This window comes from Euleptes europaea, chromosome 3 (genome assembly GCF_029931775.1).
Source record: "Euleptes europaea isolate rEulEur1 chromosome 3, rEulEur1.hap1, whole genome shotgun sequence".
Lineage (NCBI taxonomy): Eukaryota > Metazoa > Chordata > Lepidosauria > Squamata > Sphaerodactylidae > Euleptes > Euleptes europaea.
The window spans coordinates 94,387,715-94,459,803 of NC_079314.1; the positions used below are offsets into that span (position 1 = coordinate 94,387,715).

General features: G+C 43.1%; 1 protein-coding gene across 1 annotated transcript; it reads right to left on the minus strand.

Moving 5' to 3' along the window:
* Window positions 1-4,292: 4,292 nt before the first annotated feature.
* Window positions 4,293-34,362, minus strand: ISX (intestine specific homeobox). The gene is made up of 4 exons (XM_056846566.1): window positions 34,185-34,362; window positions 8,776-8,927; window positions 6,148-6,264; window positions 4,293-4,523 (listed from the first exon to the last, which is right to left on the minus strand). Exons 1-4 carry the CDS (start codon window positions 34,360-34,362, stop codon window positions 4,293-4,295), a joined length of 678 nt encoding a protein of 225 aa, XP_056702544.1.
* Window positions 34,363-72,089: the final 37,727 nt, after the last annotated feature.

Sequence of the window (72,089 nt, forward strand, 5' to 3'; positions counted from 1 at the left end):
TCCAAAAACAGGAATGCCAAAATTACCCTAATTCATAATTTGTTGAATATAAATGCTATATGGCTTCAAATGCTATGAAACTTAACATTCACTTCAATCCTTTGTTTTGACATTCAGTCAGAACTTCTAAGACATTGTGCTGATTTTGAGCCCAATTGCTCTTGTAATATCTCATTGAAACTCATTGGCCACAAACTAACATAGACATTAATGAGCTTAAGCCAACCCCCCCCCCCACAAAAAAAACTTTTGCGGCATTAAACATGGCAGTTTTACAGTACAATTTTAAGAAAAGTTCTAAACCCATTGACTTCAATGGATTTAGAAAGGTATAACTGTACTTAAGATTGTGCCATAGAGTGCTCAGATATTCTGGTTTATCATCAAATTGCATAGGAACAGCAAGAGACCACAGCCATGTGCAAATTTTGCTCAACTCATGCTGTGTTTATATACATGTGTGTAAAGTGCCTTCAAGTTGCAGTCGATTTATGGTGACCCCTTTTGGGGGTTTTCATGGCAAGAGACGAACAGAGGTGGTTTGCCAGTGCCTTCCTCTGCACAGCAACCCTGGTATTCCTTGGTGGTATCCCATCCAAATACTAACCAGGGCTGACCCTGCTTAGCTTCTGAGATCTGACGAGATCAGGCTAGCCTGGGCCATCCAGGTCAGGGCGTTTATATACATACAAGCATGTAATTAATTAATTTATGTTTATATGTAGATGCATGGGAGGACTCAAGTAAAGCTGAAGTGTTCACTTGGACACACATGGGGCTGTACCAATGATAACTACATATCCATGTACAAGAGTTTCCTCCAAGTGGCAGCAATAGCAACACAGAGTGTTGTATATGCAGCATCCACTGCTGATCATTAGCATTGTGTAGTCATTCTCGCATGCCCGTTTCCTACTCTGTTCCTGCTATGATGCTAACGGGAATACCATCTGGGAGACTGGTTGCATTAACATGCCAATTAAATGGTCAGAACTGATAAAGAAAGAAGGTGAATGCGCATTCACAGAACAGTGAGAAACACCCAGTGTTTCTGCCAATAAATACATGTACGCTGCACTGATTGTATGAGTGCTCAATGTCATTTCTGTACAAGCTCAGGTCTTCTGTACCAAGCTGCAGATCCAGAATGTATTCAGCCTCTCCTATCCTTTCATCTTTAATCCTCGGGTGAATGTCACCTAGATAAACACAATCTATTATTGTTTCAGGAGAGGTGTCCCTGCCAATTATGCAGTAAGTGAGGCAAACACAGTTGCATCATGTTGAGTCATCTCCAGTGCCTTCTCGGCATCAGTCTGCTTTATACAGCTCATTATTCTGAAGCAGCTTCCCAAGAGGCAACCTCAAGATTAATATGTTGTGTGGTCAATTCAGCACAAGGCAAAACTCTTCAGCACAGCATGAGGCTTGGCTAGTTCCTGTTTCACAAAACATGTTCATCATTTGCTATATTTGTACTCTACGCTGTTGAAGAAACTGAGACTGGTATATACAGGGTCCCTGGATGGTTCATCTGGTTCCTGGTCAGGCCCAGATTAGTTTACCTTTAGTGATTTATTTAAAATATGTATACACCTGCTTTTCTCCTGAGCATCTCAGATGGATCTACATCAAGCAATTTACATTGCCATCCTAAACAGGACTACTCAGAATCCTACTCAGGTCTGTTTAATAGGGTTGCCAGGTCCCTCTTCACCACCAGCGGGAGGTTTTTTGGGTGGAGCCTGAAGAGGGTGGGGTTTGGGGAGGGGAGGGACTTCAATGCCATAGAGTCCAATTGCCAAAGTGGCCATTTTCTCCAGGTGAACTGATCTCTATAGGCTGGAGATCAGTTGTAATAGTAGGAGATCTCCAGCTAGTACCTGAAGGTTGGCAACCCTACGGTTTAATGAGGCTTACTCCCAGGAACGTGTTATTAGTAACGCATTTCTAGAGTATGTCAAGGTCAAAATAATAAACTGAGCCCTCCAATGAAGCCCATACTTCTAGCAAAAAGATCTTTATTTAGGGGAAAAAACCTCATCGCCTCTGTGTTATCTCCTCTACAGAAGAATTAACACAGCATATGGAGAAAAAGTATCATCACCCCTATGATTTTTCTATCCCCAACTTTTCCCCTGATACCTTTTCCCAATGTGAAGCAGTCCAGAGAAAACAGTATTTGAGGAAACCTCATCTGTTCCCTGGAGTACTCATGGATTTCCCCAAACAGTCCAAACAGCACATCCTCAGGAACACTGCAGCTTAGGAAAAAAATGATCAGGTGGGGGGAGGCTGAAACTCCTTCTCCACACATGATCCGAATGGGGAGGAAAAGAAAGAGAATCCTTCTTTTCTGCCCTGACAAGAAACCTTCCAGACTGAGGAAGACCAGGAAACTGAGGGGGTCATGAAAGCCATGGCCATGGTCATATTGGCAAGCACACAATGCATCCTGGAGAACATGGAAACGCTGGAGGCAAGCATCACCACAGAATTAATTTTGGCAAATATCATCCTGGTTATTTGGGGAAACTTGATCCGAACGGGGTGCCGCAAGTATGGGAAATGAAGAAAACCTGTTGCTACTCATATCTAATTGTTACATCTGACCCAGGATTGGGACCCCAGACTTCTTAGTATGTAATCCGGGCTGTGTAACCGTGGTCTTGGAATTTTATTTCCTGACGTTTCGCCAGCAACTGTGGCAGGTATCTTCAGAGGAGTAACACTGAAGGACAGTGACTGTCCTTCAGTGTTACTCCTCTGAAGATGTCTGCCACAGTTGCTGGCGAAACGTCAGGAAATAAAATTCCAAGACCACGGTTACACAGCTCGGATAACCTACAAGAGCCAATGAACTCTGACCGTGAAAGCCTTCGACAATATTTCTTAGTATGTACTTCATAATATGTTACTTAGCCCGGGGAGAAATTTGGAGGAGAATTTTTGAAGACTCCTGTTTCTGAAATAATCATATCTAAGCCACATTTCCTTAGTTTAATGTGCTGCAACCTAGGAATGTATTTGAAGTGCACAAATTGAGCAATGGGTGAATTCAGATAGCTTTTCCTGTGCTTTCCTTCTTGAGTGACTCGTTTTTTGTGATTTACTTCTTCTGTTCTTCAGTGTTAAAAAAACAACTAACTAACAAAAAGTGTTTTTCCGCCTCATAAATATTTTAATTGTTTAAAGAAATTTCACAACATTCCAGTCCTGAACAGGAAATCTTTCATCCAGTACCATTTTCTCCCCCTCTCTCTATTACAATAATCCAGAAGCTATTACTTTGAATTATGTGATAACTAAAACAAAAACTCTTGCTACACAGAAATAAGGTTACTCAAAGGTTATATTCAATTATATTTTTCTTCCCTTAAATGTGTTTTTTTTTTGCACCCTACAAAACAAAACGACTGTGAGAATAACTCAAGGAGAAAAATCCAACCTAGTTCAGTTAAACCATTTGGATCTGTGGAATAGCAGCACATTTCCTATAGACTCTAGCAGTAGCACGTGTGGTCCCCACAACACCAGCATTCTGACCGATAAAATCTCATCACCTTAAGCCATCTTTGCAACAATGGCATCCATCAGTTTTAGGGCTGTGTAAAGCCTCAGTTCTTCAACTGACAGTGCAATGCAATATCCATTAGGTATATTATCCCCTAGAAGGTTATATTGTTTCAAGTGGAGCACACCATTCTATTACAGAACTGGTAGTGTCCTTCAGGGAAAGCAAGGTTTTGAAATTTGTGAATGATTATTTCTCATTATGTCAAGCTGCAGTCATCCTTCAGGGACAGTGAGTGGCTTGGTAGTCCTGATTTTAAGAGAATATCCCCCCCCCAATTATTATTACTTTTACCATCCCTTTCCCTCAAGGAGCTCAAAGTCATATAGATGCTCTCCCCTCATTTATTAACAGCAATCCAGTAATGTAAGTTGTGTGCGTAAGTAACTTCCAACATATGGTGACCCTATGAATTAATGACCTCCAAAATGTCCTGTCATTGACTGCCTTGCTCGGATCTTGCAAACTGGAGGCTGCAGCTTTTTTATCGAGTCAATCCATCTCATGTTGAGTCTTCCTCTTTTCCTACTGCCTACTTCCCCTAGCCTTATAGTTAGGTGCATAAATAATAACTGCCCCAAGGTCAACCACAGAACGTCATGGCCAGTTGGGGGACCACTGTCATCTACATCCAGAATTTTAGCCACTGTGCCACATTTTCTCAGTGATGTGTCTGTTTAGAAAATCACAGCGTTGCCTCCAAGCACTTCATCCTTTTCTATGTGTAATTGGCACAGATGTGGCTCCAGGCTTCCTTCAGGGGCAGAGAAGGGAGGATGTATGGCGGGAGGTAGTCAAAGAACTGATAAGGCTTTGAGGACGCTACCGGGTCCATGTGCAAAGGTACCATGTTTGGCAGCCAGGTAGATGTAGAATGCCCTTGGCTTGATGTATAATACCCCACAGTGAAACTTGTATCAAACAGGTTGCTGGGCATCAGGCAGGGATTCTGTAACAAGGGGGGAAATGAGAGAGAGAGAAAAAAAAACAATCTGAGAAACTCCACTGTAGGCAGCAATTTATGAGCCACACAGGATGTGCCTTATCAATTTCCTCCAGTGTTTAGCAATAAAAACCAACAAAGATTCAGATACTATTTCTAAATGGAGTCCCTAAAACACAGTGACAGGCAATCAGTAAGGGAGAAAAGAAATCCTTTTCTCCTGGTGACTGCAAGGCAGACAGAATTCTCATTTCCCAATCAAACCACTCTTCTAGTTCTAGTTTTGCAACATCAGAATTAAAATATGGTTGAGATTAGAGTGGAGCAGAGAAAACAATTATGTACAGATGAAGTTTCATGAATATGAAAACAACAACAGGTTTCTGCATAACCATGGACATTTCAAACCATGGCTTCAATATCTAGTTTGCATCAACCATGTAAGTCCACTCATTGACCGACTGCACAGGAAGAGCAGGCATGAGCATGTTGGCCACAAATTCCACCTCTGTATGATTGTCGACCTGCCTGCATGGAATGAATGCATGGAGAAAGTGTCTGTGCATATGCTTCCCTTCCTAGGATTGCCAACTTCCAGCTGGGCCTGGAAATCTCCCAGAATTACATCTGATCTCCAGATGACAAGAGGGTTGCCAGCTCCAGGTTAGGAAATACCTGGAGATTTTGGGGGTGGAGCCTGAGGAAGGGTGGGGCTTGGGGAGGGGAGGGACTTCCATGGGGTATAATGCCATACAGTCTAACTTCCAAAGCAGCTATCTGCTCCAGGTGAACAGATCTCTGTCACTTGGAGATCAGTTGTAATAGGGGGAGATCTCCAGCCACCACCTTGAGGCTGGCAACCCTAGATGACAGAGATGAATTCCCATGGGGGGAATGGCTGCTTTGGAGGCATTATACCATGCTGAAGTCCCTCCCCTCCCCAAATCCTGCCCTCCCCAGACTCCACCCCAAATCTTCAGGAATTTCCCAACCCGGAGTGGGCAAATCTATCCCTCCATGAGTTCAACAACGTTTTCCAAACAATGCTAATTACAGGGAGGGAGCTTATATGTGGACTTTTCTTCTGTGCATTCTCTCAGTACAGATGACTTGGTGATTGTACAGAGGGGGAGGTTGTTAAATTTAGCATGCTGTATTTTCTGGCTCGAACTTGTGATGGATTCCTGAATAAGTCTCTGAGCAAGGCCTATACTAGGCACCTGATCTTGGCGTCCATCTGTAAGCCCTACATGTTTTTACAAAACACCATGAGAAGCCCAAAGACAAACAGGGTTGCCAACCTCCAGGTACTAGTTGCAGATCTCCTGCTATTACAACTGACCTCCAGCCGATAGTGCAGCTGGAGAAAATGGCGGCCTTGGCAATTGGACACTATGGCATTGAAGTCCCTCCCCTCCCCAAACCCTGCCCTCCTCAGGCTTCATCCCAAAAACCTCCTGCCTGGCAACCTTACAGATAAACGGTGGCACATTGCTCAAACACATTTTGAGGTGAAGTGTTGGCTCTAGAGGCAACTGCTTTTTTAAAAAAGTTTTTATTTGTATTTTTGCCAGCATGTTTGTTTTTAAAAAGGCTATTTCTGTTTGTGTAGGTGGTCATTGATACTCACTCTTATGTCTGATTTCGGGGCTGGAATAAAATCAACCTCAGCAACATGCTGAAGGCCACCAAAATTGCCAAATTTTTCATGTTTCCTCCACTTTGCCCGCTGGTTCTGGAACCAGATCTATGCGCAAGAGAGGAAGGGAAATGTAATATTAAATTGAACAAAAGTTATTTGGAGAGATGTTTACATCCACAAGAGGCTATGTGAGAGCAAACTGGATTAGAATTTGCAATGAGAGAACTCCCCTGAGCTTAACTAGGAATGGGACTCAGGAAAATCGAGTTTGCCAGAAAGTAGTAAATTACTTTTGGCCAAGATGAATTTTGAGTTCAGAATGCTTGGGATGCCTCCCCTATGTTGCCCCTGCCCTGTTTCTATCTTTCTCTCCATCTATTCCCTTTCCCCGGTTGGTGGCCACAGTGTTGCCTGGCCTGCCAGCCAGCCATATAGCCAGCAGATGGGCTAGTGCAGTGGTTCCCAACCTTTTTTTGACCAGGGACCACTTTTTTGTTCGGTGCAGGGACCCCAAGGTTCAAAATAAAAATTCCGAGAATTTGAAAATAAACTTTAATCATAACTGTTAGTTAAACATTAAACTTAGAATAATATGTGAATATATTTTATAATAGAGAACTTTTAATTGAAAATATTAATTTATTATGGGTTTATAACTTTGTTTCGCGGACCTTAATTTAGTTCTTGTGGACCCCTAGGGGTCCATGGATTCCTGGTTGGGAACCAGTGGGCTAGTGGGAAGAGAGAATCTCAATTCCACAGATACTGCTGTGGCACCAGAGAAGGCCGGGAACGATAGAGACAGTGATTCTTTCTTGCCTCCCACCCCACCCAGCAGCTTCAGCAGAAATATAGTAAATATAGTTGTGAGGGAAGGAGGGAGAAATCCTGACAGAGAAGGACTTGGGGGGTGTAATGTTCACCCTGTTTGAAGACAGATATTACAGAATGCTGAGCACGGGATATACATGTTCAGAATCTCATCTGATCACTTATTTGAGCAAAAAGAATGGATATTGCTGAAAAGACAGGAACCGAATCCTATCAAAATGATTTTTCTTTCATGCTGTCCCCATTAACTGATGGTTGGGTACCCAAGGTTGGGTGAAAAGAAAATATATATAAGTCTATGTATAAATACTGAAAGTATAATTTATTAGAAGCGCTATGTAAAATTTAAAATTATTTAAAAGCATTAAAATAGCACAATGGCATATCTTGAGGTTGATAACTGTAACCACATACCAAACACATTTCGGCCTATGGGGCCTTCATCAGTGGTTAATTAAAACCCTTTCTTAAGCCTGCACACATTTACAGAAATACATTAATTAATACAAATACAAACAGTTCAGACCCAACCAGGCATGTGTATATGTTGTAAATTCTATTCCCAATTACTCAAACATCTGGTACAATAGGTTCTTGTTGTAATACTGGTTAGTATAAGTATCTCATATACTATGTGTGCAGGTATCAACCTAGTAAAGCAGCTTTTGTTTTTAGGTTGGGTTTTATTCCCCTCTTTTTTTTCTCCCATTAACTGATGGATCATGCAATGAGTCTGGGCTAATGTGCTCCTAGATGTAAAATCCCCAAAAGCCAGTGAGGCAGTACAACAAAGTACAGAATTATATTCACTGAAAGCAAATGATAAGCGAAGAACAATTAACTGAACGCCTGGGTGGGGTGAAGCAAGTTGTCATCTGTTGCCTCAAGCTAGACAAGGTTGGTTAATGGTGATTAGTTATGTGGAGAGAGTTCTAAAGTTGAGGCACCATCACTAAAAAGGCCCTATCCTGAGTGGGCACCCGTCTCCAAAGGTAGGGACATAATGAAGCAGGGCCTCTGTAGATAATCTGACCTGATGGGTGGGGTCATGTGGTAGTCAGTGGTCCTTCAGACACCCTGGCCCTTGAACATTTCATATGAGCATGTTTCTATTCCCACACAATGGACATTAACTCTTAGGGAGTGTTTCTGGTACAATATACACATGCATGAGCTTCACACTTGATAGCATATACTAGTGTACATTTTTTCCTGTACAAATAATATATGTGTGTAGGGAAAACCTCACCTGTGAATTAGTTCTCGTGTGGTTTGACTTCTTAAGTAAGATAGAGAGATACATCTTTTCATCTTATTTAAGTATATAGTATACAATAGCAATATGGGCTCCTGGGAGAAGAAAGGTTGAGGTAACCTCTTCCAGACACTACAACCTATCTTTTTATATAAAGAGTTTGGCAATTAAACACAATCCTCTCATTCCAAGAAAATAAATTGAATTCAAATATACGACTAGCAATTGGGGAAATCAATGTTTGGCATAATGAAGTTATTTTTCAATTCAGCTGAGGAACCAAGAAAAATAGGGTTTTTTCTGTGATATATTATGATAGGGTTGTACCTAGTTTGTCAACACAATGTACAGCTGCCATTATAATCTTTTCAGAATGCTCTAGGGGTAATAAATAAAGGAAATATATTGTTCCTATAAAGTACATTGTGATCAAGGGATCCTCAGGTTTCTAATTTTTGCCACCTTGTAAGTAACACTAGCTTAGCAACTAGCATAGCCATTCATTAGCAGGAGAGAATTAAAGAATTTACCTGGATCCTGGCTTCTGGGAGGTTGATCTTTGCTGCTAGTTGGTTGCGGATGTGGACATCTGGGTAGTGAGTAACTTGAAAGATCCTTTCTAGTTCTTGGAGTTGCTCTGCAGTGAATGTCGTCCTGATCCTGCGCTTCCCTTTCTTCTCATCTGAACAAAACAGGAGGGGGGTGTATAGTAGGAAAACATCCTAACAGTCGAGGGGCAAAAGTTCTAAATGATCATCAGCACATATAAAGGATCAAGAATGTCTCAGCAATGTCTGACCTATTGCGCCTGGCTTGCATCCAAGGCGCTCAGAGTGATTAAATAATTAAACTGAGAAACAGCAATCTGCAGCCGACCACCCAGTTCACAGCTGATCAGGATTTGAACGCAAGTTGTCAGGGCAGGGAAGCTGGAGGAGAGCAGGTACCATTCTGGCAGGAAATTTAGTTGCTAAACAGTTGAGCCATCAAGCTGGTCATAAAAACCTATGCTGGGATAACTTTCATTAGTCTTGAAGGTGCCACTGGACTCCTGTTTTATCAAGCTTGTCAGCAGATTAACAGGAAGTATCAGATCCTTGGTAGCTGCAATAATGACCTCCGGCCACAGGCAGTGGTGATGCTGTTGTGCAGCAGACAGCAGCTCCCTCCTCTGAATCACAGAAGTTCAGAGAGTAAAGTGCTTGATCCCTAGCCTCCTGGTACCTTTAATCACTTGCATACTCCAAGTCTGAATCTTTAGCCACTATGGGTACAAACAACTGGCAACTTCTTCTGCATAGGCCTCATCGAAGAAATTGGGTGTTGTCCCAGAACACTAGATAGCTACTGGTCTTCTAAAGCTTGAGAGCCACCGAGCTCATCTCTTCTGCTGTACTTCTGGGATACTGTACTTCCAGAATACTGGATACTTCCGGGATATCTTTGTATAATATAGACAGGACCATCCAAAATGGGGTCTGCAGGCAGGGGCTTCCCATGTCAGACTACACAGTTATGTTCATCCTTTGGCAGCTGCTGCAGCGAACAGATGACCGATATGAAATGGTCATCTCAGATAGAGCACCCTATAAACAACTTTCATATTACCCGTGGGATGGTATTTTTCCAATGGAAAAATACTCCATACTTACAACTGGAAGGTGGTAAGCTCTCCTTCCATGGAGGTTTTTAAGAAGAGGTTATGTGGCCATCTGTCAACAATGCTGATTCTGTGACCTTAGGCAGAGGATGAGAGGGAGGGCATCTTGGCCATCTTCTGGTCACTGGGGGTGTGTTTGGGAAAGGTAGCTGTGAATTTCCTGCATTGTGCAGGGAATTGTACAAGATGACCCTGGTGGTCCCTTCCAATTCTATGATTCTATGATTCTAATTGTGAGTCCTTGACTGACATACTAGAATGTGTGAATCTGCTCCACTGGAAGTAGAACTTCAAAGGTATCAGGCTACACATGGTGTGGAGGCAAATGGGGAACACTGTACAAACAATCTGCCTGGCACTGTTCAGAAAGGACTTTCAAAGTGGATCTGGTAAGGCAGGAATATGAGCATTAGTTATGATGAATGCTGTCATCAGAAGTTCATCTCAGAACCAAGGGTCAGATTGAATGAATAAATGAAACTTATGTACCAGGAAGTTCCATCTTGAACCCTTAAACCTTCAACTAACAAATCAAAGTAAACCTCATTAGATGTATTTCTGGCAGTAGCCTCAAGGAGCAAGTGTCAGTCATACTGAGTCATGCTGACACTATTAGGCCAGCAGTCAGAAACGAGCACAATTTCTTCACGTGTATGTTAATGACAAGTCTTGGAAACTGTGATACTATAGAAACAAATTCTTTCAAAATGGCCTTAAAAATCTGAAGTGCTTAAGAGTTTCCACCATGCACAAGGATCCCAGAGTACTAGGCTACTAACATATGTCAGGAAGATTGTCCTCCTTGTCTGTATCCTATTTATAATTGAAATGTATAAAAGATGTACTGAGGTAAAATAATTTTCATTTCTATATAAGAGCCCAGTTGAACAAAAAATATACACAGCCTTGTACCCAAAAGCAATGGGCGTATTTTCCCTATTTGGTTTCTTTGTATATCTTTATATATAATAGTCAGTGGCTGGCTACCATGCAGACCAAAAAATCTGCATAATGGGGCCAGACACAGTGACAATATAGGATTATGCAAACCCACAGAAGTTTGGGACACCCCCCCTTCAAACATTAGTGAGGATGTATCCGTGCATTCCTGAAGGGAATGCCTGCGCCGGGCTTAGGAGGCAACGCAGTAGCCCTGCCTCCTAAGAAGGTTTCGGCCATTTGTATTACCTTGCCAAGCGGTAGGAAGGTTAACCCCACGTGTGGCACACAGATGTGGTGATATAGGTAGAATGTGGGTAAAATGGCCTTCAAAGTGAACATGGATGTTGGTTCCAAATTTATGAGCCTCATTATTCACTTTCAGATCCGATGCTCATCTTCAAAATGGAAGCAATGTAGAATATATGTCGACCAGACCTTCTGCTTTTGTAACAATTAAGGAGATAAATAAATATCGTTACTTGCCTGGAGTCTTAAGGGTGTAATTAAATGAAGTGGAATGTTTCGGCATTCTGAATAATAACAAGCAGTGAGTAGAAGAAAGTTCTTAATATATTCACGGCCAGATTAATATCGGTGAAGGCCACTGGCTACAATAATTTTAGGCGCCCTGCAGGGTATAATGAGCCCCTCCTGGCTGAACAAATAAACATAAGAAACCAACTTCTGTTTCATCCTGACGCTATGCTACTGCACTGCTCTGCTTCTGTAGCAGCATGTAAGACTTTGAAGAAGCATTCGTTGCTGCTTCAGAACCATTAACGTGCCTAGGGTCGCCCACCTCCAGGTTCTAGCTGGCGATCTCCTGCTATTACAGCTAATCTCCAGCCAATAGAGATCAGTTCACCTGGAGACAAATGTCAGGATCAGGTGTCTGTCCCTAGCATCCCATAAGCAAACTCATCCAGACAGGTAGATCTGAAGCAGTAAGCCTTTATTAGGAGCCAAAAGACAGATTAAAGAACTGACTACCCTCAGGTAGGTAAGGCTGGTAATGTCTGAACACAGGCAGGTTACATGCTTAAGAGACTACGGACGGAAAAGGTAAACATTGCTAGGCAACCCCGAGATAAGAGGTTCCCAGGAAGACAGACTAAACATTACAGCAGCTGCAGAAAACAGGATGAGCGAAACTGTACACAGAGGTTCACAGGCATGGGAACCAAGGACTTGACGTGTAGCCAGAACCTGGCCTATCTCATGTCAAGAGCCTTTACTCCAGCTAAAAGGCAAAGGCCTGACAAAAATGGCCATTTTGGCAATTGGAGTCTATGGTATTAAAGTCCACCCCTCCCTAAACCCCGCCCTCCTCAGGCTTCACCCCAAAAACCTTCCACTGGTGGCAAAGATGGACCTGGCAACCCTAAATGTGCCCCAACAGCCTTCTTGAAAATACATTACAGATCACTGAACAAGACTGAGGTACACTGGGTATTGCTATAACTGGGTTTTGAGCAATATTCTGGTTAATGGGTTACAGGGAGGCCTTGCGAAACTAACCAGTCAGTTCCTCATCCCTTTGTAAATATGCCATGCTTTTCTTATCAGTGTATCTGGAGCTTGGGAGTCTATGGCAGGGATGGCAAATTGGCAGCCTGCGACTCTTGACTCCTGAAACGGCTTTATCCGCCCTTCACTGACAGAAGGTGTTTAAAAAAAAACAAAAACGAGCTGATCATAATTTCACTTGTCAGGAAGAGAAGCAATGGTTTTCGACGCATATTTCATATAAACGATATTGTGTTGCTATTTGTTGTGCACTGTGGAAAAGCCACCAGCTGGCCTCTCAAGGGCCTCTTGCAGGAAGACCTTCCTTCTTGTTCCCTTCCTTAATTGATGATTTTATTCCATCCACAATGGCGAATTCATACCAGCCGTGCTGGCACAGAGAACTTCAAGTGCCAGAACAGAGGGAGAGGCCAAGAATCAGGTCCACATGCATTGCTGTTGAGAACATCCTACATGGAGGCCAGCCCTCCCTTTTCCATTTTGTACTGTTGTGATGTCATTACTATATGCCACTTCTGATTTTGCGGGTTGCCTTGGGTGGGCTAACGGAAAGGTAAGATATGAGTTTAACAAACAAATCTGTTCTGAATTTGTGGAAGTCCTTAGAGTTGGGTGGGGACAGTGTTTTGATTTCGCCATAAAGGCGTTGGATTGTTCTGCCCCTCTTGTCTGAAGAACTGAGTGGCCTCTGAGAATACAGAAGCTAAGAGTGTACAACAGATGTGTGTGCATGCACCATCAAGTTACAGCCGACTTACGGCGACCCCATAGGGTTTTCAAGGCAAGAGATGTTTGGAGGTGGTTTGCCATTGCCTGCCTCCATGTGGGCTGAGAGAGTTCTGAGAGAACTGTGACTGGCCCAAGGTCACCCAGCAGGCTTCATGTGGAGGAGTGGGGAACTGAACCTTTTTTTTTCCAGATTAGAGTCCGCCGCTCTTCACCACCACACCGCGCTGGCTCTCAAAACAGAGGAAGACTACCTTTTCGGCCCAAGTCCTGAATAAAATGCAACATCTCCCTGTGAAGCTGGTGTGCCTGAAAACAAAAGGAGGAGGCACAGACGAGGGTTGTGGTTAGAGTGAGCCAAGCCCCAGTGGCACTGCCAGCATCGCAGGGATTCATCTTGGACCCAGCCGGTGGCTGCGCTGATCTGGGAAGTGATGAGAGCATAAGCCGCTCCTGTTGCCTTCTCCCATACTACTGGCTCCAGCCTCAATTGCTTGGGAGGATATCTGGCCTTGAGTGCCAAGCCGAATGGCCTATTGTTCCCAAGTCAGCTTCAGGTTGGTAACAGGAGTTTTTTTGGGGGGCGGGGGTGGGAGAGCCTGAGTCCAATTGCCAAAGCAGCCATTTTCTCCAGGTGAACTGATCTCTATCGGCTGGAGCTAGTAACTGGAGGCTGGCAACTCTAGCTGGGGATTGCCTACCCCTGATCTAATATAAAGCTGTTGGTGGTATGATGGTGCTGCTGCACTCGTCTTGTTAGTGGCTTCCTAGAGGCACCTGGTTGGCCTCTGTGTGAACAGACTGCTGGACTTGATGGGCCTTGGTCTGATCCAGCAGGGCCTTTCTTATGTTCTTATGATCTTGCTCCCCCTTTATTCAGTTCTGTTTTTCATCCTGTCTGTTGCATGGGGACCGCAATGGCATGCAAAGCTTTTGCATGCTTGCCCTGCTGAGTGCTCTTTCCCAAAACTGGGATGCCTCAAATTAAAAGAGAAAAATAACCCAAAGTCGGTTGCAGGGCCAATAAAGACTGAGTGGACCAGCTCTGATTTCAACTTCAAATGAAATTGCAACAGAGAGCTAATCAAGAACTTGCCAGTAGGAAAACAGGATAGTACATTTTTGATTAAACTTAATCAGTTATTCTGTTTATGTTCCAAATAAGAGAGACTTTTTTTTTTTTTTAAAGAAAGATGACAAGTCTGTGTTAGCATTCACCCCCGCAAGGTGAATGTTTCTTTGACTGCGGCTTCGAATATTTGTAAATGCCTTTGGGAGTTCAACTTAAGAGATCCCACAGCAAGCAATAGCATTCAAAATTACAATCTAATAAAGAACGTGGGAGGAAGATATGAGGCTGGAAAATGTTAAGCATAATGCCAGATTTACAAATTTGGCTCCAGGGTCTCTGGGGAAATATAACGACGTTGCTTTCTTGAGATGTTCCGATATGCAAAAGTTTGGGATGTTCAAATGCATTTTTTTAACACCTGTGAGGAAAATGTTCAGAATAAAAGCTGGGCAGCCCATTCCTGAAGGTGGAGGCTTCCCGAGGCTTCCCGGCTCCCCCCTTTTAAAAACTTTTTAAAATTTAAAAAAGGGTAAAATGTCCCATAGAGAGCAGTGAGGATGCACCACCGAAAAAGGTGGCACAGCCCTGCTGCCGCTCAACGGAGTGTTCCCAGGGCAAAAGAAGAAGAAGAGTTGGTTTTTGTATGCCGACTTTCTTTACCACTTAAGGAAGAATCAAACCAGCTTACAATCACCCTCCCCTCCCCTCCCCTCCCCACAACAGATACCCTGTGAAGTTTGTGGGGATGAGAGAGATCTAAGAGAGCTGTGACTAGCCCAAGGTCGCCCCGAAGAACAGCCTCTCCCCATTCCAGTGCAGGTTTTCCCTTCTGGGAAAGCTCTGCCAGCATGGATGCGCTGGTGGCAGGGGCCTAGGTTTATCAGGTGTGGGTTGGGAAATACCTGGAGATTTTGGAGGCAGAGCCAGGGGAGGGCAGGGTCTGCAGAGAGGAGGGACTTCAATGCCATAGAGTCCATTTGCCAAAGCGGCCATTTTCTCCAGGTGAGCTGATCTCTATTGGTTGGAGATCAGTTGTAATAGCGAGAGATCTTCAGCCACCACTTGGAGGTTGGCAACCCTACAGGGGCCAGCAGCATCTGGCATAGGTGCCACCTTATTCCATGTGGGTCATGCCAACTCCTAAGGAGCTTTGCTCCCCCTTCAGGAATGGGCTCAAAGTGATTTAGGAATGCAGGGTGTTTTTTATAAGTGGTCCTCCAAAATCTGGTGAAAACCACCACATTCTCTTCATTTAAGAAGGGAGCTTTCTGCCGTAGGAAAGGGCAATTTTCAGACCAAGCCCACACTTGGAAATGGTGAAGCTGAGATTACAAAAAAAGGAAAAAAAAGAGAGTGCATTTTCAGAGCAGTTGTTGTGGCACTTTTAACACATCTTAATCCTTATAGCAAATAGGAACCAAGGACAAGTTATTTATGCCTTCACTTAAAAAAAAAAAGGTATTTATGCCTTCAACATGAATGAGCCCATTTAATTATTTATAACCATATTTACTCAAAATGCTATTAGATGAAAACAATGGATTGGGGTCATCACATGCATTTTTCTTAGCTAATTTTACCCCCCCCCCACACACACACACGCTGCTGTTAGCTGCACTGGGAAAACATGGGTATTTGAGAGCCAGTGTGGTATAGTGGTTAAAGAGTGGTGGACTCTAATCTGGAGAACAGGGTTCAATTTCCCACTCCTCCACATGAAGCCTGCTGGGTGACCTTGGGCCAGTCACAGTTCTCTCAGAACTCTCTCAGCACATGCAGAGGCAGGCAATGGCAAACCACCTCTGAACATCTCTTACCTTGAAAACCCTATGTGGTCATCATGAATCAGCTGTGACTTGACGGCATTTTCTACCACCACTTGTATTAGGGTTGCCAATCTCCAGGTAGTAGCTGGCGATCAGGAGAAAATGGCTGCTTTGGCATTTGGCCCCCAAACCTCCTACTGGTGGCAAAGAGGAACCTGGCAACTTTAACTTGTTTATATTTCTCAGCTAGCCAAATATCAACTGGTGGGGGATTTAGATCCGGGCTAAAGGGCTAAAGCTACGGTTGCCATCTTCCAGGTACTAGCTGGAGATCTCCTGCTATTCCAACTGATCTCCAGCCGATAGAGATCAGTTCACCTGGAGAAAATGGCCGCTTTGGCAATTGGACTCTATGGCATTGAAGTCCCTCCCCTCCCCAAACCCTGCCCTCCTCAGGCTCTGCCCCAAAAAACTCCCACAGGTGGCAAAGAGGGACCTGGCAACCCTAGAACCAGGGCTTCAGAAATATTGGAGTTCCTGGAGAGGAATAATCATACACAGTCAGAAATGCAAGCAGCGAAGCTCCCCTCACTCTCTAAATGGTGGCAATCCCCCCCCCCATAACTTTTACTGCTCTTCTCGGTAGTTGCCTGAAAAGAAGAGGCAGAAAATCAAACTGGCTGCATCCTGCGTAAAATAGCTGCCTCAGAATGTCTTCATTCCCTGAAGCTTTTAACCCCACAGGCACAGGGGTTGATGCTATTCACATCTCTTTACACATCATGACATGCACAGCCTACCTGTATGCAAGACTGTAGCTATGCAGCCCAGTCAGTACACGTTTATTTAGAAGTAAATTTCACATTATTCAATACAACTTTCTTTCAATTAAGAATATATAATAACACAGCTTTAGATCTGGTGTGTAAATGCTGCAGATGGTCGAATGGCCTGTATGACTTCAGACAACAAACGTCTGTCTGTGACATTTTTAATGCCCCTTGGCATTAAAAAAATCCTTCTTGCAAGTGGATAAAGCACAGAGATGGTCCTGGTTCAGGGGTCAAAGGGAAGCCTAGACTTGGGAGACTCCCAGGGAAGACAAGAAGGGAGAGCCTAGAGTGTACAGTTAGTTAAACCCGACTGTTTAATGAAGTTCTGTTTTGCTTTCTGTTGCAAGAGTTGGAGTCTTTTTAAATGAAGGATGTCTACAACGTGGTGTAGTGGTAAAGAGCAGTGGTTTGGAGCTGTGGACTCTGATCTGGAGAACCGGGTTTGATTCCCCACTCCTCCACATGAGCGGCGGAGGCTAATCTGGTGAACTGGATTTGTTTCCCCACTCTTGCACACGAAGCCAGCTGGGTGACCTTGGGCTAGTCACAGTTCTCTTAGAGCTCTCTCAGCCTCACCTACCTCACAAGGTGTCTGTTGCGTGGAGGGGAAGGGAAGGTGATTGTAAGCCGGTTTGATTCTTCCTTAAGTGGAAGAAAAAGTCGGCATATCAGAACCAACTCTTCTTCTTCATAATAATACTAATGCCGCACTGAACAGTCACTTATTTTCTCAGGATTTCTAGAAACAATTGTTATTAGGCTGGGTCATTTAAGTCATGGTCTGAATGGTGTCTGAATGGAGCAGTGAGGCTTCTTAACGTGCCGGCCCCAGCATCAAGGCATAGGTCAGCTTGTTTATTGAAACAAACACCCCCAAACTGCATGTTGGCAAGTTCTGCCCCAATGGGCTTCTCCCCGAAGCTAAAGAACCCACTTGCCAATTTGAAAGGGCAGGAGGAGAGACTTTGAGTTGGGAGTCTGGCACTGTGGTTAATTTTTTATTAAAGGTTCTCCTCGCCCCTTATTAAAAGGGACTAGCCTAGTCAGGGAGAATGGTTCTAATTGGATGCATACAATTTGCTCAGGGTAGAGCCTTCCGCTAGCGAACCTTCGCATTTAGCATCCTGCTGCTATCTGTTGAGGCCCTGCAGAAGCAGAACAGCAGGATGCTGGGCTGTTGAAAGGCTCCATTTCCTTCCTCGCAGACCAAACCTTTCAGACAAAAGTCGCCTTCCCCCAGATACCAATCACAATTACTTAATTATTGGAGGGGTTGGAGGGAAAGAAGTGGAAGTCCCCAGGCATTCGCAAGGGTGTTTCCCCCCCCCCTTTCAAATGGCAGACGGATGGTATCTCTCAATATGCATAATCACAAGGACTCGGATTTTGCCTCCCCCAACCACCACCCAAGGAGAGATTGTTCCATCCATGCTGACTGGGTTTGGGGAAGTTCTCTGCAATGCCGCCAATGTAGTCAAGCCCGTTGCTATGCAAAAGAAACCACCTTAGAAAGCCAAAAGAACTGTGGGCTCAGGACTCACCTCAAGCCTTGTTTGCTGGCCCATGCTTGAGGATACCAGGTCCCTCTTTGACACTGGTGGGAGGTTTTTGGGGTGGAACCTGAGAAGGGTGGGGTTTGGGGAGGGGAGGGACTTCAATGCCATAGAGTCCAATTGCCAAATCAACCATTTTCCCTGGTGAACTGATCTCTGTTAGCTAGACATCAGTTGTAATAGCAGGAGATCTCCAGCTAGTACCTGGAGGTTGGCAGTCCTGCCTTTGCTGGGGGTGGGTGGGCTGGAAGGAGCCAGGGAGGCGAGGCAACTTCGGCCATCCCAGACGGCGCAGGGGTGATGCAGGCTCAGCCAGATCTGGGCGGCAGCAGCATTCCAATGGTGCCCGGGAGATAGAGGTGCCAGCTCCAAGTTGGGAAATACATTGAGATTTTTGGGGTGGAGCCTGAGGAGGGCAGGGTTTGGGGAGGGGAGGGACTTCAATGCCATCGAGTCCAATTGCCAAAGTGGCCCTTTTCTCAAGGGGAACTGATCTCTATTGCCTGGGATCAGCTTTAATAGCAAGAGATCTCTAGCTAGTATGTACCTGGAGGTTTAGCAATCAAACAAGTTATCGAGTGCTAAATATATAGTTAAACAAACACAATAGCACTACTGGCAAAAAACACACAAAGCATATGCCAAGTGAATATATTCCAATACTGGTAACAGCAAGAGCATTCCACTAGTTGTCACACATGTGCAAAATACAGATATATCACAACCATAAGTTGTCAATCAAATGCTAATTCCTATGTATCAATTGATAGCAATAAAGTGCAAAGTTCATAGTTGCCAATATTATGGGCTTCCGGTAAGTTGTCCCATTTCGCAGCAGCTTCTTCAATATAGGCAATTCTATGACAATATTTCATGGAACATTTGTTCCACACATAGGTGTATAACCTCCTATATCAATGGATGGCTTGCTGAGTCACCTCATACATAGGAATTAGCATTTGATTGACAACTTATGGTTGTGGTCTATCTGTATTTTGCACATGTGTGACAACTAGTGGAATCCTCAGTATTGGAATATATTCACTTGGCAAATGCTTTGTGTGTTTTTTGCCAGTAGTTCTATTGTGTTTGTTTAAGTACCTGGAGGTTGGCAACCCTGCCAGGGGAGCCTGCTGTGGCTGTGCAGGTCTCCTCAGCGGGAACTTTTTCTGCCCAGCCATTTCCCTCCCTGGCCTAGACCCTCCATGAACAGGCCAATTCAGGCGCAGCCCCAGAATTCAGGCGCAGCCTCAGAAGGGCGGGGGTGGGTGGGGCCTGGTCGGCTGACCACAATCCTCTCAGTTTCACTTGGGTCCACCGGCCACGCATTCATTGGGCCCTCGCTCGCCTCCCGGCTCGTTCTGAATTCTCATCTTTCTATCCTAAGACTGGCCAGAGGGGCCCATATGGCAGTTGTGATCTAGGCTTTAATTTGAGATAGGAATTCTTTATAAATGCCAGTATCCCAACCTAGAAACTATGGAACAGTACTTAAGGATCGAGTTGCGGGGTCCCTCTTCACCACTGGCGGGAGGTTTTTGGGGTCGAGCCTGAGAAGGGTGGGGTTTGGGGACGGGAGCAACTCCAATGCCATAGAGTCCAATTGCCAAAGCGGCCCTTTTCTCCAGGGGAACTGATCTCTATCAGCTGGAGATCAGTGGTAATAGAAGGAGATCTCCAGCTAGTACCTGGAGGTTGGCAACCCTACTTAAGCAAGATGTTGGCCCCCAAGTATTGGGGGCAACACTTCTGAGCCAAAGGATGTGGCTTTTATGCAGGCTTGATTCCTGACACCGTTCTTCTGAAACATCCATCACTGTCATATCCCCCTCATGCATGATTCAACCGAAATCTTATATGTATTAGGGATGCTCTAACACCCACCAGTTCAGCTTATGTCCTGTTCACTGGTTGTGAACAGAGACCTGATTTTTCAGCAATCGGTGTGGTAGTTTGTCAGTCTGTTTGTGGGTGTTGGCAGGTTGTTTCATTGTATTCCTTACTAACCCTGCAATGGAGTGCAATTGGCTTTTTGGGCATGTCCAATCCAATCACACAGCCAGATTGATTTCTACTGCCACCCATCCCTTCTGTGTAAATACTCCTCTCAGCAGGCAATTGTTTAGATAGACAATTAAATCATTCACAAATCATATAAACCCCTCATCGAAAAATATTATGTTTCAATAAAATCTTATGCTTCAGTGGAGATATCTAGTATGTTCTTCCCTCCTCCCACCCCCAAAGTCCCCAACTTAGAAACAGTTATAGCTGTGAGTCTGATTCAGTACATTAAAGTATTATGAGTCCTGTGCAGACAAGGAAGAAATTCACTGCCTGTTGGTTGATTTGAAATTTCTCATCCTTACTGTTTTGGACTCAAAATCCCTTTCAATTTCACTATAGCATTGGGCAAATCCACCCTGTGGTTCTTTAATATTTTCTAGAGTCCTGTAGTAACTTAAAGATTTTTTAAAAAATGTTATTCCAGCAGAAGTCGGTGTCTGAAGAATTGGGCACTAGTCCATGAAAATTTAAGTGGGAATAAATTGTGTCGGTCTACAAGATGCCGCAGTATTCCTGCTTATTTTTGCTGCATCAGACAAATACGTTTACTCTCTGGAATTATTATTTTCTTTTTCCTGACTCTGATTCCCCCCTCGTAAAATATACATTTTCCAACATTACCTGTGCGTCAGTAAATCAACATGATACATTACATGCTGGGTTAGGGTTGCCAACCTCCAGGTGGGGCCTGGAGATCTCCCTCTATTACAGTTGCTCTCCAGGAGACAGATCAGTCTGAAAATGGCTGCTTTCAATGGTGGACTCTATGGCACTGTACTCTGCTGAAGGTCCTCCACTCCCCAAACAATGCCTTCCCAAGGCTCCACTCCCAATATCTCCAGGTATTACTGCACCAAGAGCTGCCACCCCACACCGGGTACCTCCTCATGTGCATGTGTATAGTTCCATTGTAGTGGGTGTCTAGGCTGGACTCCTTTAATTAAGAAAGAACTCAGAGAAGACTCTGAACCTCAGAGGCAGGGTTTTCAAGGCAAGAGACTAACCGAGGTGATTTGCCATGCCTTCCTCTGCATAGCGACCCTGGTATTTCTTGGTGGTCTCCCATTCAAGTACTAACTAGGGCCAGCCCTGCTTAGCTTCTGAGATCAACAAGATCAGGCTAGCCCAGGCCATCCTCATAGGAGGAAAAATACTTTGAAAATCCCACCCCACTATGATACAGTCTTCCCTCCAGGATTTTCTGAACTCCCAGAGGTTTGATCCAGTTAATTTCACCTTGTACCTTTTTGCTTTGAACTAATCCTCAACTGTTCTTTTTAGTTATTTATTAAAATATTTATTGATCACCTTTCCCTACATTGTAGGCCCAAGAAATTTTATAACAGGTAGCATTCTGTCCTTTCTGAGTGTTTTCCTTCCCCATCAAGGTGTTTTAAAAGTTTTCCCCCCGTATTATTTTCTTTATATTCTATCATTCCCCCCCCCCCCTGCAAAGTTGGGGAGTCTAAAGAGAAGGCTGAATTAGTAACATGCCTGTATGGCTTTCATCATCAACACAGAGGCCAGCCAGTTTACTATGAATGTAATCTTAAAATGAGTGTAATCCTGAACTGAGTTACATCCTTCTAAATCAATTGAAGTACATCAGTGAAGTACATTGTGCATCTCAATTTCATCTGAATGGAAAGAGGAGTATAATGTGCAGTTCTGGAGGCCTCACTTCAAAAAGGATGTGGGCAGCAGAGGGTTGGATTAAGGGTTGCCAGCTCCAGGTTGGGAAACACCTGGAGATTTTTGGAGTGGAGCCTGAGGAGGGCATGGTTTGGGGAGGGGAGGGACTTTAATACCATAGAGTCCAATTGCCAACACGGCCCTTTTCTCCAGGTGAACTGATCTCTATCAGTTGGAGATCAGTTGTAACAGCGGGAGATCTCCAGCTAATACCTGGAGGTTGGCAACCATAGTTGGACTAGATGGCCCGTATGGCCCCTTCCAACTCTATGATTCTATGATTCTATTCTATAAATGCGACATAAATTGAAAAGAGAAACTGTACAACAGGCATACACAATACTTGATAAAAAATATAGCTTAGTGCAGCTGATGTTTTGAAATTGATTATAGCCTTTTAATTGATTTTCCCCAGTGTTTAAATAAATTTTATTTGCAGCTAGTATGCCAGATAAAACAGGTAAAACAGAAACTGACCATACAGAGTAGATGTTTACAACCAAATATGTAAGTATTATTTTGCCATTGAGCTTCTACAGGGCTGGATTCTACAGGGCTGGATTTTTAGAGAACTATAGAAAGTAATTAAGCTTCTTGTAAGTTTTCCAGCAGACTGTTTATAAGCTGCCTATAGCTATCTGATATGACTTGAACCTACAAAACTTTGCTTTTCAATCAGGCGCTCTTGCTTTTACATCTCTGTCTCAGTCAAGCTTCCTGTCCCATTTTCCGTTCCTACAACGTAATTTTGTCATTATCTCAGCACACATGGCCTCTGCTCCCTCCTGATCTAGGATAAAAGTCTTGTTAAAACAATAGATAAAAGGCATGGCCCCAATTTTCCAAAATAATAATAAAAAAAGAGAGATCAGATCCTTAGTCTGTAATAACAAGTTTGGGAAAAGCTAATAAAACTACAAAATGATGTTAAAGAGGAAATGATAATGATATTATTAATTTATAAACAGCGCCATAAGACAAGGTCTGTTTTCAGGAGCTCTACAGGACTTATAACTTTACCCAACTGCCTTATAAAATGTGACCAGTGTCTCTAAAATCTTAGGAGATGGGATGGGGTGCGGAGGAAAGAGGAACAAACCCGAGAAACTTGTACACTCGCTCAGTGATTCTGGAATGAGCCAGGATGAATGGTTTAATTCGGGCCACAAGAGGAATGGGAAAAGCTGTGTTCATTTTGCGTCGAAACAGGGTTGAGCCAACAAGGAATGAGATAGCGTGTGTTCAGAAAAATTTGATCCTGGCTGAAACAGGAAATAAAGGAGGCTACGGCAACCATGCGTAAATGACCATTGCTTCCTCTCCTCAATTTTATCTTCACAACAACTGTGAAGCCCAGGTGAAGCCCAGAGTGCTTGAATGGCCCAAGCTCAGATAACAATCTTCCATTGGTAGATCAGGGATTTGAACCTTGGTCTCCCAGATCTTAATCCAACACTATAACCATTACTACATGACACTGGCTAAGAATTTAAGCAGACATTGCCCACAATATGGAAGTGAAGGCTAGCATTAACACTTCACTAGGAACGAGGACTTGAAAACTGCTTTTCTTAAAACAAAACTAGAAAAGTGCACCAATTTGTATCCTCAAGTAAGTTGCCCTCTCACTCTTATCCTGCATTATGGGGATAACAATATTGGCCTACTTTACAGAGCTATTTTATAATAAACTATATATAGTGCTTTTAATGCTGAAAGTAAATTACTATGTATGATTTGTGAAGTCTTGCATTGTATTGTGCCTCTAGTGTGACTACCAAGTTCATATAATAATAATAAGAGTTGGTTTTTATATGCCGACTTTCTCTACCATTTAAGGAGGAATCAAACCGGCATACAATCACCTTCCCTTCCCCTTCCCACAACACACACTCTGTGAGGAAGGTGGGGCTGAGAGAGTGTGACTAGCCCAAGGTCACCCAGCTGGCTTCGTGTGTAGGAGTGGGGAAACAAATCCAGTTCACTAGATTAGCGTCTGCTGCTCATGTGGGGGAGTGGGGAATCAAACCCGGTTCTCCAGATTAGAGTCCATCGTTCCAAACCACCGTTCTTAACCACCACACCACGCTGGCTCTATGGTATTTAATTTCTATCTTATTTTTTTCATCTCCTGTGATTTTAACACTTGCATGACAGGCAGAAACTCAACAGGGTGAGCTGTCTCCATTGCTTTATTCTGGGAGAACCTTTGAGGCTTAAATTTATGCCTATCTTGTTTGAACAAAAGATTTGCTGCCACTATGAAACTGCCACCATGTAAAGCTCCCAGGACATGTCCCATATTCACAATTGGCCTTTCTGACTTTACAAAGATACAAGGTTCTTCCTTCATTTTCTGGCCATTTGCCTGCATGATGTTTAAAACATGAATGCAGAAATGTTAACTTCTTTTGCAGCCCTTAGAATATGCTATCTGTGTGACAGAGGAAAGAGGGGAAAGAGAAACTCAAAATGTTACACGTAGAAAAGGGGCCATTTGAGCCAGCATGACATTTTCCTTGGTAAATGTACAGTTTGACTTCCAGAAATGGTGACATTTTAGACTGAGGGAAATGCCACTAATCTGCTAAGAAATGGGTTTCAGGTCTGCTTCAAATTGCACTTGCAAACCAGGGGGAGGGGGGAAATGTAGATAGGATGGCAGGTTGAAACAGTGGTTGAAAGTAAAGAGGCAGGGGCCCTGACCTAGATGGGGCAGGTTAGCCCAGTCTCATCACATCTTGAAAGTGAAGCAGGGCAAAGTGGGCCCTGTTTAATACTTGGATAGGAGACCACCATGGAAGTCCAGAGTTGCTTCATAGAGGCAGGCAATGGCAAACCACCTCTGCGTGTCTCTTGCCTTGAAAAACTCTATAGTCCTGCCATAAGTCTGCTGTGACTTGAAGTCAATTTCCACCACCAAAGAGGTGGGGATGGAGAGTTTATGTACATTTTGCCATCATAACTCCTTAACACAGAAAGCCCATAGAACTGTTGTAATTGGAATTCCATTTGGAGAATTAGAATACCCTCCAATTCACGTATGTCATCATGGAACTCAGGGTAAGCTACATAGGGTTCCCAGGTTTTTCATTTGAAGATTGTCTAGGCCCAGACCTGCTTAGCTGCAGCAAGGTGCTATATCATGTGAAGTGAGGCTTTTCCCTTGGTCCTGTTTTAAGTACATACAAAAAAAAATGGTTTATGTGTACACCTAGGGTTGCCAACCTCCAGGTACTAGCTGGAGATCTCCTGCTATTACAACTGATCTCCAGCCGACAGACATCAGTTCACCTGGAGAAAAGGGCCGCTTCAGCAATTGGCAACCCTATTGGAAAGAGCAAAGCCCCAGAGTAGCTGTCAGCAGTTCAGAGATTTGCCTTGTGCAGGTCCGGGAGGTAATGATAAGCACAAGCCATTTCCATTGCTTTCTCTTGCACCGCTGGCCCCAATAGAGCTGCCAGTGCCCTGGTTGCTTGGACAAAGATCTGGCCCTGGGAGTCAAGCAAAATAGTCTGATATGCTATGGTTGGGACCTGTGCCAGGGGTTGTTTATTCGACCCAGGAGGCATACAACAAGCCTTAACACGATGCCCTGAAACAACAATTTTCTCCCTACACCTTTAAAAAAAACATCCAGCCTGATGAAATGTCCTAGAGAACACAAAAGGTTGCACGTCATTTTGTGTAATTTTGGTTGGACTTAATAAAAGGCATTACATGGCTTTTGTAACAGGAAGGTTAACTTTTGACTCATTGCATCCTGACCTATGTTGGGTCACAGCACTGACAGAATTACCACTTTCTTTTTTAAAAAGCTTGTTGAACAGAAAGTGAAAGACAGAGTGAACAGAGAGGAAGAAAAAGGGTGAATATTTCATGAAATTAAAGGGAGATTAGAAAGAGAGACTGCTCTCTAATAATGAACCTCAAGACTATGCATTCTCTGGGACTTAATAGAGATCTGGGATTCCTGTCTCATTACTAGTGCTGATTTCTCCACGCCTGCTACCCCTCTGCCTATCACACCTAATCCAATCACACCTGCTAATGTCATTTACTTGTTTTTAACATTTACATTGCCATTGTGTGTCTAATTCACTTGTCTCTACTTAAGGATCAATGGAATCACATTCTAGCTGAATCTGAAGAAGTGACCTGTGGCAGAAATTTTGTTAGTCTTCAAAGTGCTACTGGTTTCCTACTCTTTTCTATGGAGGGTGAATATTTATTAAACATTTTTTTTAGCAGGAGTCAATCCTACATTTCCATTTCCAAAATTTCCTGTGATTTCACATTTCTAGGATTTTTTAAAAAACAGATTCTCTTGAAAATCTTTTCATTGTCAAGATACTGAAAAGCATGTTTGTTATGAGCTCCCAATAAAATAAATTCCAACTGTTCTTCATTGGTTTCACAATGTTGCAAATGATTTTGAAATTGGTATGGAAAGAAATATCGGTCGCATTGCATTTTTTTAATGATCAGCTTGAATACAAAGTATTATTCTCGTATAAAGAGTACCTGATATTGTCCTCAGCTGCGCTGGCAATAATATCAGTTTGCACATGACAAAAGCAGAAAATCAATTGTTTTCTTCCAGGAGCTAAAAGATGCTTCACACTGCTCCTTAACAGCCTAAGCTTTTACATAGCTGATGATATTCCCTTGGCTCCTGTTTGTTGTCTTTAAGCAACAGAAAAGTAGCATATATAGGCTGTTTAGTTGAAAGGATGCGCCTAGACTTGGCTTAAAAAGGCAGAGAAAAAATGCCTGTGTTCTATAGGGCTGTCGATTCGGTTCGTCCTGAACCGAAAAACAGCCAAATTTCCCCTGATTCGGCAATTTTTAGTTTGGATGGAACCGAACTCAAAAAGGCGGGAAAACGGGGAGCCAAATTCAGCGAGTTCGGGGTGTTCGGCGAATAAATTCGGCAAATTCAGGGTTCGGCGCAGCAGCATAACCGTCAGTTAGTAAGCAGTATTCTCCCGCGGCCAATTGGTGGCCAAGCTGGGTCTTCTTCTGGCCAATCAGTCGCGATTGAGTGCATGAGCCCAGCTGCTGTGCAGCCCGGGGAGAGAAAGAGAGAGTATCTGTTTGTGTGTGAGAGAGATCCCCCTTGGGTGGGGGGTGCGTGTGCACATTCAAGCCATTCCGTGGCTGCAGGGGGTGCATTTTTGGGGCAAGAGCCCCCAAACTTTTAGCATAGCTTCAGAGGACCCTTCTTGCAAGAACCCCCAAGTTTTGTAAAGATTGGATCGGGGGGGCAGAAATATGGGCCCCAGAAGGGGTCCCCCCTTAATATGCATTTTTATTTCATTTACAGCACACATTCGCACCATTCCGTGGCTGCAGGGGGTGCATTTTTTGGGGTAGAGCCCCCAAACTTTCAGCATAGCTTCAGAGGACCCTTCTTGCAAGAACCCCCAAGTTTTGTAAAGATTGGATCGGGGGGCCGAAATATGGGGCCGGGAAGGGGTCCCCCCCCACCCTTAATGTGCATCTCTGACAATGGGGGTTTGCAATTAGCAGAGCTTGCCTCCCACGCCCAAAGCTCCCAGCCCCGACAAACAGCTGAGCTGTGGGGAGCAAGGGCGGGGCAGGTGCGAAGAAGATGGAACAGAAGACATCCACAGTATGACCCATTTTGGGGCTTTTCTCTATAATGTTTCTCCTGTGTGTGTGTGTGTGCGTGTGGGGGGAAGCAGAGTCTGTGTGTGTGTGGGGAGGGAGCAGTTTCTGTGGGTGGGGGGGAGCCAAAGGGGACTTTCGCCCGTGCTGCCTGGGGGGGGGTGCCCCCTCGAGTCTCTCTCTCCCTGGTTTGAGGGGGGGGGCTTCAGTTGTGTGTCCTCAGGTTTTCCCTCATTCATAAGATCAGTTAGGTCTATTTTGATGCTTGCTCAAAACTGGTTTTCAAATTGTGACTTAAAGAATGCATTTGCCTGGTCCCGAGTCCGATGCAAAAGGGGAAATTCCACCCCTCCTGCTCCTTATGCATAGCTAGCGTGCCTCTGTCCCTTTCCATGGTTTGCAAATTCCCAGGCGTCACGTGTTGCTTTGCATGGTTGCAAACGTGTTGCTTTGCATGGTTTGCAAACTTCTTCGCACCTGCCCCGCCCTTGCTCCCCCCAGCTCAGCTGTTTGCTGGGGCTGGGACCTTAGGGAGTGGGCTGCAAGCTCTGCTAATTGCAAACCCCCATTGTCAGAGATGCACATTAAGGAGGGGGAACCCCTTTCGGGGCCCATATCTCAGCCCCCCCTGACCCAATCTTCACAAAACTTGGGGGTTCTTGCAAGAAGGGTCCCCTCAAGCTATTCTGAAAGTTTGGGACCTCTACGCCCAAAAATGCCCCCCCCGGAGCCGCAGAAAGACGCGATTGTGTTTTTAATGGCTTTATTCATGCCGAATTGCACGGACCCAAAGCGAGGGAGTTCGGACTTCGGCATTTCCCGAATAACAACGGGCCGAATTTTGCCGAATCCGAATTTTACTGAATTTTTTCCCCTAATGCTGGGGTGAAGGTTGGCTTTCGGGATGATTTTGATAATTTCTCATCCCTGCAGCTTTTATCTAAAAGTCAGTGTTTCAGTTTCACTTCTTGTTTGTGCTGACTGAACTATATTTATATTTGACTTTTACCCTGCACCTTTTCCGGCCAGGTTGGGCTCAGAGCGGTTTCCAACAACAATAAATGTACGGTATAAAATTAAAACATCTAATTTAAAACCATTATATATTGCACTGAATCCCCCCCTCATAAAGGGTAAATGTGTTTAGACATTATTTGTGTATCAGTATATCAGCTTTATACATTACAAGCTGGGGGCCCATGGGGGACTTGTGAGGGAAGGAAAGCACCATTCTTTCCCCCCATGTATGCCTTCCATCTCATGTTGACTACTTTTCCCTCTTCTTGGCATATCCTACTTTGCCCTTATCCTCATTGCTTCCCTGACATCTCCAGCTGCTGCTTCCTCCCATATCCTTGCCAGCCCCGACCACCACTCCTCGCCTTCAGGTCACTTGCTATGTGCCTCTGCTTCTTTCTTCCCCCTCCCTCTTCCACTTTCTTCCCCCCTTCTCCCTTCGCCGATTACCAGCTCCTGCTTTTCTCTCTCTGCCCCTCCTCCTGGTTCTGCTTCCCCCATTACAGCCCTTATGGTCTCTCCAACTCCTGCTGTCTCTTCTCTCCGCTGCGGTGTCATGTGATATCCTGCCTGATGCTTGGGAGAAGGCCCTTGACAACCCCAAATGGAGGCTTATGATGTTATTTTCTCCTACATTTTGTCCTCACTATGACTAGGGTTGCCAGGTCCCTCTTTGCCATCGGCGGGAGGTTTTTGGGGTGGAGCCTGAGGAGGGTGGGGTTTGGGGAGGGGAGGGATGCCATAGCAGCCATTTTCTCCAGGTGATCTGATCTCTACCAGCTGAAGATCAGCTGTAATATCAGGAGATCGCCATCTAGTACCTGGAGGTTGACAACCCTAACTATGACCACCCTATGAGAAAAAGCCAGTGCCTCGAGGCCAACAAATGAGATTCCATGGCAGAGTGCAGCTTGGTGCAGTGGTTAAGAGTGGTGGTTTGGAGCAGTGAACTCTGATCTGGAGAACCGGGTTTGATTCCCCAGTCCTCCACATGAGGGGGGAGGCTAATCTGGTGAATTGGATTTGTTTCCCCACTCCTCCACATGAAGCCAGCTGTGTGACTTTGGGCAAGTTACAGCTCTGTTAGAGCTCTCTCAGCCCCACCTACCTCACAGGGTGTCTGTTGTGGGGAGGGAAAGGGGATTGTAAGCTGGTTTGATTCTCCCTTAAGTGGTAGAGAAAGTCAGCATATAAAAGCCAACTCTTCTTCTTCTTCTTCTTCTTCCAGATCCTAATCCAACATTGTAACCACTATGATGGTTCTCTGCTCCAGAAAGCCCCTCCCTCACTACTTTTCTAGGGTTCCAAATATACCTTTATGTAATTATGTATTTCAAACCTTATAGTGGGGAAAGCAATCTGGGGGATATTTTAAGCGGAAAAGCAGCAGCGAGGGAAAGAATTAAGCAAACAAATATATTCCACAATTTCTCCACTCTAAACTGCTCTGAAAACTTTTTTGCTAAAAAGTGATATACAAATGTTGTAAATAAGTGGAAGTTAGTTCAGATAAGTTGGAGTTCCTCTTGGTCAGTAACAGAGCCAATCAGGAGCTGAGGACTCAATCTGTTCTGAATGGGGTTCTGCTTCCCCTGAAGAAACAGGTCCACAGCTGGGGAGGGGGTATTGCTATTCAGTCCAGATCTACTCCTTTGAGACCCTGATCTCCTCTACAGCACAAAAGCTTCAGCTGATGTTCCAGTTGCAGCCTTTCCTTGAGCAACAACATTTGACTGCTGTCATCCTCCACTGAGCACATCTGGGTTTGCTTCCTCTTGAAGGGGGCAGCCTTTGAAGACAATTCAGCAGCAGCAATAGGTGCAGAGTGTAGCAGCCAAATTCCTGACAGGTGTTTCTTGCAGATAACATTATCACACCTGTCTTGAGACACTTGCACTGATTGCTAGTCTGCTTACAGACTCAATTCAAAGTCTGACATTAAAACTCTAGGAGGCCTGGGACCAGCACTTTGGAAGGACTTCCTCCTTCCATATATTCCTCACTATTCAGATAAGGGTGTTGCCATGGGCCCTGCTTTGCTTGCCTTGCGTAGTAAAAGTAAACCAAGAAGCAGGGCTCTTTTAGTCACTGTACCCTTGTCATGTTATAGGGCCGCCAACTTCCCGACTAGAGATCAATTCCCCAGGGGGAAATGGCAGCATTGGATGGTGGACTCTATGGCATAACATTCCTGCTGAGCTTCCTCACCTCCTCAATTGCTACCATTTCCAAGCCCTGCCCCCAGATATCCAGGAATTCCCCAGCCCGGAGTTGGCAACCCTATCGTGTAATGTCCTCCCCATAGCTTCCTTGTCTTTTGGACCTCTTCCTCCTCTTTTGTTTGTCTAAGTTCAGTTAGATGGGCCAGGCTGCTAGGGTTGCCAACCTCCAGGTACTAGAGATATGCTATTACAACTGATCTCCAGCTGATAGAGATCAGTTCACCTGGAGAAAATGGCTGCTTTGGCAATTGGACTCTATGGCTAGGGTTGCCAGGTCCCTCTTTGCTATCAGTGCGAGGTTTTTTGGGTGGAGCCTGAGGAGGGTGGGGTTTGGGGAGGGGAGGGACGTCAACGCCATAAAGTCCAATTGCCAACGTGGCCATTTTCTCCAGGTGAACTGATCTCTATCAGCTGGAGATCAGTTGTAAAAGCAGGAGATCTTCTGCTATTACCTGGAGGTTGGCAACCCTATCTATGGCATTGAAGTTCCTCCCCTCCCCAAACCCTGCCCTCCTCAGACTCTGCCCCAAAACTTCCTGCCGGTTGCGAAGAGGGATCTGGCAACCCTATACCCCAACCTTGTCAGATTTTGGAAGCTAAGCAGGGTTGGCCCTGGTTAGTACTTGGACAGGAGACCACCAAGGAATACCAGGGTTGCTATGCAGATGCAGGCAATGGCAAACAACCTCTGTACAATACATCTCTTGCCTTGAAAACCCTGTGGGGTTGCTTTAAGATTGCTATAACTTGATGGCACTTTCCACCACCACCAAGTTCAGTTACACTCACATATTATACCCACAATGATCAAAAGTTGTTTTGCTCCAGGCACCTATCAATTCTTTAAAAAAAAGTAGTGTATTCTGTGTGCTAAGGAAATAAATACACATTTTTTTTGCCACTGGAGTTGAACGTCCTCCAAAATGCTGATCTTAAAGTTCATCTCCCATAGTAAGGGAATATTAAAATGAGAAATGGCTCAAACCTCTAATATAAGTCAATACAGGGTGACTGCACCAGGCAGAAGGACTGTAAGAGAAATGCCATTGCTATTGCTTTCAGTATGTCAACACGGCACAGTTCTCATGGATCAGAGAAGGAATTCTAAAGCCATTACCCATACATTATGAATAAACCCCCATAATGAAAATTTGTATCCGCTATGACTGTAGCGAATAACCAAAATGCATTGGAAGGAAAGGATCTCTAAGGCTACATTAATATCACTTCCCTACAGCAAAAAACTCTGCTTAAGACAGCACTGTACAATTGGTGATAGGGGCTGCCATATACACACCAATCCTTGGAAGCACATATATAATCTGTAATATAATATGTACACATATGTTCCCTATAGTATAGTAAGAATCAGCCTAAATCAATTCATCCCCAAATCATAAAGACCTGGAAAAATTTGCCAGGACTTTCTCCTGAGCAAGTCCCGCTGAAACGAATGGGAGTGTGCAAGAATATTGTATGAATTCTACTCTACCTCTTCCTCTTGTCTGTATAGCAACTATTGGCTAATTTCCTCTCTAATACTAGAGGAGTTGTATGTAGAAAGGAAATACACAGTGCAATCCTAGAGAGAGAGACTTCAGTCTAAGCACATTGATTTAGACTGGAGTAACTCTGCATAGGATTCCACAGAGAGAAATTATCCCTAGCCTGGATATTAGGGTTGCCAACTTGCCAGGTCCCTCTTCGCCACCAGTGGGAGGTTTTTGGTGTGGAGCCTGAGGAGGGAAGGGTTTGTGGAGGGGAGGGACTTCAGTGCCATAGAGTCCAATTGTCAAAGCAGCCATTTTCTCCAGGTGAACTGATATCTATCGGCTGGAGATCAGTTGTAATAGCAGGAGATCTCCAGCTATTACCCGGAGGTTGGCAACCCTACTGGATATCTAACCATCTGTGTATTTACTCCACCCTTCTTCAGACAGCTTATACATGTTTTTCCTATCTTATTCTCACAATATCTTTGTGCAGCTGAGTAGAGACTGAGAAAGAATGACTGGACCAAGGTCACCTAATGAGCTTCAGGGCTGAAGGGGGATTTGAAAGCAGGTCTCCCCCATTCTTAACTTGACATACTAACTATTATACAACTCTGTCCCACATCTTCTAGGATTAGTGGCCACTCTAATGTTTATAATGGTTGCTGATCAAGATTGTGCAGCTACTCTCCTTGACCCAAAGATGTTTTGGTCTGCAATTTCTGTATCCTACAAAGTGGCTTGAATTTAAAACTTGCAATTTTTTTGTGGTGTGTGGATATGCTGGTGGACTTCCCATTTCATCTGGTATAGTAGTATTTCAAGGCTGCCCTGACCTGGATGGCCCAGGCTAGCCTGATCTCGTCAGATCTCAGAAGCTAAGCAGGGTCAGCCCTGGTTAGTATTTGGATGGGAGACCACCAAGGAATACCAGGGTTGCTGTGCAGAGGAAGGCACTGGCAAACCACCTCTGTTAGTCTCTTGCCATGAAAACCCCAAAAGGGGTTGCCATAAGTCGGCTGCGGCTTGAGGGCATTTTACACACACACATTTCAAGGCTGCCAGATCTGGATAGCTCTGCTAAACTGTGGGGATATGAAGTGCTGGGAATTTATGGTGTTCTAAAATAAAATATAACCATTATGCTGTACAGAGTTATGAAGTCAGTCCTTGAGGACAGTATATGTCTCTTAAGCATTAAGGAACATCATACACTTAATTTAACTAAATTTCTATTGTGTACAAGTTTGCTGGAGTCGAAAAAGGGCATGCTGGAATGTGCAGGATACATTACAAGCTGGCCTTCAATAAGGGATGAATGCATCATAGTAAAGGATAGGGTTTCTCTTTTAAAATAGGATTCTGAAATGAAAGGTCATCCAGTTCATAACTAATTTCAAGAAGGATCAATAGCAAGGATGCAACCTTTTGCCATCTGTGCATTTCCATGCTGGGAAAAGCAGCACCAATTGAATTTCTGCCAATCATGCTATTGTTAATGTACTGTATCTATATTAAAAAGCAGGAGCTTTAGATACACTTTAATGTTCCCCAAGCATTGTATTATTGGGGATATTCATAACTTTGAATGCTCAAATTTTAAGAACCAGGTGGAAATATCAAAGAAATAAAGTGTGACGGATGGCTGTCAAAAAGCAGTCATGCTCCAGGTTCTTGCAAGGGCATAAGAAGATCCAGGTTTGTGAAAGTGTTGAGAACAAGAAAAAACAGTGCTTACCCTTTGACATTTCTAAAAGGGGTTCTGATCCCACGATTGGAGCAGCTTCATCATGGTTACCGCAGATCGCTGTTCTGTGAAGACAGGCCTTAGTGGAGGGTTTCTTTAAGATCTCCTCAATAGAAAAAGACAAAATGGGCTTTCCCTGGCTGTCACAGTCTTTTGAGTTGCTCAACATTATGAGGTTAGAAACTCTGCCTCCAGTTTATCTTTAGCCATATACTATTCTTCAGGCTTTTTCCTGCTATTTGTTTATGCCGGTAGCTGTTAATGTCCTTACCTTGCTGAAATCAAGTCAGAATAATTCAAAGACCGAAGGAGAATTTCTGTTGAACCCTTGAAACCAGTAATAAATTTAGAAGAAATGTTTAGAGTGACTACCAAATAGAAACAGTATGTCCAGTCGAGGTAAAACAGTGTCCTCCTTACTATCTAAAGCGTTAAAGATATTTGTGTTTTCATTGTAATCCCAGCCGGAAAGTTCTTAGCTGATCACAGAATGATACGGGTATGTAATGGTGACCAAGTGCTGACTATCTTTTACAGAATTTCCAACGAGATCTGAATGCTGTCATTGGCATTTTCTCCTTGAAGTGGCCAAGCTTTATAATATATTTCGTGGCGATTTGCAGAATGCTTGGAAGTCTTGAGCACAAATAAAGAAGCTTCCCACAATCGTCATAGATATCCTTTTTGCAGTGATTTGGGGGTTTCGGGTGAATGTTCCAAAATCATTGGCCAATAGATTTTGACAAAAAAGGCAGCAGTGAACAAAACAGCTTTTTTGGAATTCCAGGTGGGGGGGAGAAAAAAAATATTTCTTTTCCTTAATACTTCAGCAGATCTTGTTGAAAAATATCTTGAGGGTTAGGTCCTCCGCACCATATTAACTGTACAGCAAAACCCACAGGGAAGGTCTTCGGAGATTTGTCTCTTTCCCCCACTGCATCTGGTTCCTCTTGTTACTTCTTATTTAATGGAGTTCGTCCTGTAAAATTACCTTTTGAAGCACACCTTGGGAAATTCTCTGAAGATTTCTCCCTCACCTTTGAATGTTATCTTTGTGACTCCCCCTCCCCCCTTTTTTTGGCTTGTTGCCCTTGGGAGTCTTTTACTATCTTTCTCCTGTAATTGTACTGGCAGCCTGTTCCTTGTTTGTCCAATTACCTGACAACTGTTGAGCTGATATCCCATCATATGACCCTTTGTAAAGCTGAGCTTCAAATTACTGTGTAACCAGATGGCAATAAAGCACGCCTGATAAGATGAAAGACTTTTGGCTTTTTCCAAGGACTGGAGAAGTGTCTGGACAGGGAAAGGTAGAGTTTCAAAATAGTAGAGCCAATCGCAATAGTGTGTGTGTGTGTTTAATTAACTGAATATAATAACCGCAAAGTGGTTTACAGCCATCTATTACACTGATAACCAAAGTGAAGCTACGCCTTCTACAGGCACCACCCTGCAAACGGGTAAGATTGGCAGCTGCCTGTTCATGTGCATTCTCAGGGCTCACCTTGTGGATAGGGTTGCCAGCTCCAGGTTGGGAAATTCCTGGAGATTTTGGCAGTGGAGCCTGAGGAGGGTGGGGTTTGGGGAAGGGAGGGATTTCAATGCCATAGAGTCCAATTGCCAAAGTGGCCATTTTCTCCAGGTGAACTGATCTCTATCAGCTGGTTTGCACCAGAAGTGATGTTGGGGCATTGGTATGACTTCATTTTCCTATGCCCACCCCCAGTCTCCCATTGGATGCCAGCACTAGGCTGGTTCCAGGGGTATTCCCAGGATTAAAAGCAGGTCATTGTATCCTGAATCCAAATCTGTAAGTATTACTTTGCCATTGAACTTCTACAGGGCTGAGTTTTTAGAGAACTATAGATAGGGTTGGGGCAGATCTGAGGAGGGTGGGGTTTGGGGAGGGAAGGGACTCCAATGCCATAGAGTCCAATTGTCAAAGTGGCCATTTTCTCCAGGTGAACTGATCTCTATCAGCTGGAGATCAGTTGTAATAGCAACAGTTGTGTTGACTTTCACAGTCTAACTTGTAAGGGCATCACATCCCCTTTCCATTTCAGTGATGCTCAGTGGCAATAGCGGTGGAGGCGAATCTGGTGAACCAGGTTGGTTTCCCCACTCCTCCACATGAAGCTAGCAGGGTTACCTTGGGCTAGTCAAAGCTCTTAGAGCTCTCTCAGTCCCACCTACCTCGCAGGGTGTCTGTTGTGGGAAAGGAAAGGGAAGGTGATTGTAAGCCTGTTTGATTCTGCCTTAAGTGGTAGAGAAAGTCGGCATATAAATACCAACTCTTCTTCTTCTTCTTCTTCTTCCAAAATCTTTTTTTTGAGAAGCAGATAATTCTGTCCCTGACCAAGGTTTTTGATTTAATGAGCTCTTGATTCAATTGAGGCACTGTCAAATACTTCCCCTCCCTCAATTCAGCATAGCTGCATTTTCATTGAGAAGAATCTAGAAATATAGGATTGGGAAGAGATAACCTCCACGCCCTTTATACACACAGAAGCATGCTCTATCCCTTAAAGAATATATTTGCTCTTTCCTTTTATGATTCTGGACCCGTTTCAAAAGGCCAAGGGAAACTATCCTGTCTCCTAAGCTCCTTTGTTGATCCCTATCAGTGTCTCATTTGATGTCTCCTGGGCCATCTTTATCACAGTTCTTCGGGGAGACAAACTAATACTGAGAAAGCTGAAAATGGCTAGAAAGGAATTTGTGCATGCAATCATGTGACTCCATCAGTGTGCTGTGGCTGCTAGAGATGGAGACTCAGCATAGGGTAGGGCTTCTGTCTGTGTGTGATTTTGCCATTAAACCACAGCTGACTTATGGCGACCCTGTAGGGTTTTCAAGGCAAGAGACATTTGGAGGTGGTTTGCCATTACTGAGAGGGTTCTGAGAGAACTGTGGCTGGCTTTTTGGTGGGTGGGGGAAAGGGTATTTTTTGATTACTTAAATTGATGACTGTATTGAATATTGATGTTGTATAAATACCCTTCTGCACTTTTTCCTTTTTTTTTCCTTTTTTGATAGTATTGTATTTTCTTTTCTTTCTTTTTCTTTTTTTCTTTTGTACATTGTATGGTTTGTTAAAAATTCAATAAAAATTAAATAAAAAAAAAAGGTCACCAATCAGGCTGCATGTGGAGGAGTGGGGAATCAAACCCTGTTCTCCAGATTAGAGTCTGCCGCTCTTAACCACTACACCTAGGGTTGCCTGGTCCCTCTTTGCCACTGGCAGGAGGTTTGGGGGTGGAGCTTGAGGAGGGTGGGGTTGCGGAGGGGAGGGACTTCAATGCCATAGATTTAAATTGCCAAAGTGGCCATTTTCTCCAGGTGAACTGATCTCTATCGGCTGGAGATCATAGCAGGAGATCTCCAGCTAGTACCTGGAGGTTGGCAACCCTAACTACACCATGCTGGTTTCTACTGAATTCTAAATTGGAATATGAAGCAACTTAAGGGAGAAGGATCTAAAGAATTTCCTGGCTAACCATTTTTTTTAAAAGCCCTGCCTTGTGATTCCAGCAGTGAAGAGAAGGCCGCTCTATCTTCTGTTGTTGACTAGAGTGGACCACGCGGGGCTGGGTAAGTTGCTCCACATCCATCCTTATTATAACATTGGCAAGGCATGGTCAGCCTGGCACCAGCTGGATGTAAATGTGTGGTAAACGACTCGCCATTCCATCCTTGTCAAAATAAACTCTCCCTCTACATTTCCACCCCCCTCGGCTTCTGTTCTGTACCTTGTATTTTGGTTTGCAAATGTAAGGTCGATCCCCAGCATCTTCTTTTCATTTGGATACAGAATCTGTCAACAGCACCAGGCACTGAATGTTAACTCACCTTGGGAGACAATTTTCCCCTAGAAAAGTGGGATCAAAATATAATTATTTTTGATAAGACAGGCTGGAAACCTGTGAGGAACTTAGGGATAGAACAATTTCAACATCTGTTTCCCTTGCCCCCTTCAGGATTCCATTAAGAGCAGGCAAATTCCCCCTTTCCTCTTATCTGAATCTCAGCTGCTCTCAACGATGCCTCATGGAGCAAATCCATTCCACACGAACCATCCCCCCCCCCCGTTCCTTTTGATGAATTTGCAAAGTCTTTTCTTTTTTTTTGCATAGCTGAGAAATCTGCTATGTAGAAACCCCTGCCTTGTCTGTGGGCACCTCCATTGTGCACTTTGTGTGATTGATACTTGACCGTCAAGTATACTTTAATACCTGTGACATTTCTCAGGGGTGAGCTTTCTATGCTATGCTTTTTATACTGCTGTAAGCCACCTTGAGGATCTGAGTGTTGCAAAGGTAGGCCATAAATACGTTAATACATTGTCAAGCAAATAAGTCTCTAGCAAGGATGGAGTATTTTCTTGTGGTAACCATATGAGAGGAATCAGGAGACACAGCATCTACAATACTTCAAGCAGGAGTAGAAGCCCTGCACCTTAATTCTTTGCATGTTTGCTCAAGAGTAAGTCCCACTCCCTCATTCCCAATGGGATTTACTTCCAAATAAGAGTTCATGGAATACAGGATTGCCATATGAAACTGGCAAACCGCCCCCGATGCTGAATGGAATTGTGCTACGCTGCAACGTCACTTCCAGCTAGGAACTCAGAAGTGACATCACCATGTTGCACAACACTCTAGAATGTTTCTGATCACTACAGTTGTTACCATAGAGATAAGGAAAAATCCTAGAGCAAAGGAAAAATCCTAGAGCATGGGGCAATGCAGTGATGTCACTTCCAGGTTCCTAGCCAGAAGTGATGTCATGGCATCATACACCTCTGTTTTGTTGGTCTGGCAATCCAAATGGAATTTTACCCTTAATGGATTATAGTAAGGGAATAATCCATGGGAGAAAAGTGAGGAAAAGGGAATTTATAGTTGACATTTCCATTTTAAAACATATCCCATAGTGGTCTGTATCCTTCCAGTCAGCCAAAGCTGAAGCCGTCCTCCAGCCTAAGGAACCTTCCTGCATTTTAAGCTGCTTTTCCTTTGGATTTGCCTGCTTTCAGGACTCTCTCTCCAATAAGGAAAGACCCAGTTGCTTACCAGTCCTCCAGTGGAAAATCCTTTCATTTGAATGAGGGCAACCAATAACAAGCCCTGCCTTAAAATGGCCCCACCCACTTTCTAAAAGGTTTGCTGGGCTCCAAGGGAAGTCATGGTGGGCACCATGGCAATCATGGGCACCATGCTGGGGAACCCTGCTTTCGACTGTCCTTTGACAACATTGACTGGTTGCTTTAGACAGTTTTTGCTTGCTTGGATTGTTTTCCAGTTCTTCAGTCCAAACCCCTCTGCGTTGTTGTGTTTTATCAGAAATCTTTGCTGTTTGGTGTTGATTGGATTGTTTTTATCATATTTTATGATCTGCCTTGAGTCTCAGTAAGAACAGCAGAACATAAACAACGATAACAACAATATTTAAGTGTCTTCTCATTATGATCATGAATGTGCCCACCTCTCTGTTTACTGTTGCAGGCAGAAGTGTACCTCCATAACGCCCCCCCCCACACACACACACAATTTGAGCCAATTAGAACTACTATGCAAGGACACCAGACATATCGCCTAATAATATAAAATAGAGTAATGGTCTAAAATTACCAATTTCAGTCATTTTAAAAAATGGCCACTGCAGCCAGCAGTTCCCAGGCTGACAAATGGAATTGCAAGTAGGCCCTGACCCGGCAGCACAAACAGACAGACAGACACAAAGCTGCTTGAAACGAACTTTAACAGTTACTAGAGAGGAGATCCAATCTGAAACTTGCTTGACATCTGACTGAGAGCACGGAGCAAGGTAAGTTCATCTGGCGATCATGTCCGTGTTGGAGTTCACAGTGCCGGAAACCACTAGTCTCTGGTTTGCTTGCCAAACATGGTCAGGTGCTTTGTACAGGTGACAGGTATTTGGACAAGGCTCTGGACAAGGGCAGAGCCGCCTTTTGCCTCTGCAGTGTCATGTTTAAATCAGGCCTTAACCCAGTCAATTACTTGCAGTTGGGTGTTCCTTGGCCTCAGAGCTCTCTTCAGACCGAGGGAACAGGACTCGTTTTGGACCTAGCGCCAAAAAAGATGCACCCTCTTGGTATATCAACAAACAAAATGGAGTACAGAGGCAAGGGTTGTACTCAGCCAGACACACTTGTAATTACGGGCATAAAACACGTCTATTTCCTTCTCCCCAGCTGTGCTGCCACTGCGTTGGCTGCTTGGGTGGAGATCTGATCCTAGGCTAGGGTTGCCAAGTCCCCACTTACCACCAGTGGGAGCTTTTTTGTAGTGTGGGGTGTGTGTGATTTGCTGTCCCTTCTGGGTTTACCCCAGAAGTGATGGGGATGCTCTAGCATACCCTTCAAAAAACCTCTATGAAAACCATAGAGTTTTTTGAGGGGCGTGCAAGAGCACCCCATCACTTCTGGTATAAACCCAAAACGGGCATTATTTTGCCATGCGCTGCCGTGTGCGCAGGTGGATTAGCCCCCCCCTTCAGCTGGCCTGGTTCCCCACACTGGCCAGCTGAGGGTTGGCAGGCAGGCCCATTCATTGGTGAGCAATTGCCTCAGAAAGATTGAGATTTGGAAGGTTGAAATGCTCACCCTGGAGAAGTGATAGAAACTTTCTGCCTTCCTTTCTAGTCAAAGATGACAGGGGATCCAAACCATCCTCCAAGGACAGTTTCCTCCTTCTGATGGAGGAAGAGCCATTCAAGTTAGAGGAGGTCTCCTTAGGCAAGAGGAAGGCTTTAAACTTTGCTTAGTGGAATGGTAAGATCCACCCCAATAGAAGGAGGAAAGTGGCCCCTGTAGCCAGTGCCTGTGCTTCAGTGTCCTTAGCATGTGTCCACCACATCTTGACAACCATGGTCCTCTTGTGTCCTAACTGTATGCTGCACCCAGGGCTAGCTCTGTTGACCTTTCCCAAGTTGAACAGCCAGTAACAATCTCCCAGACAGCTCATTCAGCCTTCCTTTGGGATTTATTACCTTAGTTGTCTCTTCACAATGAGCCTGTAAATTAGAAATATTAATAAAATGGCACTGTGGGTTTAAACCAATAACATTTATTGTGCTTTTTATGGCATAATTATTATCAATTGACATTTAAGCCAGTCTTGTAATCCATCAAGGTGAAATGGCCTCGGAAAGCTATTACTTCAAGATAAAATAAAAACAATAATAATTACCATGGGTTAGGAAGCGAGAAAGAGTGGGAAGGAGAAAAAGGTAAACCGTTTGAATCTTGGTCATTGATTAAACAATATTGGCAATGGGGTTTAGCAGCTTCAGTTGTTGATAAGGTAGCATTTTGATTGAAATGCTCACAATTGGTGAGGTTTTTGCTCCCAGAGTTTATTGTTTTAAAAGGGCTGGCAAACAGAAAGGCTAATTAATTTGATTTGGGGGTTTCGCTTGACTCCTGCTATTCAAGCTACGTCCTCTTTCTAAAGGCCTCCTCTCATCTTAATGAGGGTTGTTCTTTGGTAATATGTATTTGTTCGGCTCACATTATGCATGTTAATGTGTGACCACATCAGACTTCAGGAAATATTTGCCTGAAAAAGAAGGCATCTGAGTTACAGGGATAAATACACTCTTGAATGTGTTCTGCATTGGCATGTGCACATAAGACATTAAAGACCTTTGGATGGATTCATTTCCAGAATATGGATTGTCCATACCTTCTGAGTGACAATTTACATTGAGAAGGGTTGTGTAAAATTTGCTCTCTTATCAAACCATAGAGTTTTGGCGGAGATTGCTGGAGCATCCGCGTCACTTTTGGGTAAACCCAGAAGTTACATTGGTGTGGCATGTGGGGCGTGTGTGCCCATTGTGCCAGGTGCTTGCGTGCATCGCATGCCCCAGCCATGCCCCTGAAAAGCTCCTGCCAGTAGAGGTAAGGGACCTGGCAACCCTATTGGTACCTGATAACTACAGTACATTACATCTCTGACATGTGGGTTATGTATCCTAAGTGTAAGTCCTTGGACAAACCCAAACAGATTACAATTAAACTCTCACAGAAAAATGATCTGTGCATTTCCCACTGGGCTGGTTACATAATCTACTTCCTTATTTTATTCTGCTAAGAACCTTATGAGAAGAGTTAAGTTGATGGATAAGAGCTTCATCAAAGCTATCTAGTAAACATGACTGGGGGGACAAATTTGATCCAGAGTGCCCAACCTAAACACTCTAATCACTACACCATGCTGATTTTATTGAAACTGTAAGGGGAGCACACCCAGGAACCACAGCCAATTGTGGCTTCTCAATGAGGGTCTATTACATGTGCCCTACGGTATTCCATGCACTAGTGTAACCATAGAAATTACAACTGCTGGATTGAATTAGCCATAGACTGCAAGATCTGGAAGCAGCCCCACAATTCAGTTTCTCTGTACCAGATGTCAATAGCTTTCCCTCCCTTACCTCCATATATATAGTGGATGGTATATGAGGAAAATAGGGCTCTCTTGCTGCATCAGCCCTATTTCAGGTTCAGGTTTAGTGCCAGTGACATGGAGCCATCAAGGCCAATCTCAGGTGTTGTAAATTCTGGCTTGAAGACTGGAATAATTGATTGCTGTAAGGATTGGACTCGAATTGTGCAAAACTGAAGGGGGGATGCAGCTGCATAGGAGCCAGCCTGACCCCTGCGCCGGTGCTCATGCCAATTGCGCCATCCAAAGTGGCATGGACGCCAGGGCAGAGCTGTTTTTAGGCAGCCTCCAAAGCCCCTTCACCCCGGGATTTGTGCCATTTTGAAGGCGTCAAGTTATGTCTGCAAAATAGGTGGCATAGCCCCATGAAACTCAGTAGGGGAGTTTCACGGGGATTTTTAAAAAGTGGAGTTTTTTATTTTATTTATGGCCCAAGTAGCCTCTCAGGAGGCAGCGCGACTGTGCTGTCCCCGGCCATCAAGTAACTCTCCCCCCCCCCTTAGGGCTGGACTGGCCAAGTTGGCATACATTGACAACTTAAACAGGCCTTACATTCCCACTCGATGTGTCCACGGGCTGTAATTTCTTCTCATGCATAAACAGTCTAAGAAGAAAGAACAAACAACAGCCCACTTTGAGCAATTTCATTAGTTGTCCTTATGGAAGCAGGGATAATAAAAAAACCTCATTTCCAAACCTAGACAATGCGTCAATATTTCCAGTCTACACCAGGCAATGTTGTGTCAAGCTGACAGAACAAGAAAGCAATACGTTGACATTTGGCCAAACCTGCATGAGAATTTTGTGTCTCCAGGCTTGAATCAAATAAAGACAACTTATCAGAAAGACAGGCCACAAAGAAGGAAGAAGAAACTCTTGTCACATTCAAGTTTGTCTCTCATATGCCCCCTGTTGTGAGGAATACAGTACATTTTCTTCTCTTTTGAAGCTGCACCCCCACCTCTTCCCTGCTGTATTTGAGTTTTGTGGAACTCTCTGTGGAAATCTCAAGGTACTTGATGAAGAAGGAAATATTCCCGGACTCTCAGTGTTTGGTTTTGTTTTCTAATGGGGTGCAGCTGGACCTTCTGATTAATCCACCCTCGAGGAAGTCCCTTTTTAATGCTTCCTTCTGGCGGAGGCAGGTCATGAATTATTTGTCCGACTATTTCCTCATTCCTGTTATCCCTCTGGGGCCTATTAAGCAACTTCCTTGCCTTTGCTCTCCAAAGATTGCCTGAATGCTGAAACTGAAATTCAGCAGAAGAACAGGGACCACTGCAGTTCAGGGAGTCTTAAGGATGCTGAAGGTAAATGCTGAGACCCCATTCCAAGGGACAGAGATAAACAAAGACACCTCAGCTGGAAGAAACATGCTGAAGATTTGCTATGAATTGTTTTTGCTGCATCCTGCTGAGAAACATAGCCTTGCATAAAACATAGGCCACCGTTTTGTGAATTGGCTCAAGTTTATCAACTGCTATCAGGCGTGTCTCCCCAAAGTCTCGGGCACAACTTTTCCTTGTTTCTGCCAATCCTAAAAAGCCTTCAGTTGATGACCGTGAAAAGTGAATTGGGGTTTTAAAAAATCTTTATCATGTGTTTTCCCCCCGAATGGTAGCCTTTTCTTGTTTCATTGGACCCCGCATTTGTCTGGTGGTCTGATTTGGCATGTGATAAGGATGATCATATTTCCCCTATTTAATTGTCCTGATTGTGGTCCAGTCTCTCTTCACTGCTTTGGATTTGGCCAAAGGAGTTAAAAAGAATCCACCATTTTTACCCTCTCTCCAAGTATCCTTGAAGACTGTCTTCAACCTTTTATCTATGGCCACAAACAAAATGGCAAAGCTATCTTTGCTCCTGGTTGGTATAGCAGGATTGGGTCTTACCACACCATCACAGAACTGAAAAATATACGGAGGGCCACCTCAATTAGCTAGAGATGGATCCAGATCACAATAACGGAGAACAACACACTGACATACTATAAGAGCCATGTATAATTTGAAGATACGGCAAGCAGCATGGGTCAGTTGGAACCACATTTAATAGGAACTGCAACATAAGACAACTTTGATTAGGTTTACAACAGCTGCATGTAAATACTTGCACAGTGGAACATGCGGCTTACAGTTTTAGTAATTGCCTTTCTCAACAGCCAAGTCAATTCCAAGCAGGGGCACACCTCGCTATGCCCAGTTTTTGAAAAAAAGAGATGTAATGATTGAAATTAGTTCCCACTAAACACAGCAGCCGCCTCAGCATCTGATGAGTCTCCTGTCACAGATCTGGAGCTACTTAGGCTAAAACAATATTTTTTCCCACAGCCTGACAGAACAAAAAGCAACAGGGCTTTGTTTATGTCCCCGACTGTGCTTCTCCCGAGGACGTTCTGTGCATTTTACACAAGACATTCCAGGAAAAGCCGTTTGCAAATATCCACATTAAACTGCTGTGACACATAGCAGTGCTGAGCCCTAAAGGGTGTGACATGCTCAAATTAATACACCGTGTGTGTGTTAGAGTCTCCCATTATGCAACTGTAACTTGTCAGGTATTGAGGATGGCCACTTGACCAGGCTAAACAGGGAATATGGGAGACACACAGGCAGTCAGGTTATTTAAGAAAATGGAGTGGGGGCCTTTTTATGAGCTGGCTTTCTTTCACTCTCCAGAGAGAAAAGGCACTGGAAGGCACTGTTTCTTTCTTTCAGAATTTAAATAAATATGCTGATGCTTATTCATTTAATCTATCCTCTCTCATTCAGCCATGGAGGAGAGAGTTATGGTCAGATGTGTGCTGCCTCTAAAGCCACAAGCAGCCGCCAGGGGGGGCTGTGAGCATGGTCTCCAGCGCGCCAAACCAAAGGACTGCTGCTAGAAGCTGCAGGAAAGCACAAAGTCCAAATTACTTGTATGTGTGTGTGTGTGTGTATTTATGCCTCTAAGGAGCTTCAATTAGAAGTGAGTAAATTATCACTGGCTAGTTTTTGTGTTGGCCAGAAAAGCACAATATGCAATTTAAAAATAAACACAAGTCCATAAATCCATTAATTCATAGGGTCGCCATGGGTCGGAAGCGACTTCATGGCACTTAACACACACACACACACCTAGTGGATTTAAGACGGGTTTGCACAGCGCAAGGAAAGCTTCCGTCTGAAAGATCTGCATTCCAGTCCTGTTCTGGACTTATTGGGAAGGTATCCCAAGGGTCTGTGGTGTTGATTCGGGGGCTGTTTCATGAGATATCATCCTGATAGTTATTTCCCCGTGCTTCTTGGCCTCATGGACTCATTGTGTGCCGTCTAGGGATGGCAGCCTCCAGATGGGAGTTGGGGATCCCCCAGAATCACACCTCATCTCCTGACTACAGAGATCAGTTCCATTGGAGAAAATGGATACTTTGGAGGGTGGACTCCATGGCATTATGCCCCACTGAGATCCCTGACTTCCCAGGCTCCATCCCCAAATCTCCAGGAATTTCCTAACCTAGATCTGGCAACCCTACACCCCCATCCCCTGCTGGTGGTCAGCGGGGACCTGGCAACCCTAGTCCAGTCTAATTTTGCAGATTATTATTATTATTATTATTATTATTATTGTTGTTGTTGTTGTTGTTGTTATTCTATTTGTACCCTGCCCTCTTTCCCTGCCAGGCTGGGCTCAGAGCATCTAACAAACGTCAGAATAATCCAGCAAATGCCATATACAAATCAATACAACATTACATAATTAAAACATAAAACATTTAACAATGATAATAATTGGTAAAACCCATAAAGCCAATTGATGCATATCGATAGCCCACTGGATCACAGAGCATCAAAGGGGAAAAGGCAGATGGGACCCCATCAACAAACAATACGATTAAAAAAAATGGTGGGCAGGGAGGCCAGCTATAGAATATGCACCGTTGCTGCCCCAACTGTAGGCCTGGTGGAACATCTCGGTCTTACAGGCCCTGCAGAACTGCACTAAGCCCCGCAGGCCCCTTGTCTCACTTGAGAGAGAGTTCCACCAGGCCGGTGCCAGGGCTAAAAAGGCCCTGGCTCTAGTCGAGGACAGCCTAAGGTTGCCACCTCCAGGTTGAGAAATACCTGGAGATTTGGGGGGCAGAGTCAGTGGAAAGTGGAGGGAGGGGTGCTGAAATGAGTTGCAGCTGACAGACGGTGAACCTCACCGATCCCAAGGGAGCTTCTGCTTCCATCTTACGATGCAGAAAGACAAACTGGCCTCAGGTGAAAGACCCTCACTTCTACTTCCTCCTGCCATCCCAGTTTGCCATCTGCTGCCAAAGCGGCCATTTTCTCCAGGAGAGACGCTCAGTTGTACTAGCAGGAGATCTCCAGCTAGTACCTGAAGGTTGACATGTTGAAACACTTTTTATCTTTATAGTTTGTGGCATTCTGCCAGGTAGCTTTTAGAGGCCTTCCTGCAGCTACATATGCTACAGGGTCATGCAGGCAGGGGGGGGGGGGTTGCACCCTGGGAATAAAGAGTCTACATGTTACTTTCTCCTAGCCAATATTTTAAATGCTGTTTTTATGTTTTGTATGTATTTAATTCTTTTTTATTTGTTTTAATGTATGTTTGGGGGGTGATGTTTATTATGGTTTAAAATGTGGTTTTATTATGTATGTTTTAAATTGTTAACTGCCTTGGTGGCTTTTGTAGGGCAGAAAGGCAGCATATAAGTTTTGCGAATAAATAAAAAATGTATACCATGTGTGTTTCAGCTTGTGGTATATTTTATGCATGCACAGTTGGGGGAGAGAACTTTTGGATTTCTGGTGAAGGCATGTAGACCATAGGGTCATGTTTGAGTCAAGCAGCCATAACCTGATGTGGATGGCCCAGGCTAGCCCAATCTCATCAGATCTTGGAAGCTAAGCAGAGTTGGCCCTGGTTAGTACCTGGATGGAAACCACCAAGGGTGCCCAGGGTTGCTTTGTGGAGGCAGGCAATGGCAAACCGCCTCTGTTCATTTCCTGCCTTGAAAAGCCTCTGGGGTTGTCATAGGTTGGCTGCAACTTAACAGCACTTTCCACCATGTAGATATGCTGGGTAAAGAATACAGACATAACTCAAGCCACACAGCTCTGATACACTTCTTTTGGTAGTCATACAGGGTTACAACTATAGTATCTGGAGGGAACTACAGTTCCCATGAGTAGGGTTGCCAACCTCCAGGTAATAGCAGAAGATCTCCTGCTATTATAACTGATCTCCAGCCAACAGAGACCAGTTCGCCTGGAGAAAATGGGCGCTGTGGCAATTGGACACTATGTCATTGAAGTCCCTCCCCTCCCCAAACCCCACCCTCCTCAGGCTCCGCCCCAAAAACCTCCCACCGATGGTGAAGAGGGACCTGGCAACCCTACCCATGAGGTACTGTGGGACTGTGCATGTATGAACTGTACAAGATCAGGAGAGTTAACTTGCCTAAGTCATTAATGAACACCAAGTTAGCGGGCAGAGGGAGACACCTCACATCTGTAGGTCACTAGCTATGAATGTACATGTTTACAGAATATAGTGAACAGAATATCGGGAGGGGGATTGCAGTGACAGACGGGGAGGAAGAACCGTGGGAAAGCAGACAGATAGTGCAGATGTGCAATCAACTAAAATGAAGAGGTGAATGTGCTGACAGTGACTTGTGGATGGATCACAACTTGAGCTAAAGGGTGATCAAATATCCCAGTTGTTAACGCTGATCTGCTCAGGGCCTCATCGCAAGTCTTGATTCAGTGATGGGACCCATGCATGCAATCACAACAGTAGGCATAATACCCACTTTCACACAGATGCATTTCCATATGTTCTTAGACCCGCTCAACTCCACGAGCATCCCAATACCAGAAAGCTATCAGTTTCATGCCCCTTTAACTGTCATGGCTTGCCCGACAAGTTCTGTGAATTGTAGTTTCATAAGAATGCTAAAAGTTCTTTGTTAGAATTCCCTCTCTCCATAGAAAGACCGTAGAGCTACAGTTTCCAGGGAATAACTATTCACCCTGTTTAGGTCTGTGGTATAGATATGCCCCTATAAGTGTATGTTTTCCACAAGCAAGGTGTCTATTAAGCAGACATTATTTTGCAGTAAGTCACTTGCGGGGACAAACCTATAATTTGACCCAGCTGTCAAGTGAGCTGCATTAACTCCTATTATCCAGCTATTTTAGCCAAAACAATTCTTGAAATGCAGGGCTTGGGCAAGTGTTCTGCATTTAGTACAAAGAATGGCAGTACAAAAAGCCAAGCATATATAGATTTTTCGTTGTTGAAACTCTGTGTCTCAGCAGCTTGCATATAGGTAAGGCAGACGAGGAAACATGACCATTACTTACTCTACCTATCACCTCCCAGGATTATTTTTGCAAGCTATAATACATGTAAAGGAGATGTAATGGCACAGGCAAAGCAGGGACGAACATCCTAGTCTTTTGGGTTTCGTTTACCATGGTGAGCCTTTTTTACATCACTCATTTCCCTTGCCGTGTGTTCCTGCTTTAGTTGTTTGTTTTATGGGGGTTTAAGAGCAGATTTACACAATGCAGATGCTATATGCCATTTATAAGCCATTTATACATGACTGGCACAAAAAGTATACTGAAAATGGCATACTTATAATAGGGGAAATTCAGCACAGAGAAATGGGAAAGAGCCCGAACATAAGTGGTTCACACAAGGGAAAAGCAAAAATGAACTGGAGACTTCTGAGGCAGAACAATGGAAATGCAAAATTTGGTGGCATCACTCCGGAAGCTTTTAAATCTTCCTGTGTTCAAAGGAGCCGAGGTTCTGTCAGATACCTCCTTTCATACATCTCAGCGGCCCACCCTCATTTGTGCCTCCTATGCTCGTCTCTGGGAGTCAGGAGTTGAACTACATAATGAGGGTTCTGCCAAAGTCTCTCTTGTGGTAGACACACTCTGGAGTGGAGACGCTTAAAATCCCTTGGTCTGTGTCAGCTTACCTGGCTGTGCTGATCTGTGCTTCTGTAACCGTGCAGTTAGATACCGTTGTGTGCTCCATGTGGGGCTACCTTTACAGACAACCCAGAAGCATCAATTTTTGAAAAATGCAACTGCTTGATTATGGGGTTAGTCCACTCTCCCTTTTTGGATTACAATTGCCAGCTGTTTTGTCTTCAGTTTGTACAGCTTACAAATGGGAGAAAAAGAGAAACATACCAAGGATATTCTTAAGGATACAAAGTTAGTGGTACCACTTCCTCAGAGAAGGCCCTCTGTGACTCAAATTGCAACTAAACAGACAACCTCTCCAGGTGCACAAACATCTGTTACAGCCAAGATGACTCCAAAAGCAAAGCCTGAAGTAACACTGACTGCTGTATTTGAACTTTTAACTAAGACTCATCAAGATGTTACTGAAATGAAGCAGGAGTTATCCCAGAATACAGTTACTACATCCCAAAATTCTGCTGCAATAGCTACTCTGCAAGATACAATCTCACCTCTGACTATTAGGCAAGATAGGGTTGAAACCAAGTTAAAGAAAAATACACAGGAAATTAAAGAAACTAAGAAGAAGGTGGACACCCTCGAGATGGCAATTGCATCCTCATCTGACAGAGACGAGAAACAACAAGACCAGATGGCGATGATAGAGCTTAAGATAAAGGAATCTTCTCTTCGTATACGTGGACTGAAAGAAAAAGTTGAAAATTGGGATCTATCTGGATATTTGGCAGCTCTTTTGGCAGACTTTCTACAAGAATCTGAAGAAGTTACTACAGGAATGATTGTGACAGCCTACAGAATGAATTCTGCATATGCAACCAGAAACAAAGTACCTAGGGATTGCCTGCTTCAATTATTTTCGAGGAGTCATCGGGATTTGATACTCAACACTCATTACAAGACACCACTAAAAGTTGAAGATGAACCTTTGAGATTGATGAAGGAAATACCGACAAGATTGCTGAGGAAAAGGAAAGACTTCATGGAGATTGTTCAATGTTTAAGGCTCAATGGAATCCAATATAGATGGGAATACCCTCAAGGCATCTCCTTCACTTTTAAAACAAAAAGGTTTAAGTATACAGAAGTGGATAAGGCCGAGCAATTCTTAAGAAGATATGATGCAGAACTGGTGAAACCTACTAAATCAACTAAGCAAGTTCCAATCAGAGAACCCACGGAAGAAGAAAAGGCATCAGAGGCATCTGGAGGGGGAGACTTGCCAGCAGATTCTCCAGAGGACTCTCCAATTGATGAAGCTGAAGACTAAAGAATGGAGGGAAGGGGGGCAACAAGATATATGGTTGTTTAAGTTGTGTATGGAAAAGTATGCGATCTAACTGATTTTTGATATGTTACAGGTATTATCTTGGAACATCAACGGTTTGAACTCTCCTAACAAAAGGAGGAAAATATTTCACCAGCTACATAAAAGTAATGCTAATATTATTTGCTTACAGGAAACTCATATACTCCCAAAGGACATATTTAGATTGGAACATTCTAGGTTGGGTACACTTTTTACGGCATGTAATAATGATAGAAAAATTAATGGAATAGCTATGTATATACCTATTTCATTAGAACCAAAAGTTGTCTTCCAAGATATGGAGGGAAGAGTTTTGTTAGTTGAAATAACATGTGGCTTTCAGAAGATAATGCTTGTGGGAATATATGCGCCTAATATAAATCAAAAAGTTTTTTATGATAAATTAGCAATATTACTAGCTGAATATGCCACAGAAAAAATGATATGGATGGGGGATTTTAATGGTGTGAATGTACCTAAGATAGACAGATCTGGAAAAAAGAAGAAAGCAACTAATGAAGGAAAACTACCAGGGTTTTTTGATGCTCTTACTGATCAATGGAATATGTTTGATGTCTGGAGATTGGCACATGGCAATAAGAAAGGATATACTTTTTTTTCTCAAAGACATCTTACATATTCCAGGATAGATATATTATGGCTATCGAAGGGTTTAATAGAGAAATCAGAAGATTCAGAGATTTTACCTAGGGTTCTATCTGATCATAATGCGGTTTCAGTTAAAATTCAATTGGGAGATAGAAGATACAAACCCTGGAGAATTAATGATTTCCTCTTAAAAAATATTAAAATAGTTACCAAATTGAAGAAGGATATACAGAATTATTTTAAAGAAAATACAGATAAGGGTACCCGGGAAGATATAGTTTGGGATGCTGGTAAGGCAGTAATTAGAGGATTGTTAATCCAACAAAACACAAGGTGGTATAGGGACAGGGAGAAAAAGAGAAAACATATATTAGATGAAATAAGACAAGGTGAAAGATATTTAAGTAGATTGCAAGATAAAGTAGCTAAGCAGGAACAGCAGGTTAAGATTAGAAATTGGCAACAACAATATGAATTCTTAATAGCTGAAGAAATTGAAAGTAAACTTATGTATAATAAACAAAGATTTTTTGAACATGCAAATAAGCCGGGTAAAATGTTAGCTTGGCAACTCAAACAGAAAGAGAAAAAAATGCCAATAACTCAAATTAAAAAGAATGGTAAGATTATAAGAAAAAAAGAGGAGATATTAGAAACATTTGTAGAATTTTATACAAAGTTGTATAAAAAAATGTAGTTTCAGAGGTAGAAATGGATAAGTATTTTATTAAAGGGGATTGGGGAAAAATAACACAGGAAAATAAAGATTTTTTGGACTCTTTAATAACTAAAGAGGAGTTAGAAGAAGTAATAAAAAAAAGTAAATTAAATAAATCCCCCGGCCCAGATGGATTTAATGCATTTTATTATAAAACATTTAAAGATCAGTTAATTTCTTATTTATTGGAAGTAATGAACAGCATTGAAAGAAGGCATTATCCCTCAAACTTGGAAACAAGCAAATATAACATTAATACCAAAGGTAAATTCTGATTTACTGGAAGTTAAAAATTTTAGGCCAATTTCATTGTTAAATGCTGATTATAAATTATTTGTAGCAATATTAGCTAATAGATTAAAAAGAGTATTAAAACAAGTAATACATGAAGACCAAGCTGGTTTTTTACCTGGAAGGTTGATGAGTCAGAATGTGAGGGTGGTAATTGATCTTTTAGAATACGCAGAACAAGATACAACACCAATAGCGTTGATATTTTTAGATGCTGAAAAAGCTTTTGACAATGTCAATTGGCAGTTTATGTTTAAGATATTAGATTTCATGGATTTTAAAACAGCTATAGAAGGAATATATACACAACAAACTGCCAATCTGATTATAAATGGGTCATTATCACCAAATATTGAAATACAAAGGGGAACGAGACAGGGATGTCCTCTTTCCCCTTTATTGTTTATTTTAGTATTAGAACTTTTACTGTATAATTTCAGAACAAATGATGATGTAGTTGGTGTACGAATAGGTAAAAATCATTATAAATGTAAAGCATATGCGGATGATTTAGTTTGTTTTTTGAAGGATCCGATTGAACAAATTGACAGATGGAACAAAATTTTGGAGGTTTATGGAAAGCTTTCAGGTTTCAAAATTAATAAAGCTAAAACCAAGATATTAACTAAGAATATGACTATTTCATAACAACAAATATTAACAAAAAAGACGGGGTTTATTATTGAAAATAAAGTTAAATATTTAGGCATATGGATATCAAATAATAATCTTAATTTATTTCAAGATAACTATGTGAATCAATGGCAACAGATAAAAAAGGATTTGACAAGTTGGGAAAAACTACCATTATCATTGTGGGGAAGAATTTCGGTAGTTAAAATGATGATATTACCTAAAATGCTTGTTTCAAAACCTCCCAATAGTTAAGGTTGTACAGATATTTGATGCTTGGAAAAAAGATATTATGAGATTTCTCTGGGGTAAAGAAAGACATAGGATTGCATATAATAATTGAATTGAATTGAAGGATACGGGAGGATTTGGTTTACCAGATTTAAAAATGTATTATCAAGCAGCATGTTTCACCTGGATCAAACATTGGATTCTCTTAGAGAACCCGAAACTATTAGAATTAGAAGGATTTAAATTGAGATTTGGGTGGCATGCTTATTTGTGGTACGAAAAGGAGAAAGTAAATAAAGAATTTAATTCTCACATTATTAGGAAAAATTTATTAAAAGTATGGGAGAAATATAAGGATGTTTTTGAAAGTAAAACTCCCGGCTGGATTAATCCTGTAGAAGCATTTTTGAGAAGGGGTATACATTTAAACTTGGATGGTAATAATTATAGAGAACTGATAGAATACAAAGATGGTACATGGGTATTGAAATCAAAAGAAGAACTTCAGATTAAAGACTGGTTTATGTATTATAAATTAAGAGATGTTTTTAATAAAGATAAGAAGTTGGGTTTTAATCAAACCAAATCGAAATTTGAGATTATACTATTAAAGGGCAATAAAGGATTGATAGGGAGGGTATATAAATTACTTATAGAAATAAACTTAGAACAAGAAAGGATTAAACCGGTGATGTTGAAATGGATGAGAGATTTAGGTTATAATATAGATTTGGAAATACTGGAAAATTTATGGAAAAAGGAATTTAAGTTTACCATTTCAAATGAAATAAGAGAGAATTTATATAAAATGTTTTATAGATGGCACATAACCCCAGTATTGTTAAGTAAAATGAAGAAAGAAGATGAAGCTTTATGTTGGAAATGTGGTATAGAAATAGGTACATTTATGCATGTTTGGTGGTTTTGTAAAAAAATAAGGAGGTTTTGGAGATTAGTTTTGAATGAATCTAATAATCTGATTAAATCAATAATTAAGAGAGACCCCGCCTTTTGTCTATTTCAAAAAAAGATTTAGATAAAGGTGATAGAGTCATATGTCAATATAGTTTTGCAGCAGCAAGAATTGTAATAGCAAAAAAATGGAAGCAAACAAATAAACCTTCAATTAAAGAGTGGAGAGAAAAATTATGGATGTATATGCGGATGGCCAAAATTACTGCTTCTTTACATTGTAAAGATATGGAGGAATTTAAATCAACATAGTTAAAGGCTACCGCATATTGGGATAAGGTGGCAAAAACGGATTTTAAAAGTATAGTTAACGAATTATAGTACAATATGATTTTAAACATGATATAATTATAGATATTTTATTTTGTAATGTCATAACACTCCATCGGAAGTCCAATGGTGAAGGGCACCGTGGTGGGGGGGGGTGGGATTTGGATTCAGGGCACGATGGAATTTAGTGAATTGTATACTGTATTAATGGATAAGTAGTGCGCTGAACATGTATTTCTTTTTTCTTTTTATATGTATTATTATTTTTCTTTTCTTTTTTTGTGTGTTTACGTTTTATTATAAAAACAATAAAAAATTATAAAAAAAAGATTATGGGGTTAGCTAGCAAGCACCTGTTACACCTGTAATGGAGCAACTTCATTAGCTACCCATTCATTTCCAAGCTCGGTTTAAGGTGCAAGTTCTTATCTTTAAAGCCTGCATATAAGAAGGAGCCTTTCTCACTATGTGATAAGAAGAGTTGGTTTTTATATGCCGACTTTCTCTACCACTTAACGGAGACTCAAACCGGCTTACAATCACCTTCCCTTTCCCTCCCCACAACAGATACCCTGTGAGGTGGGTGGGGCTGAGAGAGCTCTAACAGAGCTGTAACTTGCCCAAGGTCACCCAGCTGGCTTCGTGTGTAGGAGTCGGGAATCAAACCCGGTTCACCAGATTAGACTCCCCCGCTCATGTGAAGGAGTGGAGAATAAACCTGGTTCTCCAGATCAGAGTCCACCACTCCAAACCACCGCTCTTAACCACTACACCATGTTGGCTCCAGTGAGCCCAGAGAACTGGTAAACCAGAGGGTTAAGATCCTCATGTTTTCTGGTATGATTTGTTTTCTGGTATGATTTCTGGTATGATTTGGAAACCAAGAACAAAAAATATATATGCTGCATTAAAAGATATATTGACTTGAAGAGCAATTGGAATAATTCGGAGAAAAGAAAGTATCCTTTTTGTTTGCTAATATTTTGCCCACCTGCTTAAAGGACATTAACATAATTACCTGCCAGTATCAGCACATCTCAGCTAGAGAACATAATTTTTATCAGAGTAGCTTAAAGAACCACCTGGTGTTTCACTCCAAAGGGATGCAAGCCCTTGAGACGGCCCTAGTCATGCTGGTTTTGACAATAATGCAGATGGTGGCTTTCTTTACAGCTAATCTGCCCTCTGGGGGGTGTTCCATGTAACAGTTGCTGCAGATGACAACTGTAGGTATAACAACCAGAGCCTAATCCTATAATCACTCAGGGCCTGAGTGGCAGGTAACTATCCCTCTATGCATTTTATCTTCATTTGTTACAAATACTTGTGCTGAAAGAGGTAAAGGATGGGAACAAGAAAAAAAAATAGGGTTCAACTGAAACAGACTAGCAAAATGTCTTAGAAGCTTAAATCACCAGCAAGTAACCAGCCAAGGAAGCTTTAGTAAACTAGAACAGAGGGTTTTTTTTAGAGCCAGGGTGGTGTAGTGGTTAAGAGCGGTAGTTTGGAGCGGTGGAGTCTGATCTGGAGAACCGGGTTTGATTCCCCACTCCTTCACATGAGCGGCAGAGGCTAATCTGGCGAACGGGATTCGTTTTCCCTCTCCTACACACGAAGCCAGCTGGGTGACCTTGGGCAAGTCACGCTCTCTCAGCCTCACCTACCTCACAGGGTGTCTGTTGTGGGGAAGGGAAGCCGGTTTGATTCTGCCTTAAATGGTAGAGAAAGTCGGCATATAAATACCAACTCCTCCTCCTCCTCCTCCTCCTCCTCTTCCTCTTCTTCTTCTTCTTCTTGCTGTCCAAGTGCCACAAATGAATCACAAAGGTAATAGTTAAGCAAGACAGGTACTAACGTTTTGGGGACTTGTTTGCAAAGCTTGGGCACGAGGCAATGCCAAAGCAGCCATATAAACATGAGGCATGTTTTAGGGACCTCATGATTCTTTCAGTGCCCCTCTTCAGTCCACCCTGCTCCTCTGCCCATTTGCACCCCAGTGAGGTAGAATTGCATGGCCAGGAACAGGGGCAAAGTCCCCATCAGTAGAAAAGGATGGCAACACAGAGTTTCAGTCAATCCCCTTTTGGTCAACTTTTTGGGAGGGGTCTGTTTTATGCCAACAAAGTGCATTCATACTTATGTGCCTGCAACTTAGGAATTTAGGCGTGACTGAAATGTGATATTGGTGAAGCAAAAGCACTCTCCCATGGGACTCTTCCAACAGACAATATCTTGACTAAATAAGGCTGCTACCCATGCAAAGCAGCTGTACACGCTTAGTATGCAAGCCGTAGATCTATAGCCCTTGCAACTATTGTGCTGGTGTGTTCACTAGACAAGCATTGTTGCTTTGCACAGACAGCAGTAGAGTTTAAACAAGATTCTGAGCACATGCAGCATCACACTGGGAAGTTACTTTGTGTCTCCAATGTCTTGTCTACATCAGCCTCCTCAGGGGCTGTGGCTCAATGGTAGAGCCTCTGCTTGGCATGCAGAAGGTCCCAGGTTCAATCCCCAGCATCTCCAGTTAAAGGGACTAGGCAAGTAGGTGATGTGAAAGCTCCCTGCCTGAGACCCTGGAGAGCTGCTGCTGGTCTGAGTAGACAATACTGACCTTGATGGACCGAGGGTGTGATTCAGTAAAAGGCAGCTTCATGTGTTCATGTGTTCCTGCCATAACATCTGCTGTCCAAGGTGCTGAAATATCCATGGCTCTTTTATTTATGACATGGCATTGCAACACTTTCTTGCAGTGAGCTATCCTTGTCTTCACAGAACTCTCTCTAAGTAAATGTCTTTTGGCCACAATCAGTGGGGGGTGTATAAAGTACATTGCTTGGGGGTACATGCTTCAGTCGCACCAACTGCATTTTTTAGCACCAACACTCCATGGCGCACCTTTAGCAAACACCCTTTGATTCCCTTACTGATAAAGATAGTCTCATTGCCCATGACAACTCTCAACAAGCCTCATCTTTTAAACATTCATTGTGCATCCCTTTCTTGTAACTTTTTAAACATCCTGCCCTTCCCAAAGGAGCTCAGCGGACTGCGTAGAAGCAAAAATGGGGACTGTAAAAAACGTCAGGCTTTATCTCCTGCCAGGTTTCTCCAACAAGACCCATCACAGAGCCCTAAAGCAAAAATGAAGAAGTGGTAAATTACTCTTTCAAGGTCAGTTGTTGAACAATATGTGGATCCCAAAATCAAAAGCTGGAATCTGTCGTCCAACTCCCTGCAACAAGACAGGATCAGCCAATAAACCCCCTTTGCTAGCCATATGCCTCTGAAAGACAGGGAAAGGCCATAGCTCATAGTAGATCTAAGCTTGCATAAAGAGTCACAGGTTCAAATTCTGGCATTGCTGGATAAAAGGATTTCAGGGAGCAGGAGGGAAAACATCTGTCTGAGATCTTGTAGAGCCACTGCCACTCGGTGGGCTAGATGAGCCAATATGTTGTTCATATGCAGCTTGAAAAAATGGAGCAGATACAGCGATAAGCAGAGATTGGGTGTACTACAGAAATATGTTCTTGTAAAGAAAATAGATTGGACACTAGCTCACGTCCAGGTCTCAGATGTAACCCCTCATTGATGCTGTCCCTTTCCCCTCTTAGCCACTGCTGCAAATCTTATTTAAATTTAAAATGTATATTGTTATCTATAATTATAATGCTATAAGCCACTCTAATCATTTGCAATGCAGCTACACCAAATGGTTTAATTGTACGGGACCTCTCTGCCCCTCGCAGTAACAGCACAGCTCCCATGGCAGCTAATAAGAGTTATGTGCACATAACTGTGCGAGAAATGAATAGACCCCTTTGATTACAATAAGGTCATAAGCAGCAGGAGTCCATTAGGATTAGCAGTAAAATGAAGTATTCCCCATAAATCATAAATGTTACCTTATAATTTTCATTCTTCTTTATCTCCATTCCCTGTGTGCATCTGTGCATTTATATTTTCTCTTTGTATTGTTTGTATTTGGCACTTTGCATTGTTCCAGAAGCCAATCTCTGTCATGACAATGTGCTAGGATGTCCCTCCCCCCCCATTTCACAGGAATCCATTTTGAAGAGCAGGTTCCATTCTTCTTCTTTTTTCAAAAATACTCTAGGGTACAATTTCCATTCCTAAGCTTACAGGAACCAGCCACTGGTGATAAGTTTCCCAGGATAGTTGTAACTCTTTACCCAAAATATTCCCTTTCCTACCGATAATAAATGAACGAGACACTCCAGTTTCAGAAGTATGAGAAAAGCTTCTTTATGCAGCTATTTACAAAGCCTGCTGGGAGATGCTGGATAAGTCATATTATTTCATCCTTAACTCTCTCACAGGAGCCCCATGGCGCAGAGTGTTAAGCTGCAGTGCTGCAGTCAAAAGCTCTGCTCACGACCTGAGTTCGATCCCGACGGAAGTCGGTTTCAGGTAGCCGGCTCAAGGTTGACTCAGCCTTCCATCCTTCTGAGGTTGGTGAAATGAATACCCAGCTTGCTGGGGGTAAAGGGAAGATGACTGGGGAAGGCACTGGAAAACCACCCAGTAAACCAAGTCTGCCTTGGAAACGTCGGGATGTGATGTCACCCCATGGGTCAGGAATGACCCAGTGCTTGCACAGGAGACCTTTACCTTTACTTTAACTCTCTCACAGGATTGTTGTAAGGAAAAAGTGTTTGTGTGTGTATGTGTGTGTGTGTGTATGCTGCCCTAATCTCCTTGAAGGAAGGGCAAGATGCAATATGTAGTTAATGATATTTTTATTTCCTTGCTTTATTAATGGTAAATTTTAAAAATCTTATTTTTGTCCTAGATTTTGTGCATTGTTGCTTTCTGTGATTTTTATCATTTTGGAAAAAATCAATACAATTTTTGTTTGTTTATTATTCAAATTTCTATCCTGCCCTCCCCAGCCAAGCCAGATTCAAGCCCCTTGAGTTTGTCCAGGTTCGATCAAAAGCCATGAAGGGGCAGACCTGAGAAAAGGAGAGTTTCTGAAGCCACTAGAAATAATAATGAAATAGAATTATGAAAACGAATCAAGAATAGCAAAAGAAACCACAATAAAACCAAACCGTACAAAATAACCCAGTAACAAAACCATTCTTTTTGGAATTACTGTTAAAAACAAAAACAAAACCAACTCCCATGCACAAGCCTAGTACATCTCTTCCTCTCTACCATGCAGATGACCTTGTGTGTGAAGTGAGCTCTTCATGTTGATGTTGGATATTCCACCTTTTTGTAAAGTGGAAGAATTGGATGTACTGCACCCCTACATAATAATGTAAGGTCATCTGTATGGTGTGTAAGGAGAGCAGGTGCTGCTGTGTTACCATAATGTGAAGAACAATGCCAGTTGCACTAACATTTTTTTGTTATTGAACCACTGATCCCCCACCTCACCCATATTGTACCACAAATTACTCTCCAGAAACTCTCCAGAAGTCTAAGGAGTGAACTGTGAGTCTGCAGTGTGATGGAGGGGGATGATCACCAAAAATCATCCCTCCTTCTGTGGACAGAAGTGTCTTCCTCTTAGGATCTAAGCCAGAGGTCGTAAACATGGTGTCTGCCAAGTGTTTTTAGAAAGTGAGCAGGGCCACGTGGGGCTTTTTCGCAGCAAGTCTCCTGATTGGCTGTGCAGATTTTTAAAAATGTTGCTTTGGCAGCAGCTACCAACTCAACAGAAGGATCTTCACTGTGTGACTGAAGGTAAACTGCAGTGGTCATTTCATGTCTGTGCCCATCGTCCTGTGTCCGACTTCCAAAGCTGCCTACAGATTCAAAAAGGTTGGGGATCCTTGATCTAAGCCATAATATCTCTATGTTCCCAATTTATTAATCCACAACTAAGTGTGTTCCCTCAACAGCCAGGGAAGCAACTTGTTCTCTGTAGCATGAAAAATGGTACCCACGTGTAATCTAAAACATATACCTGGAATATTATGCCAAATGGATTATTGGTTTCCCCTATAGTAACTATGTATCCCTTGAAGTCATTCCACCAAGTATCTGTATTTTACCAGTAGTTTGAACTTGGCCCTCATTAGGAAAAGCAAAAGGTTCCATGTTTCTGCTATAAGGATAAACTTTGTTGCTATTGAGAGGTGGGGGGGAATCCAAACCAAACAAAAGCAGTTAGCGCCTTGGTACTTCAGCTGTGTGTATTTATCCAGCAAAAAAACAGCTGATATTTTCTTTCCTGAATTAATATGCAAATTAGCTTAATCAACACATCCCATGAGCAGGTTTGGAATGCTGAATGTTTATTTGGAACTATTCTTAGCACTTTTGCTTTCGCTCCCTTCTTAGGATTAAAAAAAACCACACATACAAAACAGCATCTTCTACCCACAGGAAGACAACATTCACCAGAAGGTTTGTACCACTTCTTCGCCTTGAGAACTCAGAGTTTTTGGTGTACCACATGCCAAAATGAATCACCATTCACTCCCTTATTTAAATGCTCTTGTGCATTGTAGCAGCAGCCATCAGCACAGGCCTATTTGTTATCATGCCTGCACAGGAAAATCATAAAAGGTCTCCACTAAAATCCATTCAAAGCTCTTCTGTACTGCAGCCCATTCACATTTATTGAGCATGGTGCAGGGGCCAATACACACAACCTTTTCAATGTATTGAAATGTGGGTGGATTTGACTTCCAGCCCACTTTCTCATCAAAACATATGGAAGGTTGTGTGTGGAAGCTCTCCATTTCCAGTCATTGCTTCAGTACCTATGGCCAAGAAAGCCAGCAATTGAAATGTTTGTTTCACAGTGAATGTGAGACATACCCACATATTACCCTGTGTGCCAAGCATGGTCCTCAGAATTCAACCTACTGGCTGTCTTCCCATATAAGGTAGCCAGCCTGGCATCATTCAGAGACGGTGCCTTTTCAATTGTACACATGAACACACAAGAAGCTGCCTTATACTGAATCAGACCCTTGGTCCATCAAAGTCAGTATTGTCTACTCAGACTGGCAGCGGCTCTCCAGGTCTCAGGCAGAGATCTTTCACATCACCTCCTTGCCTAGTCCCTTTAACTGGAGATGTCGAGGATTGAACCTGGGACCTTCTGCATGCCAAGCAGATGCTCTACCCCTGAGCCACAGGCCCTCCCCTGTAGATTCAACTTTGTGGAAAGAGGTGGGGGAAGAAGAAGGAGAGTTGGTTTTTATATGCCAAGTTTCTCTACCACTTAAGCAAAAATCAAATTGGCTTACAATCACCTTCCCTTCCCCTCCCCACAACAGACCCCCTGTGAGGTAGGTGGGGCTGAGAGAACTGTGACTTGCCCAAGGTCACCCAGCTGGCTTCATGTGTAGGAGCAGGGAAACCAATCCAGTTCACCAGATTAGCCTCCGCCACTCATGTGGAGGAGTGGGGAATCAAACTTGGTTCTCCAGATCAGAGTCCACTACTCCAAACCACTACAATATGCTGGGGAGAGGGGGTAATGTCTTTAGAAATTATCAGGAGGCACTGCAAGGCCAATCATTTGTCAAGGCCTTAGGGTCTAGAGACTGAAAGCATCTTGGGGGGTTATTTGGGGTTGTATTTTGTATGTTTAAGTTGTGATGTTCTAAAGTTGTGTTTTGCAAGCTGTCTTGAGTGTCGAGGAAAGGCAGGATATAAATATTTTAATCATTGGAAAAGTAGGAACTGTCCTCTTGTCATCCCCTATAGCAAGTTACTCGCCTTGCCTTTGGAAAGTTTTGTGGAAACTGGTGAGAAGGAGGTACCTATGGGCTAGTACATGTACACTTTTGGAATGTTGAGCCATGACTCTTGTCAAAATGTTGACTTTTACTGTTTTTCCCCAGCAAGACTTTTCTGCCAATGCAGATGGGAACTGGAGTCGGGAACAGGATCAGAAGGCTGGAAAACAACAATTTCCAGCAATCCCAGCAATCTACTAAATTCTGAGCAGGAGCCAATGGCACCTACTGGCATGTGGTTTACCAGATAGCTCACCATGGCATGTAATCCTGGGCTCCTGGCCCCAGCCACCAGTCTTTGCTCCAGTGGGAGCAAAAATAGGGGGTGGGAAACAATGTTGAGCAGTGTGGCAACATCACTTCCAGTTGTACCCAGAAGTGATGCCACAATGATGTAGGAATTCCCCAAATCAGGGAATTCCTAGAGCATTGTGATGTTACTTCCAGTTTCAACCGAAAGTAGTATTACAACATTGCTCAACATGGCTTGGCCCTCTATTTTTGCTCCTGCTGGAGTAAAGAGGCTGCCTGGCAACCCTAACTGGCATTGCCCATGTGAGGATGAATGTGCCAACTGCACAGTTACAAATATACTCATGATCAGTGCTGGGAAAACACTCTTCTGTTTAAATCCCCATTTGATCACAAATTGCAAGCAGCCTGGAACTAGGGTTTCCAGGTCCCTCTTCGCCACCGGCGGGAGGTTTTTGGGGTGGAGCCTGAGGAGGGCAGGGTTTGGGAAGGGAAGGGACTTTGATGCCATAGAGTCCAATTGTCAAAGCAGCCATTTTCTCCAGGGGGACTGATCTCTATCGACTGGAGATCAGTTGTAATAGCAGGAGATCTCCAGCTAGTACCTGGAGGTAGGCAATCTTACCTGGAACACTAAAAAAAGGTCTTTTTTAAAAAACCTGAGCACTCAAAATTTTTCTAAATTGTACTGCAAATGTGTTTAAGTCCTAAATCCAGGGCTGAAGCCAGACTGAAATGGGTCAAGGGCAGATGTTTCATCTACAAATGCCTGCACTTGCTCTGCCGCAATGTGCTAATTTATTTTGGCCAAGAAGAAGAGCTTGGACACTGGCTGATAATCGCCCACATCCCTCTGAAACAATGATGACTTCTTAAGGGGGCAAGAGGGACCTGGCAACCCTAAAAAGAAAGCCTTCTTTCCTGCCACCAATGCCATCTGATTGGCCATTAAGTGGGCTATACAGCATACTGTCTCTGATTTGGCACGAGTTTTCCACCAACATTGCTCTAGCCATTTTCCAAATCTCTTCCCAGATTCCAGCTCCTCAGTAAACAAACAGACTAGAGCCCCCCTTGGTGGGGGGAGGGTGCCAAGGAGCAACTCTGTGAATGGCACCCTGCAAAACAGCATTCAATGCTGATACAAGGACCTCCACAGGGTGATCATCCAGGCTCTCAAAACTCCCCATAGCCATTTGGAAACCGAAAGGATCTTCCACAGTTTCTGAAGTCAGACCACCCTAACTACTCCCTCACCCTGGCAGAGAGGGGAAGGCATCACCAATTTCACCTTCATCAAGTAATGATCGGATCACCGCACAGGCTGTGAAATCAGCCTCTCTGTCAGATCATTCCCAGTGCAGAAAAGAAGATCCAACATACGACCCTTCTCATACATCGAGCCCAACACAACCTGGGACTGTCCCACAGTTGCCAAGAAGTCCTGAACCAGATCAGTTGAGGAGGCCTCAGTATAAATGCTGAAGTCCATCAGTGTAAATGCTGAAGTCCAATGCTGAAGTCCATCCCAACTGTGGGGTCTGCAACATCACTTCTGAGACCAACTTCATAAACTCATCCATGACTACTACACAGAAAAGGGATGCCAGCAGTATCCCTAACTTCTTGGAACGATACACAAGGTATTCTTGAAGGATGATAGCCAAGCCCCACAATCAGGGCCATCTTAACGCATGGGCACGCTGGACAGTTGCCCGGGGCCCCCACGAGCATAGGGTCCCTATGCTAATCTATGCATGTTGTGACTTGCTGTCAATGAATCAATAAACACTATACTAAACTATAAATATTATAAACTATAAATATCATGTTATATTGTTCAAACATTTGTGTTGATTAGTCTTTGCTGTACAGCATGTTTTTTTAATGTTTAAACACTGACTTTATTGGAAGTACCAATAAATATATCTTTAATTTTATCAACCATTCCTTTCCTTTATCCCTTAGAAGCTCCTTGATCCATTGATCTTGAGCACCATAAATCTAATGTTTGAGGAATATAAGGACTGTTTATCATCCATTTACATTTTTATCCCTGTGAGTGGTTGTGTAGGTAAGGGCCCCAGCGCACTGCTTTGCCCGGGGGCCTAGAATGCTGTTAAGACGACCCTGCCTGCAGTCCCCCAATTTACGGTTGAGGAAGAACCATATCCCCAGCTGGGGATAGTTCAAATAATGTTTGAGCCTTCTGAATCCTCCACCAAGGGCTGGTTTCAGTCACACGCATGTTAGGTGAGCACCTTCATCTCTGATCAAATCATGTAACAGAGATACCTGATTATTTACAGTCCTGGCATATAGCATGATCTCAGTCAAAGTGGGAGGACTGAGAGCCCTCTGACCCTCTGTTTTCTAAATAGTATTGTAAATGTTTTGCACGTATGCCTTCTTGAACTGTTTTATTGATTCAGCCCCCAGTGCTCTTTTGTTTTGTTTTTTTTAACACGTCAGTATTGATATATAAGGTTGCTCTGATTTCCACCCATTTCCCCCCCCCCCCACTCAGGACTTGGGCGAGCCACCCCCAAAGGTGCCGGTACTCAGTAATGATGAATACTGCCACCAAAACGTTCTGCTGCCTCCCCACCCCATCTTCCCAATCCATCCAACAACCACCACAACAAAAGTATCAGCTTACAAAAGCTGTGTTTTCCTGGGCTGTCTTGCTTATTTGACAGTTGAAATTAATGGGATTCATTGATCTTTAATACGGAATACAAGTATTGAGTATCTTTAATATTGAAGTGTAAATTAACTGAAGTGCTGACTTATTCTGGAAGACATTTATTATTACAACATCCGAGGGAGAGGAGCAGCTGGCTTTTCCCTGCTTGGCACCCAGAATATTATGAGATTTCTATTCTTGGGAAGGGGCTAGTGTTTGGATCACCCAGCAATTGCTGTTCCAAAGCTATTAATGGTATACTAGCAGAGGCAGAGTATCTAACAGATTGTATCCTGAGGGATGGAATACCATTGGAGGCAGAGTAGCAGGAGGCTACTATATTGGGAATGGGGTGAGCAGGGAAAGAAGGCATTAGATACTGTATTTTTAAAATGTTGTATGCTACTTTGGCCTTTATGGCTGTAAAGCAGGATCTAAATCAACTACTTCTATTCTGTGCATTGAGCTTTGAAGGTTAAAATGATCTCAACAGGCACGGCCAAATGTTTCACTCTTTAATTTCCTTCCTTCCTTTTTTTTGGGGGGGGGAGGAGGATGTTTCACTTAGCATATCATAAATAGTCTCGCTGTGTACCATGATCATGCCAGTGTAGTCAAAGTTAAATATGGCTATAAATCTATGCACAGTTGGAGGTCTTACAATGTACCTCTCGGAATATATCAGATGCTAAGACGTATACATCCTTTAGGTAATTCCTCCAGAACCAAAATGGCTCTAGGCTGGTAGTCACAATTTTGCAGATGCTTCAAAAATGTTAGAAAGTCTTCAAGGCAAACTACATAATTTCATGGATATTTTCCTGCCTTCCAAAGATGCCTTGAACCTCAATAAAGAAACATGCCTGGGTGTGGGGTGGGGGAGGTAAGTCAGACATATTCTCTTGAAATCTGTTTTTCATTCATAAAATTTTTATCGTCCATGGTTACTTCTGATAAGTTTGATTCCTGTAATATCCAAAAACAAGAACACAAGCCAAATAATGCCTTAGAAATATTAGAAAGGGATATTTTATTATTCACAGAAGCTGGTCTGGCCATGTTAATCCAGACAACCATAAACTCTTGGCAGGACAGTGCATGGGGGTGAGAATAATTCAGGAGCTTCCGCAAGTATAAAATGTATAAAACCAGGTAGACAGAGTTGGTGGAAAGGATGCTGATCTGGATAGACCACTTGTCTAATTCAACTGAAAAATTCTGGTGCTTTGACAGCTCTCCCAAGCTCAAAGAGGTGGTCCCTTTGTAGGCAACAGGCTTAGGAATTACCCAGGTTCATACTGTTCAAGTGTAAACATGCTTTGAGTTGTTCTCATTGCTTATGTCAGGTCAAGCATTTTACGTTTGCCCTGAACTGCCGTAAAACTATGGATGTCCCTGCCTATGCCCTATCAGCTTGCCCCATATTTCACTCTTTCCAAAGTCTGTCTTGTTCCTTTGTGTATATTTCATGTTCAAATTCTGATATCAGTCCTCCATCCCTCAGGATACAATCTGTTAGATAACTCACTTCAGCATACCTCACTTTTAACTGTGATGGCTAACCATTGTGTTGATTTCCCCCATAAATGGACTTGCTTTTGACCTCCTGGCTCTGTGTTCCTCTCTTGAAATCTGCTAGAAACAACCACTGCTTTAAAAAAACACACACTTGTTTGTTATCCTAGCAAAATGTGAATAAAAGCCCCAACATATTTCATTGCACAGGCTCAGTTTGAAAGTATTAGCTTTGTGCAGAATAGTTTCTAGCACATCAGTCTCAAGTTTTAAAAAGAGCTGATATTTTTTTAGAAAGTTAGCAAAATTCCCATTGTAGTAACCTTATGAACTTGGTTTGGCAGATAGCCACCACATTTCTGTGTACCTTGGGAGCAGGCCTTGTGGTTCACCTGAACACAGCCCGCCTGCCATATTCTATGGTCCACAAAATGTTCGATAAGCCCTTTGTTTCTTCTCTCCTAAGGAAGCCAGCATGATGTAGTGGTTAAGAGTAGCAGGACTCTAATCTGGAGAACCGGGTTTGATCCCCCACTCCTCCACACGAAGCCTGCTGGTGACCTCTGGCCAGCCACAGTTCCCTCAGAACTCTCTCAGCCCACATGGAGGCAGGCAATGGCAAACCAGAATGTCTTTTGCCTTGAAAACCCTATGTGGTCACCATAAGTCAGGTGTGACTTGATGGCACATACACACACAAGGAAGCAGCAAAAATAGGATTATTAAGGTCCTGTAAATACAGGGTTAGGACACACAGTTTGTGAGGCATAAGCAGGTTAGGCCTGCTTCAGCTCCTACTTTTCTAATACATTCCCGGGAACACATCCCACAAGAATATAAACAGAATACCCTTGATGTCAACAGCCTTTGATGGTGTACCTCTGTGTAGAATGGCATTGTAAATGGCTGACATTGTAAATCCATGGGCTGAGAAGGAATAATTCTACTTAGGTTTGCATTGCAAGTGAACCAAAGGCAGTTGTAAAAATGGTTTGAAAGAGGTGGCACTGAGAATGTTTTGACAGAAAGGGGGGATATAGACATCAAATCTAAGACCCAAGAGAGGGATGATATTCTGAAATAAATTGTGCAGCTCTGTTTGAATACACAGACAGTAATCTGCCAAACAGACTCAAAGCAAAATATTGTCGAAGGCTTTCACGGTCAGAGTTCATTGGTTCTTGTAGGTTATCCGGGATGTGTGACCGTGGTCTTGGTATTTTCTTTCCTGACGTTTCGCCAGCAGCTGTGGCAGGCATCTTCAGAGGAGTAACACTGAAGGACAGTGTCTCTCAGTGTCAAGTGTGTAGGAAGAGTAATATATATCAAAGCAGCTCATGAACCTCTAAACTGCCCAAGAAAAATCAGCTCTCTGTTCACAGTAGGTGAGCAGAATATGAGCTGAACTGTTGAGTGCTTAAGCATTCCTAATATGATGCCAAATACTATGAATATATTGCCATGGAGATTATCATTGGTTGCATCTTGGTGTAGAATTAGAGTTGAATCCAGTGAAACGGACTCCCATCAGTAGAATGAGTCTTTCTTACCTCCTCCATTACATTGCAATCCAGTGGACTCCCCAAAAAGTTTATCTTGGGTGACAGGGAATGCTCAGGAACATCATGAGGGTGAATCTGCAGTGGAAGGAGGGATTTAGCAAAAATGTATTAGTGAAAATCTACTGCTCGATCCAACCCTTAAACTGGAGGATTCAGATAATAGATTTGCAAAGCCATAGGTGGTATTACTCTGATAGCATTTGTATGGTGAGTTCCTCAGAGGGATGTCACCATCACTTTCAGTAGGTACTGAGCAGAGCATCCTATTAATATATTTGGTATAGTGGGAGGTTTACATATAGCCTTATTTCCCCTTTTTCCCTCTGACTAGCCCTACACATTGTGTGTGTGTATTAAGTGCTGACTCGTGGCAACCCTATGAATGTCCTCCAAAACGTCATATCTTTGACAGCTTTGTTCAGATCTTGCAAATTGAGGGCTGTGGCTTCCTTTATAGAGTCAATCCATCTTTTGTTGGGTCTTTCTCTTTTCTTGCCTTCAACTTTTCCTAGCATGATTATCTTTCCAGTGACTCTTGTCTTCTCATAATGCAACCAAAGTACGGCAGCCTCAATTTAGTCATTTTAGCTTCTAGGGTCAGTTCCAGCTTGATTTGATCTATAACCCACTGGTTTGTTTTTTTTGGCAGTCCACAGTACCCGTAACACTCTCCCCCAACCCCACATTTTACATTTACATATTTGCTGAGGCCTGAAAATGGCTCCTACAGATGAACAATGTTCTGCTGTCTTCCTGTCCGGTCATAAATGTGGAGAAAACAGCAGCGGGAGGCTTAGCAGTGAGTTGTTGCTAAGCAATGGCAAAGGGGTTAGTTTTGGCTCCACTAATGCTAAAAGATTTCAGAGTACCGGAAAGGGAGATAAGGAGGGGATTGCGATAGGAATAGTACTGGGTTGCAGTGTGGATGAATAATTCAAATTCCTTTGGACGCACATTGCCTTTCAGAAGCCAACAGTGAATTAAATCTTCCGTGGTGCTGCCCAATTATTTAACTTTCTTAGAACCTTCTGGAATTACTCCCAACCTTCTTTAGCCTTGGCTCACCTGAATTATTGTGTCTTGTTGCCAGCTACTTGAGGGGAAGAAAAGACCTAGATGAGATGTCTCCACGGACTGCACAAGTGGACATTTCCATTTGGGCCACTAGACAAAATCAAATCAAATGTTAGACAAGAGAAGAAAATAATAATACTGTAAACATAGTTCCATTGTATACAATAAATCGTGGGTACACCTTTACTGGGAATACAGCTTTCAGGGCTGGGCAACCTGGCCTCTTATCCCTCTCCTTGCCAAAAGAAAGGAGGACTCAGAAATGGAATGTCAGAGACAGGCAATGAAAATGATTTGGGGCATTAGGGAAGTCCTGGAAGAGGTGACTGAAAAGATTAGGACTGTTTAGATTAGTGAGGAGACATAAGAGACGCATAAAAATAACGAATAGCTCTGAAAAACTACATCAGGCCCACTGTCTGTTATAACAGAAGAAAACAAAAGGATATCTAATTAAATATGCTAACACTGAAAGCTAGGGAAAGGGGTGGGCTTTTGACATAGCACCTTGGCAGGTGTGATTAGAGACAGCAAGAATTCAGCATAAGAAGAAGAAGCAGAAGGAGCAGAAGCAGCCGCAGCAGCAGCAGAAGAGTTGGTTTTTATATGCCGACTTTCTCTACCACTTAAGGAAGACTCAAACCGATTTACAATCACCTTCCCTTCCCCTCCCCACAACAGACATCCTGTGAGGCAGGTGGGGCTGAGAGAGCTCAGAGCTGTGACTAGCCCAAGGTCACCCAGCTGCCTTCATGTGTAGGAGTGGGGAAACCAACCTGGTTCTCCAGATTAGAGTCCACCGCTCCAAACCACCGCTCTTAACCACTACACCACACTGTATAGTAAGGAGTATGATATATGTGTGTGTGTGTGTGTGTGTGTGTGTGTGTGTGTATGTTTGCATGCTGGTATGTATTTTGGGGTTAAAGATTTTAAGACATATATCTGAATAGAAAGAAAAAAGGGGATATACATATGTGTATATTTTGGATTCTTTTAGATTTCTTTGCATGTGGAAAGGCCTTACTCTTCCGCATAATCCATCTGGCATCATTTCAAAATTTTCCCAGTTTTGATGGTTTCTTTGCTTCTGTCTTGACATCATTTTTTATGACCAATTAACAGATGTTTGTATGTCTGCCTTTATGGCACACGTGAGGGGGGTGGCATCTGCTTTTCATTTAAAATACAATAAGGCTTATTTAATCTACTTTTTGATGACAAATGATGTGTGATATGTCCCTTTGACTCCTTTTGTTCTTTCCCCATTACTCTTCCTGTTCACGCTTCTGAGTCATCTCAGCTGTGACCTCATTCAAAAAAGACCTAAAGTTTCTACATTAAAAATATATGCTTTGTTTTTAAGACTCAAAGAGTATTGCTTTCTGTGGAGGACAAATATGCCACATTACTAGGGTTAGGCTCCCTTTGGAGAAGAGAAAAATGGAGTCCTAAAAGTGTTTTCTCAATAGCTGCTTTATTTACAAATATGCAAATAGAGCACAACTCACAGCAGTCTTGTTCTCTTTTTTTCTACCTACCTGCTGCTTCTTCGCATGCGCATACACACACGCACACCCACCTCCTCCCCTCAGTTGGTAGAGGTAATCTTCCCCCAGCTTTCTTTGATACTTAACACAGGTATCAACTTATTCTGCAACAGTTAGCACACCTTGAGGAAACATCAGCTGACCATATTGAGTCATCAATACTAACAACATAGTGGTCAATCAACAGTCTCAATAAGACAAAAATACCTACCTATGTCCTAAGCAGTCAGTACTGAACTCACATAGAGCGGCTACTCATGAAGTAATACAACATTTTATTAACAACCAAACACAGTGAATTCTAACACACCCGTGAATCCTACAAATGAGATACAACTATATCTATGAAACTTAACACATTAAAACTTACAAAAATGGAACACAAACATAAAAGTAGAGTATCCAATAGTGGCTGGTCTCCTATTTTCAATGTCCAATTAGTAGTATTTCCAATTAGTAGTAGTAAGAATAGTATGGTGTAGTCTCATCTGGAGAGTCCATGTACAAACACACAACAAGATGGACCATCTCCTCTAGAGGTGCTCAAAGCCGTTTCGTGTATAAAACACTTCTTCAGTTGTTTTTAATATTCTTGTTTCCATTGACAGGCATATTGATTCTTGCCCAGTACATTTGTTAGTAGCTACTGCTTACAGCTTTCTTTGTTCCTGGCTAGGATATCAGTGTCAAAATCTTGATCAACAGGTGTCAACTTTGATGGCTTTGGATCTCCAGCTCCATGCCCAGTATCCCTGCAAAGGCAACTATGGACAACTGATATCTAGTGTATAGCAACCTTAACAAGAACCTGGTCTTTAAAGCGAAACCTTAGCAGTCATGGGCTTCAGTTACATACATACTCCACCTAACAGAGAATTAGACATGCAATTGGGAAACAAAAGGTGACATGGTTAGATGCATCATGGATTGATCCAGCAAGGCAGGCCTCCCAGGACTCTGCTTAAGTAGGCTGAGAAGTCACTGGTCCCAGCTGCACTGCTGGCAGGTGCTGGAGCTCCAGCGCTGTACTA

Coding starts and splice junctions, on each gene's coding strand:
- ISX (XM_056846566.1), bottom strand. CDS start 34,362: ATGTTGAGCAACTCAAAAGACTGTGACAGCCAGGGAAAGCCCATTTTG. Junction 8,928..34,184: donor CCTTTTAGAAATGTCAAAGG/GTAAGCACTGTT, acceptor TGTTTTGTTCAG/ATGAGAAGAAAGGGAAGCGC. Junction 4,524..6,147: donor CCCCGAAATCAGACATAAGA/GTGAGTATCAAT, acceptor CCCTTGTTACAG/AATCCCTGCCTGATGCCCAG.